The sequence below is a fragment of the Chenopodium album genome, chromosome 21 (assembly GCF_948465745.1).
Source record: "Chenopodium album chromosome 21, dcCheAlbu1.1, whole genome shotgun sequence".
Lineage (NCBI taxonomy): Eukaryota > Viridiplantae > Streptophyta > Magnoliopsida > Caryophyllales > Amaranthaceae > Chenopodium > Chenopodium album.
The window spans coordinates 18,925,931-18,987,500 of NC_137854.1; the positions used below are offsets into that span (position 1 = coordinate 18,925,931).

General features: G+C 33.3%; 1 protein-coding gene across 1 annotated transcript; it reads right to left on the reverse strand.

The window, feature by feature from the left end:
* Positions 1–34,390: 34,390 nt before the first annotated feature.
* Positions 34,391–40,754, reverse strand: LOC145600534 (uncharacterized). Its single transcript, XM_081656418.1, has 2 exons — positions 40,342–40,754; positions 34,391–34,835 (listed from the first exon to the last, which is right to left on the reverse strand). The coding sequence occupies exons 1-2, from the start codon at positions 40,752–40,754 to the stop codon at positions 34,391–34,393; spliced, it is 858 nt and encodes a 285-aa protein (XP_081512544.1).
* Positions 40,755–61,570: the final 20,816 nt, after the last annotated feature.

The window sequence follows — 61,570 nt, forward strand, 5'->3', positions numbered from 1 at the left end:
CCGTATCTAAGGCTAGTGACGTCAGCCAAACACCACAAAAAACACCATCAGTAACTCTTGATCCAAAAGGATCAACTAAAAAACCCAAATTCACCATCTCACAAAAATCCAATCCCAACGGATCGATGTCTGCTGAACCTAAGGCGGTGACGAAGCTAGTCGATTCGATAGGATCCAGTTCTTCTTTTAAGTTTGGAATGCCATTGACAGGCACGGACAATGAACCCATCATCTTAACACCAGTAACCTAGAAACCACAGCCCGTCAACATGCCAGCTATTCTACAGAACCTCTCTAAGTGCAGTAAGGAGCAATTGGCAGTGATGATGGCAGTTCTTACTAATTTTGGTAAGGGGACGAGTTCACTACCAGTAGCAACAACCACAGAGCCAACGATAAAGAAGGTAACACCCATAACACTCACCCCGAAGCAGATTAAGCTAGTCCAGTTGAGGAAGAAGGTGGTGGAACTAGAAGCTCGAAATTTGAATCGAGAATGGAGTGTAGATGAGGCAGCCCAAGCCAAGGGCAACCCGGAGACACGAGTCGCTCGTAGCAGGTCGCCGACCTCTGAGCGAGGACCAAGTTTGGATAGGGAGAAGCGAGCACGAATTCAGGTTATTCTAGTTTATTCCCCATTTTGCAAGGAGATTCTAGAAGAGCCGATTGAGAAGATAAAGATGCCCAGTTGCAAGTACAATGGAATCACAACACATAAGCACCACGTTTTAGCGTTCGAGAACCACATGGTGCTATACATTATGACATACTCAGTCGGTGTAAAGCATTTCGACCAACCTTGGAAGGGTTGGCAGCAGAGTGGTACAGAGCCATCCAAAAAGGATCCGTATACTCTTATAACCAGCTGAAGAGAATGTTCATGGAGCACTTTGTCACCTTGGTGGATCGAACAAAAATGACCACCGAGCTGATGTTGTTAGTTTAAGGAAAAGATGAGCCTCTAAGAGTTCATCACCAGGTTCAACAAAGAGGCAACTGAAAGGAATGGTGTCCTTCGAACAAGTGTATTATTCTGATAGTGGGTTCAGAATTATTAGAAACTTAATATATTCAGTAAGGTCAAGTGATCGGAATGCTTAGGTTGAGGCCACTTCCGATCAGTAATATTAATGCATAATTAATATTAAAGCTTAATCTTGACTGAACCCTTTGGGTCACACCCAAGCAATGAACGAACCGACTCGACGAATTAATTCGAAAGAAATTAATGAGTCGCCCGAGAAATAAATATTTAGACGTCGGAAATTCGAGCTTGGAGCGTCGAAACCGAGCGTCGGAGAATCTCAAATGTCGAGCCAAAATTTTGGATTTGGCGAGACGAGAAAATTCTTCAAGTAACAAGTAAAATACTAGCCACGCAAAAGGCTAGGAAAGCGCGCCAAATAGGAGTGTGCCACGTGGCAGCACACATAGCAGCGCGCCATGTGGCAGCATACGTGGCAGCCATGTTGGCAGCCACCAAGTGGCAGCACGCCACGTTGGCAGCGTGCCAAGTGGCAAAGCGCCATGGTGGCGGCACGTGTGGCAAGGGTCGTTGACCCGGGTGATGGGTCATGGACACGGGCCAAAAGAAAATGGCCCAACTGAACCCAACTTGGGGCTCAAGGTTGGGTGACACATGGTTAGTTCACAATGCATGTGAAATGCCTTGGGGACCAAGTGAGAAAGTGGTCCTCACCTAACCATATGACACTTGTTACTTGTTTCTTGGTTTATTTAACTAAGGGTTGAATTCATCAATCTTTCCATGTCGGATCTTTTTGTGTTTAGAAGTCCCACATTGAAAGATGAGTGGAATTCACAAGGTATTCTTCCTTATAAATAGCCAAAGCATTGCTTGAGAATTCTTTGCTTGAGTAGGAGTTTAATAGGGCATTGCATTTGCAAAAACCCTTAAACTCATATAATACTCGGGTTTTGGTCGAGCCTCGCTAACCTCCAAGTAACGGACCTAAAAGTCGAAAGTCGTCTTAGCGGGTGGATTTCCATTGGAGGCTCTCGTGTTTTCGAGGCTAAGCTTTTAAGTAAGAGCCCATTCGGTCAGGCGAAGCACGCGTCAAAGGTATATTTCCTATTTTGCCCTTTGTGATTATTTTGTGCTTTAGTCATATTAATTATGGCGAGCGTGATCCTTGGCTCGGGTTTATTTCCGCGGTGAATCGGACTCACCAAACCACAACAGCAGTATCGGAGCCCCGCTCGTTTATTTTTATTATCATGATTTTCAAGGTTGTTCATGGTTTATTTTTTTGGTTTAAGTTGCTAATTAGATTAGTGGCTCGGTTTTATTATTTTAATCCCATTTTTAATGCGAATTTTGGCCCTGAACCCAGATTTTACGCCTAAAAATAGTGAATTTTGGGTGGAAAAGGCGTTCAGGAAATGTATTCTTCCCTTTGGGATTGTGATTTTAGCCAAATTCCAACCAGAAATGCCTTTTCCGAGGGATTTTTCGTTTTGACGAAATTTTTTAAAGTCTTTCTTACCTTGAATTTGATGGCATAATATGGTGATTATGTACTTGATCAATTTGCATTATTTTTCTGCAATGTTAATCTAGTTAAAGCATATTTACTTGATAGTATTTTTTGCTTATAAGATTGATTTATTTTCACCTAAATGCAAACTAATTGCATTGTAGTGTGAAGTCTTAGTTTTTGAGGCTTCTAAAGTGCTAAAGATTCAATCTTTAATTATGTTAAGTGATTGAAACTTTAAAAGTTACTTTTTTTCTATGAGTTTTATATTGAACTTTATTGTTTTAATCAATTTTGGTTGATTGGAAACATAAAGTTTCAAACTTTGTGATAGAAATTTGGTTATCTTCATATTGGAAGATATAATTTTCAAGGATTCACAAGTGTTAGTAGTTGGATTTTTCATTTGAACATTAAAGTTCATATTTTTCCAACTCCCTCTTATTTTGTCAAAATCTAAAGATTAATTTAAATTGATTAAATTAATAATGACAAATTGCCTTATTTATTTTGTTGCACCAATCTAAACCAATTTAATTAAAGAATGGTTCTTGGGAATTATTTTGGTTGGATGCACTTTGATAATTTTACTTAAGTTAGAATTATTTAAAAATTTCATTTTTTCTCATTAAAATTAGTTCTAAAATTAATTTAGAATTAATAAATTTGTCACGCAATATTTGGGATTGAAATCCCGAGGCTATGGCACGCAAATCGAGGCAAAGCCTCCCTTGGCTAGCCGGGCTGCATAGTAGCCCGCATGTGGTTGCCAAAGGGGTTGCTCAATGGTGCGTGCAGCCATGTGCGTTGCTAGTGCACTCAGCCACAGCAACAGCACCAGACAAGCAACAGCGTGCTACCGCAGTGCTGTGTGTGTGCGTGTGTGCGTGCATAGCGTAGCACATAGCTACTGTGGTGCGGCAGTGGTGCACGAGCAATGTGTGTGTGCTTGGTGTTGCGGGGAGTGCGTGTGGATGTGCTACGTGCTTGCAATAACCTTACACTTGGCACTTTAGCCCCGGGTTTTAAGGCAATGTTATTTTTCAAATTTTTCCGTTTTATTTTAATTAATTTTGCTTATATTAATTAAAATATTTTGGGAGGCTAGGCCTCGGTTTTGAGCGGCATTGGCAAAATTTGATTTTGGCAAATTTTTGGTTCTACCGGCTTAATTAATTGGATTAATTAAGTTGGATGCATAATTTAGTGGGAGCCTCAATTAATAATTATGTCAATTACATAATCGGTTAAATAACTTTGACTAGTTTTAATTAGGCGTGTTAATTGGATTAACCACCTAGATTAGTTACTAGTGCTCGCGTTTGTTTAATGCATTATTACTTGTTTACCGTGGTAAAATGCATGGGCCATTCACAAATAGTGAATGGATGAATGGAATGTACATTCTCCCACAGGTTTTATGAAATGACAACTAGTGGGACCCAATTAGGATAGAAAATACGGACTACGTGTCGTGATGTATTTTTGTAAATCTAAATACGGTCTACGTACCGTTGAGTATTTTTGTACCTTAATATATAGATTAATCCTAATCGTAGATACTAGTAGTTGCATAATTTTGATTAAGTCTTGAAGACGGAGTTTCTTGGAAGACGATGCCTTAAAGTTGCAAGGGAAGACCTTTTCAAGACTTGAATAATTCAAGGGGTCATGGTAGTTGCCAATATGCATCTTATACTTATGCTTTATATATATTTATGCTTGTGCTTATATATGAATGATATGTTAGATGCATGTGTAGGCTTTCAAAATGTTATGATGATTAGTTAAGTTCACTTAAATCAACCAACATAGAAATCCTACGTCCCTAAAATATTGAGTAAAACTTGCCTTTCCAAAACAACACTTACTGCCCGGAAACGGGTTATGGTGGGCTACGCCAAAGCGAGGTACCATCACTTCTCCAAGGAACGTAAGGCACACCGGGTGTGCATGTTGGTTTTTGTTGAACTCATCGGTATGAGTGAGGAGTCCTCACATACCGTGGCAAAAGAGATATATCGTCAAGAGGCATTAGATGCGACGATTATCTAACCAAGAATGGCTTGGAGCCATTAGCAAGGCAATGCTTACCTTGGGATAACAAGTGTTAGGACAAGCCAAAGCATGCCTAATTACTCGTTGATCCCTTGGATCTTGGAATCACCTTATTTTCACAAAATGGGGAAAATTTTTACGTGTAAATAAGATGTTTAATAAGATTGAAGTTTGCATGAATGCTCTTAAATTTCAAACTTATTATGTTCTTGATAAATGGTTATACTTTGCACTTATATTTATAGTACTCTAAATTAAATAAAATTGTTTCCATGATTGGTAAAGGAAATCCTTGAGAATAGTTCTCAAAGAAAGGAAAAGCATTTCTAAAATACTATTATCATAAATGACATTTACAAAAGTCCGAAAGGACGGTTGGACATCATGTATTCAAAATACTAGGTAGTTTTGATAAAACATAAAGTACTGAGTTGTAAACTCAAATTGTCAATATTTAACAACCAACATCCCTTTTCGCTTCATACGTAAATGACTAGGACTCATTGATATAATAATTCGAGCATGTATTAATGGAAAAGATGGAACTTTGTTTTACAGTGCACTAGGTGCTTGATTATGCCTATAAAGTATAAAAGTCAAAGGAACTTAACGAAATGATTCTTAAAGTAAGATTATGAGATATTGTATGACAAGAAATATAGGAAAGAAGGAACGAAGAAAAGGAATTGGATTCCATTTCAACCCATGAGTTCATGTTATTGTAGTTAACTTAGTGATTCGTTATCTTCACAAGTATCGGATACTGCTTGAGTGTTCCACTTTGAAAGTGACCTCAAACTATTGAAGTTAAGCAAGTTATCGACTTACAAGCTTAGAATGAAGCAAGAAGAGCTACATCAGTTGTAAGGTCGTATGCTTTGTTTAAAGACCTTTTGAACTAAAGGCTGGAGCGAATAAATGGTAAGTATTATATTTCATAATCAACAAATGATCCGTTCACACATGGAAAGACTCACATTCAAAGTAAAAGAGCAATAGGTGCAAATTTATTTGAATGGCATGGCTATCCAAGCGTTGAGTCAAGAATGCTTGATTATAAACAAACATTTCCCTAGCATGATAAACTTACTAAGTTCAAGTCATGGGCTTGATTTGCGTTCCGAACATCTTTAGCAATATCACATCGACAAGAACGTACTCAAGGCTCTATTAGATAGGCTCTTGATGGTTGATCGATTCGGAATCGTTCTAAGACAAGCAAGTCTTACTTGTTGAAATCGACAAATCAAAGAGCTATTGTTCTTAGTTTAGACAATTGACTCCAAAGGTTAAAGAGGATTCAATTACTTCAACATGTCACAAAGATTTTGAAAGAATATGGCTATATTCATCAAATGTGAACAAACTTGACATGAGTAGCTCAAGAGTCCAGTGAAGTACAGAATCGACTTGGCAAGATATCAAAACGTCTAGATTAGATCAAGCGATGTTTAATTGAGCCAAGCGTGACCATATCAAAGTTATGAATGAAAATTTTCATAAACAACTCCACAGAGAACATAGCATGTCTACACAGAGACCTCGATGTCATTTGAAAATGACTCGAACGATGATGGTTTACATCCCTTCCCATAAAGTTCTTAAAGATTTGCAAAAATGACTAATGTTGCACAAATGACTAATGTTACACTAAACGAAATGTTAAAGCTAAGAAAGGACGCCATATTCAGTTATGGATAAAAATAACTTCTAAAAGTCTTTTCAAGTATATGTCTAAGGCTCTTAGTCTTAGTGGCAGTTCACTGGCTCAGTGGCAGCTATGTGGCTTAGTGGGAGCTAAGTGGCTCAGTGGGAGTTTAGCGGCTTAGTGAAAGTTAGGTGGCTTAGTGGGAGCTGAATGGCTCAATAAAGACTAAGATAGCTCAAGTGGGAGCTAACTGTTTGTTTCACAACGAACTTTTACCCAAAGACAATATACATGTCTCTTTGTTAGCATTCAAGTGAGACTATGGACATTACCTCCACAACCTAATTGAGAACATAATGTTTGTTGCTCTAAGTATTGTCATTCTGGAAAGTAACACATTTCCAAAATGACGAGTAGGAGGAAAATGAACTTGATGACCATCGAGCTTAGCAACAAACTAAAACTGAGAATCTCGGAAGACCTTAAAAGGACTTCGTGAGAATGCTTGATCAAGAATACTCAAAAAGACTTTACAAGTGCCTTAAAAGAGAATTCATTACTCACAAAACATCAGAAATGTTAGAGTAAGATCAACATAATAAAAGGGCTTTGGAAGCACCTTGAAACTCAGTATTTAATGATATTGCCCCGTATAGGTATGGAATTCACCAAAGGCTTGGATTGAATCCTATAAAATTCTATTAAGTTAGAAATATACCTAAGACTTACAAGCATACTATTTATTACTTCCTCCGTTTTCTTATACTTGCAACACACCTTTTAAACACGCAGTTTTAGGAGATGATTAGTGAGGGTAAATGAGCGATTTTATCAATATAATTTTTACACGAAGATTAGAATAGGGTTAAGTATCATTTGTAAAAATTATAATGAACAATTTATCCGTTTACATTACATAAAGCCGACCTCAAAACACGTGCCACAAGGCTATGTTGCAAGTAAAAAGAAACAGAGGAAGTATTAAATAGTAAAGGAATAATGTCTTGTAAAATAGCTACGACAAATCCAAATTTCGAATAATGGTTAGAGGCCATGAAAATCCGAAATAGACTCCATGTTTGAAAATCATGTTTGAAATTTGATTAATTTGCATGAAGGGTGAAAGATCCATCGATTGTAAATAAGTTTTTAAGGAGAAAACTAACAAATGTGGAAATGTATATGCATACATAGCTAGATTGGTTGAAAAAGATATAATTAAATTCACGGAGTTTATTTTAACACAAACCCATTCACCAATCGGAATGCTTAAGTCTTTTCGTGAATGATTTAGCAAAATTGCACATATGACATATGGCAAAATAGATACCAAAATCACCTTCCCGAAAATAGGATTTTGGAAGGTACTATAGGATAGTCTAAGGATTTTGAAAATCTAAATTATGCTAAATTTGAAAGCATGCCCATGGAGTCCGTCATGGGATTAAAGGAAGCATTGCATGAAGGAATTGGAACGTGTTTTCTCATAAAGTTAATAAGAGAGTTGGCTTATGGAGAAACATAGAAATTCTGATGAATAAGAGGTTTAGTGGGAGCAAAAGTAAAGGTCTAACGAGAAGTTTACGAACTCTATTGTGAAACAACTATCAAATGCTAAATTATTAGATTTGAAAGTATTTTCGACAATGGACCAAGTTAAAGGCGATACTTAGTACATATTGGGAACTAAGTTCTATGGTATAGACTTAATTAAATGTTTAAACGAGTAAAGGAATTTACCATATTAAACATGAAGGACTTTGAAAGGCTTTCGATCCATATGTATAAAACTAAGTAAATGTTTGAACTAAGTCAAACAAGAAAGACTCTAGTAAGAGACTTTCAATAGCGAACAATATTATCGAAGACTTAGTGAAACTGAATGAGCTAAAATGTCAAATTGATGGGAGAAAGATTTAGAATTATTCTACAATTAAATCCATCATGTTAAGCTATGATATGGAATCGTCACAAGACTTACATGCTTAGAGCATGTGAAGTACGTATATAGTCAATCAACTTGAATCTAAGTATCAGATTATAGCCAAGAACATCCAAAGCACTTAGATAAGTAATTAGATGAGTTCCTGACGCATGGAAACAAATATAATTTGAGCATTGATGTTGCAAGCACAAACCTTAACAAGGATGGATTCCTTAACAAGGAAGCCATTTGTTAGCACGAGGCAAGAAGCGTCGTGGCTCGAGAATGGTAACATAGATATGCATCCATGTATAATGTGCGGAAATTTAAGGTAAATTTCCATGATCACAAGTGATTAGGGTATCCCAAATCGTTGTGAGCCATTGGGAAAGAAACCCAAGCAAGGCGTCACCGGGGAGTCTACTAAAATATATTTTGAGAATATTGTTGCCTTAAGTGCAATAATAAGTAAGATGTTAAATGAAAGTTCGTTGTTGAACGTTGATGATTATAGGTTGTCAATCTGAAAGTCTCGGATCATGAAAATGAGTGGGAGCCACTGCTTGGACAATAAATCCTAAATCACATGTAATCCATTAACACTCTCAAAATTTTATCATCTTATTATGGAAATGGTGGATAATGAAGATGCTAAAATTTGCAAAGTAATTATAACTAAACCTATGCAATAAGTGAACGACAACATTCATAGTTGCATGAAAAAAAAATCAAGCATATCAAATTTGGGTGTGATTTCTATGAATGTTTTATGAAGAGTATTACTCTTAAAACATTTGGGAAAACCATTTATCATAAGGTGAAACATTGTGAAGTTTCATAGTGGAATAAAATATTTCTAAATATTCCACAAAACTATTTAATTGTGGTTTAGAATTAAATAATGAGTCCATTCGATTTTAAAGAATACTCAAAATAGGGTATCAAGACAATGTCTTGGATAAAGAAACACCTATTAAGTGAATGTTGAATATTTTAATCGAAAATTATCCCTAATCAAGGTCATTTATATGGTGGACGATTAATGACCATAGAGATTAGTGTGTAGTATGATTTATAGCACCGTTTCTTGTGCTATGAGGACATAAATCATTTACACAGGTATTGGTATAGAACCATACTGGATCAAACTATGAGAATACTTTCAGAGATCCGAAATCGTCATAAGTTTATTTCTGATTATTGCTATCGGAACTCTTTTCCTCAACCATGAGTATTGTGAGGTCCCTTGTTTGAGTACAAGTCCGTTTTTCATGTCGATTAAACGTTTGCCGTAACTGGGGATTATAACGACGGCTATCAGGCGGCTAGGTCCTCTTAGTAAGAGATGCTACATTACAAGACTGAAATTGTCCCCCTACTAATAATAGGGAACATGTCTTGTTGTTTACAAGGCCTCTCGAAGAGCAAGACTGTAAAAATGCATGGCCGTGCTTAGATGGATGTTAGAAATCATCTGCTTATTGACAGTCAAACTCGAACTTCTTGACGTAATAGGGATGACGAATAATCTTACCCTATAGTTCATGAAGAGACATGAAGAGACATAGGAAAAGGGCTATACACTGAGAGCTCACTTGTCCGGAAGGACTAGTGGGAGATTGAAAGGAATGGTGTCCTTCGAACAAGTGTATTATTCTGATATTGGGTTTAGAATTATTAGAAACCTAATATATTCAGTAAGGTCAAGTGATCGGAATGCCTAGGTGGAGGCCCCTTCCGATCAGTAATATTAATGCATAATTAATATTACAGCAAAATCTTGACTGAACCCTTCGGGTCACACCCAAGCAATGAACGAACTGACTCGACAAATTTATTCGAAAGAAATTAATGAGTCGCCCGAGTAATAAATATTTAGATGTCAGAAATTCGAGCTTGGAGCATCGAAACCGAGCGTCAGATAATTTCAAATGTCAAGCCAAAATTTAGGATTTGGCGAGACGGGAAAATGCTTCAAGTAACAAGTAAAATCCTAGCCACGCAAAAGGCTAGGAAAGCACGATAACAGATGTCGCGTCACGGTGGAGTGCTCGTGCGGCGGTGAAGAAACGTTGTGGCGCGGTATTCCGTGAAAATAAAAATTAAAAAAAAAAGAAAAGAAAATAGAAGAAGATTGAGAAAATGAAAATGGCAAAGAAAAAGTAATGAAATGGGAAAGCAGACATGTAGTAGCTCAAATTTAAAGCCAAAAAAGAAGCTGTTACACGGCTCTATTCCCCGTGTCACGATGGTTGTTACAGCGTAACGACAGCAAATGACGTGGTGCGAGTTTATTTGCAAGAGAAAGGCTGACAAATTCAGTAAGAAAAAGATCCCGTGTCGCGGGAATAACTATCGTGTCACGGGATTGGTTATCGTGTTACGGTAGTATGCCACGTGACACGGTGCATTGCCGCGTGTCCTGCACACTCCTGAAGATTCCTGGCTAATATTCAAGGCATCTTTGACTAAGTTTGAACAATTTTCCGCAATTTGTGGACAATTATTTTCTCACCGGAATTACGCAAAAAATTCTAATTGGTATTTAAAAAGTATCAAAATTACCAATTTACCCCTAGTAAGCATCAAAGTCACATTTTCGACATTTTAAACACTCAACATGGTTGGATAGTCGACTCGGAGGTGTGAATCATCTGCAGCCCACATTCAGGGACAATTGAACCACCATATTTCACGGCGTAAGGTTCTCGATACACAGAGACTTGCAATTTCAGTAGAAAAGTTTTTCCTCAAGCATGGAAAATTGTCGGTCGTTGTCACCTCTCAACACGAAGAAAGCATGGAAAGTATTCATCTGTCGGCTTTCCTCAAGCATGGAAAGTATTCATCTGTTGGCTTTCCTCAAGCATGGAAAGTATTATCAGTGGATTTCTTCAAGCATAGAAAACCGCCAAATTCATCTGTCGGCTCTCCTCAAGCATGGAAAGTATCATCCGGTAGATTTCTTCAAGCATAAAAAGCTACTAAACTTATCAGTCAACTTTCCTCAAGCATGGAAAGTATCTCAACAAAACGTCATCCGGTGGATTCCTTCAAGCATAGAAAGCTACCAAACTCATTTGCCACCGACACACTAGTGTCAGATAAGCATTCTATCCCTTTACTCTTTTATCTGTGGAACTACATTTTTCTCCAGGTATCGGCGTATACAGAGTGATTTAGGATCGCAAAACGTCTTAAATCATTCTCCGTCCCTATCGACTACTTTGACTATCCGATCCTTTTCGAGACTGACGTTTCTACAAACTCAATCAAAGTGCGGGTTTCTATAAACACCTGTAAACGTCTCCCCAAAACCAAATCCGATAATGAACAACCTTTCACCGCCATTATTGGTCGGGTTGAGTATTTAATCCCGAGAGTGCTTAACATTCATATTCAATCAAATTCAATTCATCAAATAGTCAATGGATCAATCCTAATGTTTAGTCAAAGCATAGTTCTTTTTTTTATTATTTTGGCCAAAACTTTTTTTTTTATATTCATTTTACGTTATTATTTTCGCCTTATTAATAAAAAATAAATATAAACAACCCGAAATTATGAAGCGGCACTTAAAAATGCTGAATATAATTAGGGTTAAAATGTTTTGGGCGGATAAATGCAAACAAGACTCCCCGCGTCATGGGAAATAATACTGCGTCACGAGGAAAACTACCGTGTCACGGTGCCTTTCCTGTGACACGGGGCAGCTGCGTGTCCTTTCCGTGTAAACCCTTCACGCGTTTTATCTCCCGTAGCCTAATTTTGTCCCACGTAACACAATATTCTCCCGTATCACGTGATTTTCTACCATGTCGCGATAGCATCTGCCGTGTCGTGGTAGTCTTTTTAGAGTTTTTATCCATATTAGGGTTTCGCGCGTTCCCTTTGTTCACTTTTCCTATAAATACCCTCTCATTTCTGATGTACGGGGCATCAATTAATTCTCTTATTCTCTCTTCTATGCTCTAGCCTAAACACTAGCCTACCCTATTCTCTCAAAATACCTTACTTAAGAACTCCGAGGAATCTGTATTTTACCCGAGGTTCTGTCCTTAAACCAAGGCGTGAAAGGTAGAACTGTTTGAGGGTTTGGCCCCAAATCAACTCTATTTAATTTCATTTTAATTATTGTTTTATTAATTTTCCTTGAAGTTACTAACGCGTTTATTGTTTTTATAGTTGTAAGCAAGCAAAATCAAAGTAAGGAATCATGTTCCTTTTATTTCTATTATTTTTCTAACGAATTTATTTTGTTGGATTTATTGTTGAATTGCTTCTAATGTTAATGTTTATACTATTATTTATTATGATCACGATATTGCATGTTTAAAGAGAATATGTAATTGAAAATCACGACTAATAAGATAATTTGGACAAACAGTTAAGGTTCATTTAATCTTGTTATTAAATTGAAGTGATCACAATAATTAGAATTATATGTTGCATTTATATTCAACCAATTTAGCATAATAATATTTTGGAGCAAATTGAATTTTTGTTTGCATGCCTTTGAGATCACAGTAAATACTTTCACAATAAGAATCGAGTAGAGGCCAATACGGGCAAATGTGACTCCATGACTCACTTCGTACCATCATCCCCGATCCTCTTTTTGTGGTTCCGAACCATATGGAGTTAGTAATCTCATGGACTATGTATGGGGTGTAACCTTCACGGGTCAATTGTTGTTGCCTTTCATTATCCCTTAATCGTGGTTGCCTTCTATGATCCGTGAACGGTTTACAAGTTCCTTAAAAACTTGTTGGTGGCTCCCTACTTTCCTTGTCCCTAATCGTTGTCCCTAATCGCATGTCAATTCCCACTTCCTATGAGTGCCAAGCATATTCACCATATGCTTAACATAGGCGCACTTCGAGCGACGCCTACACAAGTGAGTGATAGACCGCATGATCAGGATTGCCCACACTTATCAAAAAGATTCAAATAAGAAAAATGAAAAAAGCAAAAAAGGAGAGAAAAAATATAAACAAAACAAGAGTTCAAAAGTGAAAAACTCCAGCATAAAAATACAAAGATTCGAAAGCAAGGTTGCACACCTTGGGGGGCTTATCTAGGGTCTTAGACCTTTACCCCCTTATTCTTTAACCTTTATCCTAACCACGTTACGAACCTTCAAAGACCTCTTTCAGGTATATACACACTTGTGCAAGGTTTGGCTAGAGTCACGTTCGGCCTGATTCCTAACGTATACGTAGGCAACCTCACATTGGGGTGCGGCCGTAATAAAAATGCGTTCATATTCACATTCACACACTCACACCATGATCATATTAAGGGATCTCCAATGCTTAGAGCTAGACTTAGGGGCTTGATCCCTACATCATTAGTCTACCCAGCCTAAGGGTCACCATCTTTTGACTCTTTTCAAGGTATTTTTCCAAATACTTAGCCTTTGCAGCCTAACTTAGTGTCACTTTCACACACATCACAGATACATGACCAAATATACTTCCCTTAGGAACCCTTTGTCATGAAATCTTAACACAACGTTGAAGCATGCCTTGTCATATCAATCAATTATAATCATAATTGCATCACGAAGTATGAAGTGCTTAGCCTTCGTGCTAAAGTTATAAAAATACTTTCATTATCAAGTCAAATAGGATAGCCTAGGATGAATTAATCCTTACACCTTGAGAGACAACATAAAATGCATATATTTGACTAAGCTCATTCAACATGCACCCTCAAACACTTATTCCTTTTTGTGTATTTCGGGAGAAAGTCGGTACCGTCCACAAAAATGACGGAATAGTTTTTTGTTTTTTTTGCATTTTTGAGTCATATGGCAGAATCACAAAAAAATTCACACACGAGTCATGTACACATTGAGTCATGTCGTGTTATCACATCGAGTTAAGTCTACACACACGAGTCGATTTGAGTACATCAAGTTACACGTCGAGTCAAGCAATAACATTAAGTCACACAAAGTCAACCTTAAAAGACATGAACTAAGTCCTATAGTCCAAAATATAAATGCAGGTACACTAGGATGAGTAACCTTTACAATAGATTTGAAGCCAAAGGACGCAAATAACTTGGTAAATCAACTAGAGTCAGCTGGATTACTGTCATATTTGATTGCCGATCGGCCTGGTGACGGTCATATTGATTGATTGGGTTCCTTGGTACGTCAGTTAGCCCCTATAAGCAAATTAAAATGAAAAGTAGTCGGCTCGATTACAATCACAATCGGTGATCAGCCTGACGACGATCATCTCACTTGGCTTAAGCGCCTAAACATTGGCTCGTTACAAGCACTAAGGCATTAGTCCAAAAGTAAGCACATCACCCTTACGACAATTTTTCCAAGATTGGATTGTCATCTCAAACTAACAATGTTTCCAAGAGTGGATTGTCGCGTATCTTCCTCAACAACAATTTTTCAAAGATTGGATTGTCACCTCTGGCAAAGTTTTCAAGCGTGGGATTGTTGTACTTCTTCTCTGTTTGGAAAATTTCCCAAGTTCAGATTGTGATATATTCATCAAGCCCTTGGTAATTTTTCCAAGATTGGATTGTCATTGTAGACACCTAAAAATGTCTCCCCAAAACCAAACCCGATGATGAACAACCTTTCACCGCCATTATTAGTCGGGTTGAGTATTTAATCCCGAGAGTGCTTAAATCCATGTTTCCATTCAATACATTTCATAAACCAATCCATTTCCTAGCTCATTTCCCTAAACTATAACTTGTTTCCACTTTTCGTGTCCACATCGCAAAACCAAGAGAAACTGATTTTTTGGTCTTATAATTTTGATCCAATTATTATTTGGTTGGATAGGCCTTGAAATAAGCTTTCCAACAATATATCACAAGCACAAATCCGAGTTATAACGAAGAAGATATGAGCAAAACACTAAACTCGTCCAAAAACCGACACCCTTCTACTAAAACGGCCATATATTATATGTCTTATTCCAAGTTACGGATCAAAAGTTATGATGATTTTAAAAACGTGTAAAAAATTGGAATTACCGCGCACAGTGTAAAAGCACCGTGTCACGGCGCTTGATGACGTGGCACGGTGCCTGGTATCGTGACACGGTATTTTACAATGTGTCACGATACTATTTTCAATGTTTTTTCTCGTGAAACTCCACCGCGGCACGAATTGAATCTTTGTTTGTATGCCTTTGAGATCACAGGAATACTTTTCACAATAAGAATCGAGTAGAGGCTAATACGGGCGAATGTGACTACATGACTCAGTTTGTATCATCATCCCCGATCCTCCTTTCGTGGTTCCGAACCATATGGAGTTAGTAATCTCATGGATTATTAATGGGGTGTAACCTTCACGGGTCAATCGTTGTTGCCTTTTGTTGTCCCTTAATCGTGGTTGCCTTTTATGATTCGTGAACGGTTTACAAGTTCCTTAAAAACTTGTTGGCGGCTCCCTACTTTCCTTGTCCTTAATCTTATTATGTCAATTCCCACTTCCTATCAGAGGCAAGCATATTCACAACATGCTTACCGTAGGTGCGCTTCAAACGACGCCTACAGTCATACATTTCAGTAGTGGCAAAATTTCTGAAGTGGATTGTCGATCGAATCTTTCTGCAAATGTTTCAAAACGCGGATTGTCAATTGTGGCAATTTTTTCCTAAAAGGATTGTCACATAGCATTGGCAAATTTCCAAGGTGGATTGATTTCAAGAGTTATGTTCCAAGATGTGGATTATCGATCGTAGTAAGGTTCTTATGACAGATTGTTATGAAGCATTGACAACTTTCCCTAAATCGAATTGTCATTCATCATTCAAGAGTTATGTTGACAACTATTCCTATAGAAAAGAGGATTGTCATCACCCAAAGCATCAACACAACAAGCATTCAAGTAAAGCACTTAGGATTAACAAGTGGTGGTCTGCGATAATGTTCCTTGGAAGATTATCACAACAAAATTGAAGATAGCTAGCAGCGGTCTTCGACGATGTCCCGAGGTAGAGTGGAGATTTTCTATAGCGGCGAGGCACTGCCTTGGCGAGGTACTACCACAACCCTGAAGATGGCTACAAGCAGTCACCTTCAATATTGTTCCCGGGTTACTGTAGAGGATGTCACAAGCAGTTGAAGATGGTTACAAGCAATGCTCTTCGACAATGGCGTTCACGAGGCACTGTGGGGGTCGTCATAACAAAATGCAGCAACAAAAAGGTTACTACAGAGACGTGTGCTCGAAGGTGCAAGATACACGTTTCTTAACTCTTTTATCTGTGTAACTAATGCTAGTTTGCAAGTATTGGCGTTACAAGAATGATTTAGGGTCGCAGAACGTTCTGAATCATTCTCCATCCCTATCGCTACTTTAACTTTTGTTTTTGAAACATAAGTTTCTCCAAACTCAGTCAAAGTGGGGGCTTCTATAGACACCCAAATGTGTCTCCCTAAAACTAAACCCAGTGATGAATAATTTTCACGTCGTTTAATTATCAAATGAAGTGAAAGTGTGAAAAGATTAATGATGCAGTTGTTTTTAATAAAATTCCTTCTTTCTATTTTTGAAAATCTGCTCTATTAATGAAAATATCCAGTCTAATTTAGTTTGGTCCATAATAAGTGTCCAATAATAGTGTAGTTGGATTGGGCTCGAAAAGAGCTTTCCAACGATATATTATAAGCTCAATTCCGATGAATAATGAGGAAGTTATGGCTAAAATACTAAAGGCCCAAATTGCTTTTATATGCGGCCCAATGATCTAGAGGAGGGCCTATAATTAATTAACATTCCTAAAGTTATTAGGATTGTCTTTAGTGTTCCAAAATAATCTAGAAGGTTCTCTTAAATCCTTATAGAATTAGGATTGATAATAATGTTTCAAAGAGTTTTATTTGAAATAAAATAAGTGTTTTATGAAAATTTGATTTTAATTTATAAATGCGGAATTTACTTGTAGACACCCATTTGTGTCTCCCTAAAACCAAACCCAGTGATGAATACCATTTGCGTCGAACCATAATCGAATGAGGTGAAAGTGTGGAAAGTCAAGTGTTGCGGTTTGTTTTTGTTAAAATTCTTTCTTTCTGTTTTCGAAAACCCACTCTATTTTATAAAACGTCCAATCCAGTTTATTTTGGCCCATGATAAGGGTCCAATAATGGTGTAGTTAAATGGGGCTTGAAAAGAACTTTCCAACTATATATTATAAGCCCAATTCCGATGAATAATGAGGAAGTTATGGCCAAAATACTAAACTGGGCCCAAACCGGATTTTACCTACGGCCCAATTATCATGAGGAGGGTCCAAAGGTTTAATCCTATTCCTAAACTAATTAGGATTGATTAGAATCTTTTATAAGTTTCTAAATTATCTTAATTATCCTTTTTTTGAAAAGATAAGATTAAGTAATTTGATTTAAATATAAACTTTCCTTTTTTAAAACTTTCCTAATTCTATTCGAATTTAAAGATGTTCAAAGATAGTAAGATATTATTTTCGTGCCTCATATTTTTTATCCAAATTTTAAATGGTTGGATAGATCTTAAAATTATCTTTCCAATGATATATTATAATATTAAATCCGAGCTATAACGAAAAAGATATTAAAGATATACGAAACTCTATCCAAAACTGACACCCTTTCCCTATTTCGGCCATATCTTTTTATTTACAAAAGATTTTAATCTGAATCTAATTTCATTAGAAAGTAGACTTCAAGAGCTTTCCAACGACATATTATATGACTTATTTGGACTTCGGGATCAAAAGATATGATAAAAACAAAATCCGCAAAACACTGTCTTGTCGCGAAACGACAAGCCTGTCGCCTCGCGACAAGATAAATTTCTGGCGACAAGTCTAGTTTTCTGGCGACAGAGTGGAGTTTTATTCCTTATCGAATTCTATGATTTTCCGGACTATTTTCCTATAAATAGGGTCCCGAACCTCTGTTTTTAATCATCAATTCTCATCAATTCTCTCAATCAACTATCAATTCTCTATCAACTCTCATTAAGAATTACTTAATTCTTTCTTTCTCTCTCTCTTTCTAAACTACCTTTTTATTAAACACAATTCCGCATTCACAAGATTTAGAGTCACCTAGCCAAGTTCGAAGTTGTCTTCGCCCTAGACGTGAAAGGTTGATAATTTCTGAGGGTTTGGTCCAAATCTAGTAAAAAATTTATTTAATTTGATTTCAATTTAATTCTTAATTATTCTTTATTATTTTCATTGAAGTTTACTAACTTGTGTATTTTGTTATTAGAAAGAGGTACGAGGCTTCAAAGTAAGTAGATTAGCTTACTCTCTATTTCTTTCACAATGTAGAAAGCATGTTTATTATTGTTTTATGATTCCTAGTATCATGTTAGGATGCTTTTAATGTTTTCTAGTATCATGTTAGAATGTTATTTTATGCTTTCTAGTATCATGTTTAGGATGCCTTTACTCTTTCTAATAGCATGTTAGGTTTAAAGCTTTGATCTTTATTGTTTAGTGACATGCTAGGATTTGTTATTAATCTTGTTAGTATCATGCCTAGGATCTTGCTATTATTATTAAGCTTTATTATGCCTTATCATGTTATTATCATCGTTATTATTATTTATTGTTTATTATTATGTTGCTTGATATTATTTTTTTATATTTTATTGTTATTGCTTAATCACACCTTTTATGCTTATTAAAGGGAATTTGTACTTGAAATCACGCTTAATAAGATAATTAATAATTTGGTTTAGGCTAATATGATTTTAATTCAAGTGCCGCCAATAATAGTCTTATTTGTGCATTAATATTCAACCAACATAGATAAACAGGGTAAGGTTTAATATGATATTTGTATGTTATTCGAAAAGCGCACATGAATACGAGCAGAACAAAGTAGAGGCCTATTTTATAGGGCGGGTCCTTTCTTTTGTTTATTGGATTCGTACCCTCATCCCCGGACCCTGTTTAGTTCAAGATCTTATGGAGTTGATGGTCCTTTTGGATTGTCTTTTGGGTTTACAAGTTCCTAAAACTTGTTGGCGACTCTTTTGCTCTCTTTTCTTTCCCTTTGGAACGCCACCATACTTAAGTGTATGATCACAGTGGGGTTCAAGTTTGGGATCATGATGCTTGAAATATTCCCTACATTACTGCTTAATCATATTAAGGAGAGCATTCTGCATGGAAAGCGCGTTTATTTTCTTAATTAGCACAAAACGACAAACCTGTCGCCATACGACATAGTATGTCGCCTGGCGTTGGCCCCTGTCGTTCGCGACATGAGGTCTTTTATTCCTAATGGAACTCGATTTCTTTTCTATCGATTTCCTGACTATTTTTCTATAATTAGGGTCCTAGGCCTCCGTTTTCAAGATCATCCACAACCATCACAATTCTCTTCCTCTCTCTTTTAAGCAATAGCTTATTCTTTCTCCCTCTAGCTTTCTAAACTAGCTTTTTCACAAACACCATACTGCACTCACTAGTTTAGACACACCTAGCCAAGTTCAAAGTTGCCTTCACCCTAGACGTGAAAGGTTAATACTTTCTGAGGGTTTGGACCCCAAACCCAGTTTCTAAACTCTTTATTTCTTTGATTAGAATTATTGTTTGTTTTATTGAAGTTACTAACGTGTGTATTTTGTTATTAGAAAGAGGTACAAGGCATCAAAGTGAGTAATTTTATTACTCTATTCTTGTAGAAAGAAAATTTTTTTTTTATTTTTTTATTTCTAGTATCATGTTAGGATGTTTTTATTGCTTTCTAGTATCATTTTTTGGGTGCTTCCTATGCTTTCTAATATCTTGTTAGTATCATGTTAGGGATAAAGCTTTTATTTTTTAATGCTTAGTAACATGCTAGGATCTTGCTAATATTATTATGCTTTAATGGTGATATTATTATGATGATTATTGTCATGGTTATTATCATGTTGCTTGATGTATATTATTGTTATTTCTTGATCACGCCTTGGTTTAAAGGGAATTTGTACTTGAAATCACGCCTAATAAGATGATTAATAAATTGATTTAGGCTAATATGATTTTAATTCAAGTGATCGCCAATAATAGATTTATTTGTGCATTAATATTCAACCAACATAGATTAAACAGGTTTAGGGTTAACCTAATGATTGCATGATAGTCAGAAAGCGCACATGAATACGAGAAGAATAAAGTAGATGCATATTTTATAGGGCGGGTTTTATCTTTGTTAGATTGGATTTGTACCCTCATTCCTGAATATCCAGTCATGGTTCATGACTACTATGGAGTTAGCGTTCTCATGGATCGTGAAGGGGTGTAACCTTCATCCTGTGAACGGTTTACAAGTTTCTAAAACTTGTTAGTGACTCGCTTGCTCTTGTTTCCTTCCCTTTGGACGTCACCATGCTTAAGTGTATGATCACAGTGGGGTTCAAGTTTGGGATGCTTGAAATTATACCCTACACGCGCACAACTCTCTGAGTCGCGCTTGGTGCCGCGCGCATCTCAATGAGTCGCGCGCCCCTATATGGGTGCGGTTTGCCTTATATGAAAACGTGTTTCTAAAACTTCCATAACTTTTGATTGCAAAGTCGGCTTAAGACACGTGAGATATCGATTGGAAAGCTCTGAATGCCGTTGGAATTAGGTTAAAATCTGTTATAGTTCAAAAGTTATGGTCGTTGGAGTGCATGAGTGTCAATTTTAGGGCCGGTTTAGTGTTTTGATCATAACTTCTTTGTTTTAGCTTGGAATTGGGCTTATAATATACCGTTGGAAAGCTCTTTGACAAGACTATCCATATGTATAGGCCTTGTACGGGAATTTGATGGTTTTCTTATCGGTTTGGCTGGTTTTCAACAAAGTAAGATCCATTTGATCGAATCATTGCATTTAACGCATTTGGGTCCGTTATTAATTAAGTTTAAACATGTTTGAGCATGTTTTAGGCCTAATTAGCAATCATATAAGGCTCAAAGACAACTTGGTCTCCAAAAATGGGTTTTAACTTACTTCATAATGTATTTCGTAGTCCATAAACACTTTAATTTTGATCCAGCATGGAGAACGGGTTTTTGTAACATCATCGCACTTCCTTTCGGGACAAGAGGCCAAAAGTAGGTGTCCACACGGCCTATTAGAGATCTACGAATAAAATAATGCATCTTTTTGCAAAGTTCAATTAAGATCTTTATCTCAATAATCAAATTTTGCAAACAGATAATGGTGATGCTATTACAAATAATATATCTGTAATCGAATGAAAATGATCTGAAATAGGCTGCAAAAAATTGAACACGGATGGTAGCTGGAAACGATCTAGTAGAACTGGTGTGGGGGAGTAATCTAAAACAACAATTGATCCTAGTTGGTAAGTTTCTCCATGAATGTCTACCCAGTTTCCTCTGAAGCAGCAAGGTTTGGTGACTGCAAAGAATTTTAATATCCATCATCTCGAGCTTGAAACAAATTCATATGCCTTGAAAAAGATGATACAAAATTTAGAGGACAATTTTAAGGAGGATGTGATGGTGATAATTCTTCATGCCAAAAGAGATTCTAATGATGTGGCTATAGGGATTATTTCAACACTTAACTTTTAGCCCCGCTTTGATCATACACTTAGGCATGGTGGCGTCTAAAGGAAAATAAGCTAGAGCAAAAGAGTCGCCAGCAAGTTTTAGGAACTTGTAAACCGTCCACGAGTGTGAAGGTTACACCCCATTCACGATCACTTATATCGCTAACTCCATAGTGGTCCGGAACCATGACTAAATATTTGGGGATGATGGTACAAATACAACCTAAAAGAGATTGAACCCGCTCTAAATAGGCCTCTACTTAATTCTTATCATATTCATGTGCGCTTTACGATCAACATACAATCAATAAATTAATCATACGCATTCTAATCTACGTTGGTTGATTATTAATTCACAAATAAATCTATTATTGGTGATCACTTGAGTTAACATCATATTAGCCTAAATCAAATTATTAATTATCTTATTATGCATGATTCTAAGTGTAGGAGTTTATAGGTACTACGCAGCGGAAATAAACATGAATCATATTCATACAATACCTAATCCAAGGATCTAATGCATAACACATAAAGAACAAATAATTGCACCTTTGAAGCGTGATTCCACGTGCGATCGAGCAAGAACAAAGGGAGATAAAGAACCCCAAGCGTGATTCCTCTACTTGGTCCACGAGCACAAGTTAAACCTCCACTAATGCTAGTTAGTCGTGACTGAACGCTTCAATCAACCTTCAACGGAGAAGAGAGACACAAGCTAACCATGAACCACCACGACGAATACCACGAGCCACCATGAGGGGCACCGCACATACGGACGTGAAGGGGAGAGGGGAGGGCCGTGAGAAGAGGAGAGTGTTTAGGGTTTTGGGACTTGGTTGCTTGTTTCACAATCTACTGTATGTTGATTGTTACTCCTTTCTTGCAACCCTAGGCATGGATCTTATTTATAGATCACATCTCTAAATAAGAGCCCATGTCAAAAGCCCAAAAATCCCTTATCCTAAACACACTACTCTAGCCCAACACTCTACATGGTATGTCATAATCTCATGAGGCCCATTAATGAGCCTCTTACTTGTTTAACCCAATACCCTTGTTGTGTGACCTCATAGGATCCATTCTTTAAGGCTTTGGGCTATTTAACTAACCCAAAGATCAATTATCATATCTAGCACCAGATATTGACGACCGTATAGAATGAACTTATTATCTCCATAATAGTGATCCTTGATATATCTAGTAATTGCACTTATCGAAGATATAACTCCTTCAATCTCCCACTTGTCTGAGACAAGTACGCAATATTCAAATTCCTTAAGTCAATGTGTGTCGATTTGATAATATGATTGCATCTTATGTCGTGATCATATTAATCTACAAATCTTTTCTTGAAATCTGAGTTAGAATTACAAAACAAATGGTTACAATGTAATCCATTTGAGCACGGCCATGCATTTTCTGAATTCTCCCTCTTCAAGGGGCCAAGACACATTCCTAATTAAATAGGTAGACTCAATCCAATCTTATGGCAACCAAGGCTCCCACTCAACTTCTGAAATAACCGGGAAACACCCTTTATAATCTCCAGTTTCGGGCAGACGTTTGAATGTACCACAGTTATAACATCCATTGAATGAGATCAATGTTCCACTCATGTCAAAGGAATCCACTAATATATCCGGAAGCTCTATACTTGAACTTCAAAGTAGGTCTATAGTTCGATCATGCATCATTCATGCATATCCATGTGATTGACCGAGCATCACTACGCTCCTATAGCCCATGAAACTGCGCTATCCAACCAATCTTAACATGCTAGTCCATTATTGGAAGTCATTTATGTCCAGTTAATGATTCCGAACTAGGAACTCAAAATAATATATGAATTTAGTTCACCTGTGGGGTTTCATTCAAAAGGTCATCAACCTAGTGAGCCCATCAATTCATAATTATTTTGGACATTTGATTTAATCTTGAAACCACGATTAAATAAGATTGAAACTTTGTTTCAATTGATAAACATAATTCTGCAAGCTAATGTATTTGCTTTTGTAATATGCTTTCTCAAAACATACACAACTAAAATTACATAACTTGCTTCAAACCAAAAACCTTAGTATGACTCTCATACCTTGGTCATGGAAGGGGTTCAGTAAGTAGAGTTCATGAGACATTCTCATAAACATGAATTTTGCAATTTCTAAATCTTATAATCATTTTCATCTCCATACACTAAGAATTTTCCTTCGCCCTTTCGCAAGGAATGAACTTAGGAATTTCTAATTTGTATTCCAACGTTACATTGGATTTCAATTGAAATCTATCATCACTTGTTCTTAAAACACGTGAATCAAATGGATGAGTATAGTCCATGACATGCATGATGCGTCCTTTGCAAATTGCATAAGGATCATCATTCAAAATCTTAATTTCATCAGCCTTTCTCAAGGTATTGAATCATTAAGCAACGTGCCATGTCACATGGGATTGAAACTCTTTTCAATATAATGTTGAACCTTATAAGAATCTTATCAATATAAGCTTCTTAACAAAACTTAAACATCCTTCAAGACCTATCTATATAGATCTTGAATCCCAAATGTACTCATCTTCCTCTTTAAGGTTTATCATACAAAATGCATTACCCACCACTTGACTCTTCAAGCAATGAATAATTGCTCTTTATATTAGACCAAGAAGACTTCATAGCTCCCACTAAACATCTTGTACATACAAGACCTTTTCTTCATTTTACGAGAACATCAAACGATTTGATTAACTCACAAAATTAGGAACACTAACTCCCTGATGCTAACTTCAATCCATTATTGATCTTTTATGCATCCCTAGGATTATTGGATCTCCAAACTTTTGATTGTATCATATACAAATCTTATTTCATGAACAATTTCAAGAAAGCGTTTTGAAATCTATCTACCAAATCTTATAAGGTAGAAATCACTCAAATATCTTTAATAGATCTTTGCAACGTGACTAATGTAAAGGTTTCATCGTAATCATAGTCATACTATGAATATGTTGAATCCATTAACAAGTCTTTGCTTTAGTTAGAAAACATTTTCCTTTCTTGTCTGCTTTGCTAACAATGGGTTTCACCCAATTTAGGCAAATTAATCAAGTGTCATACACTTTCTTACAGACTTAGAATCTATTTCAGATTTCATGGTTTTAAACCACTTGGAGTTATAACTTGTCAAATCATCTTTATTACTTGCATAATCATCATGTTCCAAAATAAATATTTTAGAACTCTTAGTCAATATGAAATCATATTCCTTTGGCTAAGTTTTACGTATGCTAGTCTCATTGTGGGTTTGATGCAACAATTGAAACTCATACAACAACTTTGTTTAGTTTTCAATGAGAAACGACAATTGAGGATGTGCACTTGGAATGTACTACCTTCGACACATGGTTATTAATCCCATTACACTTAATGAGACCACGTGTTGTCATTTGTAACATGAGGTGAATTATGCTCATATTGTTGCTTTTATTCGATTACTTCTCGAATTTCTTCAAGATTTTCGAACTCACTTTTCTTGAACTCTTTCAAGGCTCTCGAACTTTTCGAGATTCTTATACTCCCACTTGCCTTTTGAGGAGGCATATTTATCATAGGGTGAACCAACCAAGGTTTTGAACCATGTTTGTTTGTTGCTTTTCTCGAACTCTTTTGAGATTTACACTACTCCCACTTGACCTTTTGGAACAATTTCCATAAGGGCACCTACTTGAGCAACAAACATTTTGTGCTAAGTATGGTTTGTGTAGTAGTACCCCTTGCTGTATATAGGAATTGAGTGTGCATTAAACATTTTGATACAAATGTTATTCCTTACTTTGTAGAAAGACTATATAAGAACTTTTCTTATCCATATCACATATGAAGCCTTTGCTACATTCTGATTTGACCTATGTAATTTTTGTTTAGTTTTGTAGCTTATCTTAAAAGTATATCCCTTGAACAATGGTTGGAAGATAGGTAATTTACATCCATTATCAAAGTATATCTCATATAGATTGATAGCTTCCTTCATAAACACTTCACAAGGTTTACTTTCGGAGTTTGTTGTAAAACATTTTCACAACTCTTGGATGTTTATTAATGTCTTGGCTTAAAATTCTCATTATTACGATCATATCGCAATACTTTGAATGTGTTTCCAAGTACATGTCTCGACTTAAATTTTTACAATTACAATCATATTGTAATGTAATCATTATCTTGTCAAGTTGATACTAAACTTCACTTCCATGCTTCAATTAAGCATAAATAGTGATCGTATCACAAATGAAGTTTCATTGTCCGTCTCTAGCCTTTGAACCTTTGGTTTTCTTACATCGATATGTATTCGACCTTGTGTTCTCATCATCATTTCTCTAAATGGTGACTTAGTCAAAATTTCAAATTAAAATGATTACATATATCAATGGATTCATAATCTAATGATATTGAAAGTCCATCCCTTTGGATCTTCCGCATGCAATTTTCATTTTCATTCGAATTAATTGACATATTAGAGACAACTTATATATATAGAAATGGTTTAACTATTTCTATCATATAGAACTTTAAACCTATTTAGCAATTCAAAACACCTTATGACTCAAAGAAGCATAGAATAACATTTATTCCACGTTTTTGAATCATCGATGCTTAGTCATTACTAACATTGAATGGTGTTTTGATAATGGCAAGAATGAATAACATTTATTTAATTCTAGCCATTAACAAGGTAAGGTGAAATGTAGGTTCTACTTGTAAAGTTGCAACTTTTTCTTCCAAACTTGTAGATTCTACTTGTGAAGTGGCAACATTTGCTTCTAAACTTGTAGATTTATTTCTCCTTTATCCATAACTTCTTTCTTTAGTTCAATCACATTGTGCAATGAGTGATCTAAACAAGACATCATATGTCCAAGAAGTAGCAATATGCTAAATCAATTTCTATAATATAATTCATAAATTGGAACATTTCCATTCTTTTACCTTCCAACTATATGAGGGAGTATCTAATCAATTGGAATTGGTCCATTTAATTTGAAACATTTGTTGTTCATAACAACTTTTAGCATGTAAGTAGTTCTAGGTTTGAGAAGTAGCAACTTGTTTGCATTTCTTGGCCTATAACATCTTAATGCAATCCTCATATATTCCTAAACCTTTCCCTTTGAGCCACTTAGAACATTTCTCTTAGGTTCAAAATGATACCTTGCTCAACTACTTTAAGCATTTTTCATGATTTTGCTAAGTCTAATCTATCATTATTTATATTTGAGTTTAATCAAGTATTAAACTCTATATAAAGTAGATGAAGAATACTGTCATTTGATCAACTTTTGATCATAGATATTTCCAATCACTTTCTTATATTCAATCATATTGAGGATAAGAGATTTTATTGGATTTTTATACTTGTCTTTTGGAGGGTTGTACCTCTCATCTCATTATATCCCTTGAAACACTTTTCAAAATGAGAATGTGTTGGCATTTTACTCAAACATTTTGAATAAAACCAACCTTAGACATATGACATAAATTTCTAAAACTTGCCTTTTAGAACAATCTTAGCAAAATTGGAATATAGGTTTATGGATTATCTTTTAAACTTTTTGAGAACGTTTCTCAACTTTATTTTCAATCGAGGAGATTATATATAATAATAAAATTAGAACGACATGTTACTTATAAGTAAACGCAAAATTCAATTATGTTTAATTAAATTTAAAGTACCAAAAGCGAATTAAATTGGTAACTTTAAAACATTTATTCAATGTTAATTGATCCCAATTGAATTAAATGATTCCAAGATCCTTTATTCGTGCAATAATTGACCGGACTTTGGCCCTGCCATCAACTATTACATTTTCAAGGTGAGTAAACTCTTTACTGATTACAACTCTTTGTAATTCTTGGTTGAATAATTAACCATCACATGTTTAATTATTACTCTTAGCTTCAAGGTTCTAAACTTTATCTTTAGGTAACCTTGTTGAGTATAACCAATTAAAAGTGTAGAATTTGTCCTACCCCCACTCCCCAATGAAAAATATGATGCCCAGCTTTGGCATGACCCATCATAAATGTCAAAGGTTTCATCGGGTTTTTAATTGGAAAAGCTGCCTCAATATTACTGGGACCTAGATTTATTATGTTGTGATTAAATAGTGAACTCTAGCGCATCATCACAAAACATCAATAAAATCTAACATGCATAAAATACTAAATGCATAAATAAGACATAGCATGGCCCCTAATCCTAAGAAAACTAATAAAGTAAATGCTCCCACTTGAATCATCATGGATCGCATCCACCTTGCTCCTTTGGGCCTTCACATCATGGGCTTCTTGGATTAACTGCAACCTGTAATTCTACTCTATTCTATTTACTCCTTAAATAAAATAAAATAAAATTACAAAAATACTTTATCGGTTCGTAAACCGTACTAAGATTACAAAAATACATCACGATGCGCAGATCGTATTTAGCGATCTACTGGGCCATTCTAGTCATTATATAGCAATAAACAACATCATATATTATAAAATTGCCACATAATAAATCACTCATCATGCTTTCCTAAACTACAACATCGAATGTTCACAATTAAGGAAACATGGCATCTAAATATCTCATATTTTAATTAAAGCAATTAGATAATATCATATATTATTCATGATCATCAATAAAATATCATATATTCTAAATTAGTCATGAAATAGAATCAAATCTTATTTTAATCTTAAAAGATAAATCATATTTATCCTCAAAGATTATCCTAACAAAATTAGGAAATTTTATCCTAATTACTAGCCAATCACAAAATTTTAAATCAATTATATCCAAAAATAATTATGGGATAATCACATTATTTAAATCAATCTTTATCCTTTTGGAATATGCTCAAATTATTCTAACAAATCCTATCCAAAATTAACAACCTTAATTAAGGATAATTATATAAAACAACTTTTGAAATTTGATATTATCTCAAAATAAAATCATATTTTATCTTGAAATATATTTAAAACAAAATAATTTATTTAAAACAATTTTTTTTTTGAAAACTGCTGGAAAAATCGTGACTGCAGCAGCCAAACCAAAGTCCGACCACCGCAGCCCTGCCCAGCAGCCAAGCAAAGTGCCCAGCCACCGCGGAGACCCAGCTAGCGCAGCCAGACATTAAGCCCAGCCACGCAGCCACCGGGACAGCAGCTAGCGTGCAACGCTTGCACTGTCCAGCCACCACCCGTGGCAAATTCGAGCTGCCCTAAAGTACTTGAGCTGCCTCGCCGTGACTAAACAATCCGCCCAGCCACCCGCAGCTTCAGCCGCAGCCGCGGCCAGTCGCGCAACCAGGCAGAATGCCCAGCCACGCCACCAGCCTCAGTAGCAATTTCGTGCTGCACCTCCCTTAGCTCGGCCATCCCCGCTGCCCTCTGCCCACCTGACCACCGGAGCAGCCACCGTGGTTCTGCCACCCAGCCGTGGTTGCTCCCACTCAACCTTTATTTATTTTTTTTTTTTTTTGAGTTAAATTAATTATACAACTTTTGCAAAATTAATTTTGGTGACTTAATTAAATTAAACATAAACATTTTGATGCTTAATTCAAAATTAATCAAAATCCTTATTTCAATTAAATTGGGGTTTTCATAAAATTCAATTCTTAAATCACATAAAACATTTTTATATGATTAATTAATCAAACCAAAACTTTTTAAGTATGAAAAATAAAATCAAATAATATGAAAATAACACAATTAAATTTGAAAAATTAGGGTTCATAACACAAAAATTTCGAAAAAATTAATTAGGGCTTTAGGGTTTAAATAATTCGACTAGGGCATAGAAAGAAAATTGAGCAATTAAATCATATTTAATCATATTTCAAAAATTAAATCTCCATTTAATATAAAGATTGAACCATAATTAATTATTCTCCCTCCTAATTGAATTAAAATTGTGGATTATCAAAGAATTATTCGCAATATGCGTAAATGCAATAGGCTAACTGATACCGCTGTAGGAGTTTATAGGTACTACGCAGCGGAAATAAACATGAATCATATTCATACAGTACCTAATCCAAGGATCTAATGCATAACACATAAAGAACAAATAATTGTACCTTTGAAGCGTGATTCCACGTGCGATCGAGCAAGAACAAAGGGAGATAAAGAACCCCAAGCGTAATTCCTCTACTTGGTCCACGGGCACAATTAAACCTCCACTAATGCTAGTTAGTCGTGACTGAACGCTTCAATCAACCTTTAACGGAGAAGAGAGACACGAGCTAACCATGAACCACCACGACGAACACCACGAGCCACCATGAGGGGCACCGCACGTACGGACGTGAAGGGGAGAGGGAAGGGCCGTGACAAGAGGAGAGTGTTTAGGGTTTTGGGACTTGGTTGCTTGTTTCACAATCTACTGTATGTTGATTGTTACTCCTTTCTTGCAACCCTAGGCATGGATCTTATTTATAGATCACATCTCTAAATAAGAGCCCATGTCAAAAGCCCAAAAATCCCTTATCCTAAACACACTACTCTAGCCCAACACTCTACATGGTATGTCATAATCTCATGAGGCCCATTAATGAGCCTCTTACTTGTTTAACCCAATACCCTTGTTGTGTGACCTCATAGGATCCATTCTATAAGGCTTTGGGCTATTTAACTAACCCAAAGATCAATTATCATATCTAGCACCAGATATTGACGAACCTATAGAATGAACTTATTATCTCCATAATAGTGATCCTTGATATATCTAGTAATTGCACTTATCGAAGACATAACTCCTTCACTAAGTACACATTTCCTTTAAACCTGCAGAAAGGGCGTGATTAAGCAGTAGCAATAATATCATCAAGCAACATAATAACTGACACAACTATCATCATCATAACAATAATAAATAGGAAAAATTGTCAAGAATAGTACAAACTTTGAGCGGTCTGCCTAAAACAATTCAAAGTTTTGATTATTTCTGAATAATACAAATTGTGGTGAGTATCCGCTTTAAACAAAATACTTTACCTGCAACAAGAATGACTGGTTAAATTATTTTTTTTCTTTCTAATATTTTTGTTTATCAATGTAATTAACTCTTAATGACAACTTCAATTATGGTTATTTAATAATTAAAACTTTTTTTAAAAGAAAATAAATTAAAATACTTTTTAAAATTTTCTGAAAAAAAAAACCATCTCCTGATTCCTCCACCAGCTACAAGTTACCCACCACCGGCGCCCCCAAAACGCTCCCAGCCGCTTTCAGATCCCCCTCCCCGATACCGACACCGAACCCCTCCCTTGCGCGTCACCGTACCCCCTACCTTCCTCCTCGTCAACCAACTAACATCCTTCCCCAAAACCTTCCCTCCCCCGCAAAACCACCAAAAACCCATCCCGCACCCCCGAAAATCCCTAATCGAACCCCTACTGGTGGCTAAGGAGGTCCAATTAGGGTATTTCAAGGGTAGGAGATGGGTTTTTGGTGGTTTTGCGGGGGAGGGAGGGTTTAGGGGAAGGGGGTTCGCTTGTGCCGGGGAAGATGGAAGAGAATGACGCGAGGGGGAGGGGGTTGTTGCCAGCGCCGGGGGAGGGGAATTAGGGTGCAACCGGCGCTGGGGGATGGGAGGGAGGTTGCGCAGGTGGTGTTGGTGGCTAGTGGAGAAGATGGTGGAGTTTTTTTAAATAAAATAATAATAATATTTTTTTAAAAAAAAACAAATTAAATGGTTAAACCTATAAGGTAATGACACGTGTCCCACAAAACCTGTTAATTAGGTTATTAATAGGTCATAACTTGTTTAAAGAGGATACTCTCTAAAGTTTGTACTATTTAAAAATAATAAAAAGTTTGACTTGTTTTTGGCAAACTGTTCATAGTTTGTATTATTTTTGACAATTTTTCCTACTCCCTCCGTCCCCAAAACTTCAACCCTTTTGAGTTGATTTTGCGGGTATTAAGAAATTTAAATAAAAAAAAGTATATTGGAAAGATAAATTTACATGGGTTTGTAAAAAAGTAAAGAGAGAGATAGTAATAAAAGTATATGGAAAAACAAAATTTTATATGGGGAAGCTAATTTTGCACAAATACTGTTGCAAGTTGGTGGGTATTTTAATGCTAATGCGTCGACCACTTTGGAACTAATATTAGGCCATAAGGTTTGAAGTTTTGGGGATGGAGGGAGTAATAAATATCATCATTATAGCATAATAATATTAGCAAGATCATAGGCATGATAATAACATGATTAATAACAAATTCTAGCATGTCACTAAATAAAAATCAAAGCTTTAACCCTAACATGATACTAGAAAGCAATAAAAGCATCCTAACATAATATTAGGAATCATAATAATATAAGCCTGATTTCTTAAGGAATAGAGTAATTGAATTACTCACTTTGAAGTCTCGTACCTTTTTATATCAAAACAATAAACACGTTAGTAAACTTCAAGAAAGAGTAAAACAAACAAGTCAATTAATAACTAAAATATAGATTTGGGACCAAATTTTCAAAATTATTAACCTTTCACGTCGAGGACGAAGGCAACTACGAGTTTGGCTAGGAGTATTAGAGTCTCGCAAAGGACGTATGGTGCTTGTGTATTTTGGCTAGGTTAAGAAACATAGAGAGAAGAAACTTTTAGCTTGTAGAGAATTAGATGATTGTTGGTGAATGAAAACGGAGGACATCGTCCCCTATTTATAGAGAAAAAGCGACCGAAAAGATCAGAAAACGATCCAAATTCCATCCGGAATAAAAACAGGTTTCATCACGTCGCAATGGCGATATCGCTACGCGATATTTTCATCGTTGTGTGATGGTTCCATTGCTGCGCGATGCTTTTCAGAAGATAAGATTCGTACAGAATCTGACTTCAAATCAAATTGGGTTAGTTGAATATCCGTACTTATCCTAATTTTATCAAAATTAAATCTATTCAAAAGCACATGTTTTATCTGATATAAAGTACTTAATCATTATCTTTTTCAAAACGAGGATAATTAAAACCTTCTAGAAGATTCTAGAAGCTAAAAATTAATTCTAATGGCTTTAGGACTTAAAACAGCCTTCTAGATAATTCTAGAAACTTAAGATAAATCATAATGATTTTAGAAATATAATAAAGATTAATGGACCCTCCACATGATCATTAGGTTCGTATAAACCTTGGGTTGGGACTAGTTTAGTAATTTAGCCATAACTTCCTCGTTATAACTTGGATTTGGGCTTATAATTTATTGTTGGAAAGCTCTTTTCGAGCCTCATCCAATTAGACAATAATTGGACCCAGATTATGGATAAAATTAAACTGAATTGGACGTTTTTCAATAATAGGACACAAAAACAATAATTTTTTAAATTAAACTTTTTAAATAAGGGGAAATTTTGTTTAAAAAAAAGGCGGAAATTCACAAGACTCTTCAAAATTTCACCATACTCGATAATCAAAGACCTGAAAGGGATTCATCATAGGGTTTAATGTTTGGGGAGACACAACCAAGTGTCTATAGTGGCGCACAACCTTGCAAGGTGTGTTCTCACACGACTAATAAATTCCACTACTTCCCTTCTGATTATGATGTTGATGCATTCACGAAAGATAAAAAGAGGGAATAATTTGTTGTATGCTCTGGGGGATTTCAAGCAAGCTTCTGGTTTGACGCCTTGGTTTAGTATTAGTTGTGGTAGTTGTGTTAGTTTACATATTGATTTATTGCTGCTATGAAAGCTTGTAATTACATCCTTTTTTAATACCTAAAGTTGCCTTTTTCGTTTGGAAAAGACAACCCTTAGACTTGGCCTCTTCAAACTGGATTATTAGTAACTTTTTCTATGAACATTAGGCCATTAACATAAATTGTTTCCCTCTTTATGTTAAAATACAGACAACAAAGGATAAATGAAGCATAGTCATGCTCCAACGAAATAATAATCCTCAAGCCAATATAGGATAACATGATGACACATAATAAGATGGACAAAATCAATCCATATAACATTTGTGCCTCCTATACATATATATATGTATATATATATGTATGTATATATATATATATATATGTATATATATATATATATATGTATGTATATATATGTATGTATATATGTATACATATATATATATATATATATATATATATATATATATATATATATATATATATATATATATGTATGTATATATGTATACATATATATATATACATATATATGTATACATATATATATATATGTATATACATTTACTTTCAACTTCCTTTTAATGACGTATCGCTTTCCTAAATTCATATAATTATACTTTATACATATAGATGTTTAAAGATAATTTACAATTATTTAAATTCTGATCTTAATGAAAGGGTAAAGTTGGTTGCAATGTTTAAAGTTGTATTGGTACAAAGTATATGGCATTGAATTTCCTTTTATTATTCTAATGCAAAATAATAGTACAAATGTTTGAATCATTGATGACTTCAGAATTAATGTTGATGTTGATCTAATCTAAAAGGTTTATGTTTACGTACTTTTCTTGGGTTTTCAAGGTAAAAGAATTAATTTGGTGTGGTATGATCGATTTTAATGAAGAAAGATATATTAACATTATGATGAAGGCATGATCGATTTTAATGAAGAAAGATATATTAACTTATGATGAAGGCATTTAATAAAAGTGACACTAAAATATATAAATGCACAAAATTTCATATCAAGAACAAGTTTCTAAGATGTTACAAATTTTTATACATTTATCATCACTTAATTTATTCGGAAAATTGACAATAAATTTTAGTCGTAGGTCGCCTCGCTTTCCACATTCATTAGACAAAGGCATTCCTTGATCTTGAATAACTTTTTCGTATCCTGGATATATTACGTCATCGACTCGTAAAAACATTTTTTTGCCCCCTAGTAATGGCAGGGTTATACTACAACCAACAAGAGCTTTGTGTAAAGAGATTTCAACTCCCAACTCTAAGTCATCACCTACTCTTTTAAATAAAGCATGTCTTTTTTCATCTATCAAGAATATGATATCTGCAGGCAAATATCCTGGTTTTTCATCACCTTTTCCTTCAAATGTTATCGTTGTTCCTTTTCTCCAACCCGGCTTGACATTAATATGTAAAGTTTCCTCTTCTTGAACAATTATTCTGCAATAAATAATTGATCATCAATAACATTGACACTTCAATTTTGACATTATTTAACAAAAAATAAGGGTGACAAAATATTCAAACTAATTTGCAAGTGAAAAAAGGGATGTTGAGTGTGGGATCCAACTTTAATTAAAAGGTAGGAAGAATTATTTATTTTTATTTTCTATTTTACATAGACGATGGGATAGGTATATTTATCCACTCCAAATATAGTCGGACAAGGAGTAATTAATTAGTTGAACACTAAGGATGCTTTTGGGCATCATATTGAACTAAAAACATGATACGATATTAGATGGATGAGATATAACCATATTAAAATATACATTTGTGTGATATATTTTCCATATTGATATTGGAAGATTAATACATTTTAATTATCTATGTTAGGATATAATTAACGTGCGGTTATATTTGCATAAATACCCCCAATTATACATTTATATAGCCAAAAAGTTCCTAACCTCTAAACCCTCCCCATCATTCATTCGCATTCCATTTTCAATTCCACCCATTGATCAACTTATATCTTATCGCAATTTGAGAACTACGCCATTATTGAAGCAAAAAAAAAAAAAAAAAACCACTCCCTTGTTAAAGGAATGAACTACTTCACTATTGATGAAGCAAAGGTCGTCTGAGTCACCATTCTTACTGCTATTAGCCTAAGCTCTTCCACCATCGTTGGCCTCTTGGACACCATTGACAACACCACATTCCACTACCCTCCAATTCAATAAAAAACCCTTAATGTTCAAATCTTCATTCTATCATCTCGATAAAAGGGAATTAATTGAACTCAATAATCTTTACATTATAGTTCAAGGGTTATGGTGTAAGTGGAGGGTCAATTGATATGTTACATGTAAACTTGATACAAGTTGTGATGGACATGAACCATGAGATTAGTTAGTAAATATGAGCTAAGCATGTTTAAAAGTCTGTTGAATTATTTATCAAGAAATGAAGGTATTAATATTTTAGTATGTTAATAATAATTTATCAATCATGGTTTAATTTGGTTCAGTCAAGGAAAGATTATTTTTATGAGTGCTTTTATGCATAAGTTAGTAAAGAAAGAAAGCATTATTTATTTGTGTTTTGATGCACCACATGCTTTAATTTTATACATCAAGGTAGTAATAGTGTTATTTTGTGCACATCCAAGGCAAGGATGATTAAATTAAGTAATAAATATGTTGATACTCCCTAAATAATCAAGAAATAAAATTGGAGATAATTGGATGGTTATTTATTGATGGTTGTTTTTTTTCGTTTTTTTATCAATAATAATATAAGAGGGTACGCACTAAAACTTTTGGAACATTTATACCAGAAAAGGCGAATATTTGGGGGGTGGGTTTATGGAGTTTTATATTTAACCATGACTTCTATAAGGGGTACAAAACTCCATGCTTTCTTTATTTATTAATAAGCTGGAATTCCATCATTTAATGAATGATACAAGCTATATTTGATATTCGCTCGATTAGCTCTTGCACTAAGGTCCCTAATTAAAGGCAAGGTAAGGAAAGAAAACTTATTTGATGTGTTATTCAAGTAATTCTAATATAGATTAGCAGCTAAAATCGAGGTATGTAAGTGGTGATCGAAGTATTATTTTTCGGAGAAGCAAGATTTTTTTTCTTTTAATTATATATATTGATCAGGAGGAAGCACGTTAATTTATACATTGCCTATTAGTGTGTATGCACTCTATTTTGATGATTTATACATTACTTTGTGTTTATGACCTTATTTTTATCTTGCTCAAGCAACAACTAAGGGCCTGTTCTCATTCACTAAACTCAGCTGAACTAAATTGAACTGAACTGAACTGAAATGAATATTTTATAAGAGAAGGAAATTAGGAGCTGAACTTAGCTGAACGGAACTGAACTGAACTGAACTGAGCTGAACGAAACTGAACTGAACTAAACTGAACTGAATTTCAACGTATGAGAACATTCCCTAAGTTTTATGGTGTGTAGCAAAACAATGTAAAGAAAAATTACAGGTAGTGGAAGCTTGAGAGCCATGATGGGATTGAGTGTTGAGATCTAACTATAATTTTATTATTTCTCTTCCATATTTGTCATATTTATATGATTTTATTTATTGCTTTAACATTTATTAGTTTTAACATTTATTAGCTTTAGATTGGATTGAAAAAATTACAAATTTAGTTTTCCGTTTTGGATTTGGGTTCGGGCTTCTCAAAACCAAATATGCCCAATTTGTAAACTAAGCCCTTTCTTTCTCATCTTGTCTCCTGGCTAAAATTTTCAATATCTCGCTCTCATCAATTTAGTTTTCATACTACATATACAAGCTACACATGAATGAGAACACAGAATGTCACAAATGATTTCATCTATCTACGTATGGGTACAAATATATCTATTATTTCATGCTAATTTTTTGGTTTTATTATTTTCATTCACTCTTAAGTGTAATATTAATGAATATCTATTTTTTGGAGTGATGTTAAAGATGGATATGAAGGCTTAGTTTCACTAGAGTTATATACGAGGAAGCACGAGAGTGTCGTACAAATTTGATATATCTTTTTTTATGTATTATGTACGTCAATTGCTCTTGAGATTATTAGTAGAAAAATAAAACCTATAAGAGTTTAATTTATAAAAATATTTTGAGTATTTATTGATTAGATCTTTTACTTTTCCATTAAAATTTATAAATTTTGCTTAAAAAAATCAAAGGCCTAAACAAAAAAAGATGTAAGAAATATTGGTTTATGCATTAGATTCGATTTTAGAATAAGAAATTCAGTTAGGATTAATTAAACCGAATACTAATTTGGTTTATGGATTGACTTCGTTTTAAAATTAGAAACTTGGTTCAGTTTTGATTGGAACAAATTTAAATTCGGATTGGATTTAGGTTGAAAAACTTAAAACAAAATTATTTCAATTTGATTTCGGCTTCGGATATAATTTAAACCAAACATCGAAACTTCACTCCCTTATTAGTTTGGATTATGTTGATTTTGGTTTTTGTGTCGTTAATGATTCTAATTTTTAGTAGCTGATTTTAGATTATTGTATTTTAGTTTATTTTGTTTTGCAGTTCAGTAATTATGGTTGGATATTCACATTAATTTTGGAAAGTAGTCTTCCGTTGTGTTGTCTTTGATAATACTATAAAAGCCTCTTCCTTAAATTTTATTTGAACAAATTAAAAATAAGAATTTTATTTGATATGTTTTTTCAGAATACTGTAAATTGAGATAAAACTAATATAGCTTTTTAACACCATGATCTTATGTATTAAATTTCAAATACACTTAGGCCCCATTACTTTCACCTAAATTAAAATAATATAATGTTTAGAGCATGTTCTTTTCACGTTACAAAAATAATATTCAATAAAAGTACTTTTAGTTTAGTAAAAATAATTTTAGTTTAGTAAAAATTATTCCAGTTCAATAAAAAGAAGGATATTTTGACTTTTACCACTAAAAAAAATTTTTAAATTATTTTTTACCATATGCCGTCAAAAAAAAATTCTGGTAAACATTTTAATTCTTCGATTTTTGTGCGAAATACATGGTCTTCAAGGGTTTAGGGGGCATTTTGGTCATTTGGATCGAATTTGAGTCAAAATTGACAAAAAAAGATAGGAAATGTCTCATCTCTCCTACTAAAAAAATACCTGGATTTGCGTGTATATGGTCACCTTGGACATACCATTATTAAGAGATATATATTTCGTAATTTTTATCAAGAGTTTCATTGCTTCAAGTGTGCTCTATTTGTGTTTTTGCTTTTTTTTTTCTTAGAAAATATATATATATATATATATATATATATATATATATATATATATATATATATATATATATATATATATATATATATATATATATATATATATATATAAACATTTTACAAATCAACTTTATATACTAAATTACTAGTCGCCATTAACTTGGTTACTTGTGTATGCAATATGGTTAGGGTTATTCTTCTTCATATATTATTTCTCTCTTCATGGATTGAATTTACAAAGATTGTCCTACAATTTAATTGTGATTTAAGCATGATTTAATAATTGCACTTTAATCTTAATTCAATTAGCAATGTATTCATTAAAGATTATTTAGAATAACTCAAAACTGGTTTAAAGTTTACTGTTTATGCTCAAAATTATGATGCTAGGCTGTATAATGTTTTAGTTTTGGGGGGAAAGAATGAGTTAGGGCTTGTTTAGCAAAAAGTAGTGATAGAGGTAACTGTTAGCTCGGGTAGTAAATGTTGGACGCATGTGTAGTTGTTATCTGTCAACTAGTTGTTAGCTGTGAAAATAAAAAAGTTAATTATAAGTATTTGGTAAAATAGTTATTGACTAGCTATTAGCTGTAAAATTCTAAAAATATAGAAGAAGAATTTCCAAGAGCTAACTAACTTTTAACAAAAGCTAATAATATTAACTTTTCACAAAAGCTTCTTCAACCACTAAACTCTATTCCCACCACTTCATTCCCAAACACTCGTGTTTTTTTACTAAGTGATGGGTTGAATAAGTCAAACCACTAAAAACTACTCAAAAGATATTGTCGAACACGCCCTAAATCAAGACAAATTAAATAACATGATTTTTTAAGAATTACATAACAATCAAAGCACGGCATAAAAATGTCAAATTAATAAATAAAAAAAGGGGGTTTTCATTTTCTTTATCAAGAATATAGTTTTTATAGAGTAGTACCGACATTGTGAAATTAGTTAATTTTATCAAAAATAGATGCAATATAATATAATATTGTGTTGAAAGTAAAAATGGAAATAACTTATGTACTATATTTAAGAACAATTTGAATTAGAAATTAGATTGAATTACTGTAATTATTATTTAAGAAATTACAATAGATGTATTAGAAATTATTTACTATTTATACATTACCTTAATTTCTATTTAAATATAATAATTATTGAGATATGAAAAATGGTAAATAATTTTACTTATACTACTCACTATGTGTTTTTTAAATGCATCACCTGAGTTTTCACATTTATCGAGACACGACTTTGACCATCAATATCCTTAATTAGATATTAGCAAAATTATATAAATAATTATATTATAAAAGTAGATATTGTATAAAAACCAACAACATATTATAGATCATAATTATAAATTATATATTAGTTAAAATATTATGGCAAAGGTAAAATATGAATAGTGGAAAATTCCAAGTGATGCTTTAAAAAAAAAAAAAAAAAAAAAAGGGTACTGACATAGTGTACTAATGGGGAGGTACGCCATGAAAAGTGTATTAGTAAAATATACTAGCAACAACATTGTCAAATCTAAATACACGTTCCAATAATGTAGGAATCATGTAACAATATAAGTTTGTACTACACAAACAAAATTATGAATGATTTACAAATAAAAAAAAAAAGTTAACAAAAGTGTAAGATTCATATGATAGATAATGAAAATTCAATAACATAAGAAGGGATAGACGACATACCCAGCATCTGAAATAACATCTCTTTTTATCTTTATTTTCTTAGTAGCGCCAAAGCATAATTCTTCTAATGAGCATTCGAGCCTCTTCTCAACTTGATGTGGTTTCTTCCGTATTTTGGATTGAGAAAATATAATTGGAGTTGTGCTCCTACGACTTGTATTTCTCGATAAGTCACCTGAAAAGTTAATTGTATTTGTATGATTATGACTCATTAGTTTACTTAGAGTGATATTTGGAGTTTCCACGGGTGATGAGCTTGTTGCACCCTTTCTACTTATACTTCTTTTTACGAAATCTATCATGTCGGCTGATCGACTATGACTTCTATTTAAGTGAGGTGATGGAGTGTGACTTCTTCTACTATTAGTCCTTGAGAGTAACGAAGGAGATCGTACAAAGAAACTATCGTCCATACTGCGTTTATGATGAAAACTTCCTTTTTTTGCAGAAGTTGTTGGAGTATTCCAACTCCCTTCTTGGTTTTTGTCATTAGAATTCTATAAAATCAAAATGTATCAATGGTTAGAATAAATTGTATGTATCTATATAATCATATAAAAACTTATAAGTATGCTTGAAGATTTTACCTTATAACTTTGAGTGTTATCGTGAAATTTGGAGGAAACGTCATGCTTGTTGAAATTATTTTTATCATGATTCCATTTAATAACAAGGTTTTTGTAAGCCTTGCCAATATCTTTTATGGATGCCGTTTTTTTTTGGTGAAGGTGGTAAAGAAATTTGAAGAAAGATACGGATTAATTCAAACAAGATAGTTTTGATGAATATGATTAAGAATGATGGGTAAAGAAAAATGAGGAGAGTATATGGTCAATATCAAGAAAAGTTATTTGATTAAAAAAATTGAGAAGTAACCAAAACTAAGAATAATATTACAAACTTTAATTAGATGTTCTCAGTTCAAAGACACAAATATCAACCCTCTTTTTAGTAATTGGTTATAAGTTATTTTTGTAAATTAATGCCTTCTTTCGAAATTAATGGTTTTTCTAGTGTAAATGAAAAAACAATAAAGGATCCATACATCAATACAACTAAAAATAAACCCCCTTTATTTAGAATGTTAAACTACATTGCATATATTTGGTTTTTGTTAAAATTAATCTTAAATTATTCTTCTTTCCTCTATTACTCTTTCCCTCTCCCTTAAACTTCTCCTTTTATCTTTCTCTCTCTTACTAAAATAGCCTCTTTGCTTATATAGTCATGTAACAGTTCAAAATGGGGAGATTTTTGTTGGTAACATAATTACTATATATATACTTTCACTAGTATTTAGCCTGTACGATGCACAAATTAAACCTTTTGGTTTAATTTAAATTAATTGAAGGACTGTTCTCTTGTATTTTTGGGTTGTTGTGAAATTGGATTAAAGCTAATATTTGTTTATGTATTAAATAAAATAAAATGTATTGCCTCGATCATATGTCACATTTCAAAATACAAATTACATCATAATAGCAAACTACCCGACACGACAACATGCTACAAACCTTGTTTAACTTTCCTAGACCATCTTTTTCAATTCTATGTTCCTTAAATCTACAATTCTAAAGATAGAGAAAGCGATTTTAGTACTGAGATTATACAATGAGCAATCAAACTATATATAGCTTTCAATAAACTTTATAATTATAGACTATGTAACTAACCAACACTTTTCATATGAAGAAAGTAGTACTAGAATTAAGTTAACAAAGTTTATAATTATAGACTATGTAACTTTTTTTTTAAAAAAAAAATTATAATTAGTAAAAATGTAATATGTAATTTAAAATTTTTGATTAAACTATTTAGATAGAAGGGATAAAAGTGATATTAAAATAAAGGATAAAAAATGATGCGTGGCACTCTATAGTTCCTTTAAAATTTTCAGTCACTAAATATTAATAGATTCCTCTTAATATTGTACTCTGAAATTTTAATGTCATAAAACTCATTATCGTAATAATTTGTAGTATTTTAATTGTGATCAGGGATGTTTAAGAATCGGTACAGACTAATAATATAGATTAACTATACTATTTGAAACCGGTCAAGTCTCTAGGTTGCAAGGTTTTCATTTTGGATTTGTCCGGTATGATCTAAACTTGGAAAAAACTGAACCTGGCTGGTATCTTGGTTCTTTGACTTTTTTTTCCCTAAAAATATAGACATGCCATAAGCCTAATAACTATTCATTGATATCATTAAAGTTTGTAAAGTCCTCTAACGGATTAAAAAAAAATCTCTTTTGAGTTTTGAAATTTTAAAGTAATTCGAAAACCATAAACTCTCGACAACGTTGTCAACCAACAACTACTTGTAAACAATTGTCTGCTAATCTTCTATAATTCTCTAGCTCCTTAATTTTTCTAGATATTTCTATCTTATTTTCAGTTGTTGTTCATCATCGCATATTAATAACACATCCATCAAAAAAATTGTTCAGTATATAATGGTTCGTGATTCATGAAATAATTTGTTTATATTTATAAGGAAATTTTTATTTTTAATACCATATTATTAAGGTTGAAAATTGGATTTTTACACCTCCAAAAAAAATTATATCTTGACACCACCAAAATTTTAAAAATTAAATATATTTTACCACCACTTACATGTTTCGTCTTTAATCCCTTAAGTAGTTAGGGTCATAGTAGCCCAATGATAATAGGGTCAGGGCCAATCTTAAAGGGCTTTTAATGGACAAGGCCTTTATTGGGTAGGGCCCTTATTGAGTATGGTCAATATAGGGCTAAAATGTTTTTTCAATAATATTTATAAAGAAAATAGATAATGTAAGAAAATTACTTAGATAAATTTGTATTCATATATACGTTATAATGGCTTTGTCCAATATTTATTTTAATTGATATTTTGTAGGCCCGCCTATTATTGACTCCTTATTTACCCGCGACCCGAATTGGCCTGACCTGATATTGACCCTAAAAAATATGACCCTATTTGAGTCGACCCGCAACCGACCTGCATCGATACCGGCCCGAACTGTCCAATAACCAGGTCTAGTTGGGGGAAAGAGAAGGGAGATGCCGATGGGTAGATTTTAGGCTTGGGGAGGGGTGGCGGTTACGCTAGGTGAGGGCATAGAAAAGGATGGAGGTGGTGGAGCAAGGGTTTCTAGGTAGTTTTAGGAATTTGAATTTTTTTCACAATTATATTTTCTTTTTCTTATTTTAAACCAATAATAATTTGAAAACACGTGTTACTATGGACCTCACTTAATGGATTTTTTGACAAAAATTTATAACTGCGGGTAAAATCCAATTTCCTAAACTTTCTGTGGTATTAAAGTAAATTATTTTTCTTCGTACTGTTAAAAACCAATTTTTTAGTGTTAAAAATCAAAATTTTCAACAATTTTGATGTTGAACTTGAAATACCCAATCCCTACATAAGCTTGCTTTTACTGTTATTTCATCCTAAGTTTCTAATTTAATAATTATTGTATCACTATACTTTGAAGTTTGTAATTTTCATAAATAATATTAAACCTGTAATGCAAATTTGTCATGCATTGAGTATTTAAGTTATTTAGTAAAATATTAATTCCATGCTTTTTTTTCCAACTTTTCATGTTAGCATGTAGAATTATAGACAACTAAATTGAAGTATTTGATTTGTATATTAATCATATACATATGAATGCATAGTTCCGTAATCTTGAGCTATGTATCGATCTAAAACCAAACCGGACAAAGACCAAAATGGACCAGGACTTGAATTTAAAAATTCGCAAATTGGGACAACATCGATATTAACCGGTCTGGGTTCCAATTTGGACTTTATTTTCCAGTTTGATCCGGGTTTAAACCGGTTGCAACTATTCCAATGTCGGCAATTAACTTAAGCAACAAATTCAAACAATCAAAGAAACAATTCAAATGCAAATTACACCAAACAGATAAATTAAAATTTTCTAAATTCCAAAACACTCATCGAATTTTACAAGAGGCTTCCCAATTTATCTTTATTATAAACAAAGATGATTTATCTAATGGCAATATGGTAAATTGCAAAAGTTAGGCCTCATGATGTATGTGTATTGAAATAACATTTTCCTCTACTTATTCTAGCTAGTTATAAAGGTATTTCAACTGACAAAAGTAACTTAATGTCGTTAACATGACCTTGTTAACTAGATGTTAGTCAACCTCAATGATTTTATTTGCTTTAATTTGTAATTTGAGACGACTAGGGAAAATTATTTTGCATAATTACCTGTGTCATTAACATTGGTTGTGTTAATTGAGGTATTAAGTGTATTAAAACTTTAGCGTAATACTAAAATTAAATATTAGTGAGTGTCATGGGTTTATGCCCTGAATAACTTTTTATAATCATTGTCTATTAAGAAAAGTTTTAATGTCATGGCATTACAAATTATTGTTTGATAATTTCAACATATTAAACACCCTAAAAAATACGTGATGAAGGAAATTCATGTCATTGTATGAAATGTCCAACAATCAACGATATTTATAACACTCAACTACCCCGATACGAGTTTAAAAGGTAAGTTAAGATATTGAACCATAGGGACGTCATAATCACTATCAAGCACGACCAACAATTAAGCTAAATTGAAACAATGGAACGAGAAAACTAACATTAAAGGAGGAGACTAACAAGAAAGATCAATTACTAAACAAACTGAACTAAGGAGATTTTATCAAATTAATTATGTAAATTAAACAACAATCAAGAATTAGGAATGAAGGAGACATTGTGAACTTAGTAAACATCCTCATTGATTTAAGATACTATCCTCTAAATGCTATCGGTAGTGATTGATTACTCTAACATAGGATTCACTATATCGCCATAATTCTGTATATTTAGAGGTAATAAACAAGATCGAATCAATTAAATAAGATACACTAGGTACACTATCTTCGATAACTTACATATAATTTACAACTTATAATCAAAATGTGGTAAAACAAGAACAACAAAGCATTATTTAATCACAATAAATCTCAAATCCTTACTCCTAAATATGATTAAATCACAAATTAATCATCACCAGCTTCCTAACAAGAACACAATGCACTAAACATGATTAACAAACTAAAAGTAGCATTAATATACTAGTAACGAATAAAAGAGATTAAATAATCAAAATCAATAAAGAAAGCTCAAATAAAGATTGAGATAGAGCAGGAAATGCTCATTGATTTAATAAAGAGATCTCCAAAACAATTGTCACAAGTTAATTATTCTTCACACTCTAAATTCCACCATTGAAATTCCTCACTTGAAAACCCTAATTATGGAAACTAATCCTTCCTAAACTCTAACCTAAGTTGAGAGAGAGGGGTAGAGAGAAAGAGAGAGAAACATAGCTAATTATAATTAAAATGTGAAATAGTAGTTGATTTTATAATCACCCCAAAATTGATATTTATACTAGGTTAGACAATAAAAAGGATAAAAGGGATAAAGAAAAAAATAAAATAAAGAAAGAAATAAGAAAATTGAAAATGAAAATGAAAAGAAAAAGGGACAAAGAAAGGGAAATTCTCTTTGGTAAGGTCCTGTTCACTCCACCTTAAAACAAATATTTAGTAAAAATAAGGATTTTTAACAATTACCACCTACAATTGTTGTTTTAGGAATTACCACCTACAATTTTTTTTATTATTATTATTGAAATTTACCACCTACATTTTCCCAAAACACCAAAATTTCCCACCACTTTGACCAACCCCTCAAAGATGATGTCATCCATGCTATTACCCTCCATTTTCTTTCTTTTCACTTGATTTTCTCTTCCCTCTTCTTCCACTTCCATCTAAATTGAGGCATAGCTTGAAATCGAATTACTAGAAACCCTAATTTTTTAAGATTTGGAGCGAAAACAGTGAATTTTAAAACCCAACATTTTTTATTTTAGCAATTTGATTTTAGTATTTGTGCAAAATTAAAAAAGACATGAAGAAGAAAGACAGAGTATCGAAAGAGGAAGAAACGAAAAGGAGGGAAAATGGGGGAAAGACCGTTTGTGGGCCCCACCATGACATCATCTTTCAAAATGGTGGGAAGTTTTATTATTTTCATAAAATGTGGGTGGTAAATTCCAATAAAAATATTGTAGGTGGTAATTCCTAAAACAACAACAATTGTAGGCGGTAATTGTCAAAAAATCCTAAAAATAATTTCAATTCAATAAAAATAGTTTCAGTTCAGCAAAAATAAGTTCACTAAAAATCAGTAACTTTAATGAAGAAATATAACAAAAAATCAGTAAAAATAATTTCAATTCAACAAAAATAATTTCAATTCAATAAAATTAAATTAAGTTTAGCAAAAATGATTTCTGTTCAGTAAAAATAATTTCAGTTCAATAAAAATAAGGTGAACTGAACGGGGCCTACCACTTAGGGTTTTTTCCTTATCTCATTAGTAAACTGGATAAAAATTCATTACTAGTGGTAATCTTGTGTTATTGTTATCAAATTAATTATAATATTAATGATAGTTTTTATTAATTCCTTAACTATGGTTAAGCTCCTAATGATAAAATAAAAGGTAAAATGACATAATTGCCCAAATATTCATACATCCCCTCCACTACGTTTTCAACTAAATCATCATTCTTTCTTTTCTCTTTTACTAGAGTAACAATTTACCATTCACCAATAACTTCCATTAGTACTCCGTCACCAAGATCACCCTCTAATACCAGCTCCTTGCCTCCACGTTCCTTCACCCCCTTCGTTGTCGTTGTTGTAATAATTGGTACGTCATGAGTGAAGAGGTTTTGGTGGGTTTCGATGGGGACTTGGGGTTGGGGTTAGGGTGGGAGTGAAGTTTTCTGGTAAGAATAGGGTGGGGTCAAGTGGTGGTGTTGTGGTTATTGTGGATTGATGAGTGGATAGCCATAGAAGAGTGAGAAAAAGGTGGGATGAGAGAAATTGAAGAAAAAATAAAAAGTAATAAAATCTAACCATGATTATAGATTTAATAAAAAAAAAATTATCATTTATGTCATGTATGGCTTAATCTTAATAATTCGTGATTACCATAGATAATAGAAAATTTTGACAGTTACCACCTTCTATTATGTGCATTTAGCAATTACCACGTTCTATTTATTTAATTTTTTTTTGGAGAATTACCACCTTCTATTTTCAAAAACATCAAAAGTTACCACCTTCTTGCCTCTCAACTACCACATGACGTCATTTTTTGTCCATCCTTTAACTTCCCTCCCATTTCTCATTCCTATTTAGATTCTCATCTCCCCTTTCACTTTTATTTCCCCTAAACCACCAATAATTATTATTCGTCAATTTTGATTTGGAGGAGTGAATTGAAGTGTTTCTGATTTTTTTTTGGGGGGGGGGGAAGTGAAAGGGGAGATGATAATCGAGTTAGGAATGAGAAATGTAAGGGAAATAGGGAGGGAAGGGAAAGAATGAGCCCAAAATAACGTCATGTGGTAGTTGGGAGGCAAGAAGGTGGTAACTTTTGATGTTTTTGAAAATAAAAGGTGGTAATTTTCAAAAAAAAAAAAAGGTGGTAATTGCTAAAATGGACATAATAGAAGGTGGTAATTGTAAAAATTTCCTAAATAATAAGTTATTTTACAATTTATTAGATAGAAAATTATAAAATACAAGGTTACCAAAGAGAATTTCCCAAAACGAAAAGAAAACTAAAACAAATGCCACTTAACAGTCAGCCCCCATTCCTTCGAATTTGGCAATTCTAATGTTTTGATGCTTCTCACATCATCAATCGCAAATCTTCATCATCAATAAATCGAATCCGTTCTTTTAATCAACCATCTAATCGAAACCACTCGGTATTCATTTCTCATGCAAGTAGAGAATGTGGGTATTGCGTGTGCAACTTCGGCCTTTGAAATCCATGGAGTTCCTGCCTCGATTTCTACGCACGAGCAGCGAGTGTGGTGGAGTACTCGAGTTAGTTGCTAACGCAGGAGTTAGGAGTCAGCTAGGGCTTCGGTTTGTCCTGTTTTTGGGAATAAATCGTCGGTGCTACTACTTGGCATTAATGGCTAGGCGTGAGGTGCGAGGTGGACTGATGTAGTGTCGATGATGGTTGTATAAGGTGGGCGGGTGGCTGTTGGAGGTTGGATAAGGAAGATGTGGTGATGATGTTTAAGTGGCTAAGGGGGCAGCATCAGCAACTGAGTGGAGCTTGTGCTTTCAACCTTAAAACGGTTAGTTTCTCGTCTCGAACAACCCCCTATACATACAACCAAAGACAAGGGATAGATTGAGATAAATAAAATGAAAATAAATAAAGTAATTAAATTAAAATAAACAGACGATACAAAAACTAAAACTAAAAATTAATTAAAACTATACAAGTAAATAAAATCAAACAAAATAAGAAGTAAACTAACAAATATTACTACTTAAAATAAAAACACACGAAAATTACTGAATGAGACAGAAAAATTTATTAATAAGTATAGACACCTAAAAACAACTCCCCGACCGAAACCTGGTGACGAGGGAAACCTATTATTACCATTAGGTTCGAGTTTAGTGTTGAAATAAAAAAGTGCTTGATTTCATTTCTAAACCCATTTCTAGCCTGTATTTATTAGGATTGACTTTAGTCTTCCAAAATAATCTAGAAGGTTCTCTTAAATCCTTATAGAATTAGGATTGATAATTATGTTTTAAAGAGTTTTATTTGGAATAAAATAAGTGTTTTATGAAAATATGATTTTAATTTATAAACACAAAATTTACTGCTTAATCATATTAAGGAGAGCATTCTGCATGAAAAGCGCGTTTATTTTCTTCATTAGCACAAAATGACAAACCTGTCGCCATACGACATAGTATGTCGCCTGGCGTTGGCCCCTGTCGTTCGCGACAGGAGGTCTTTGATTCCTAATGGATGTAGACACCCATTTGTGTCTCCCTAAAACCAAACCCAGTGATGAATACCTGTCACGTCGAACCATAATCGAATGAGGTGAAAGTGTTAAAAGTCAAGTGTTGCGGTTAGTTTTTATTAAAATCCTTCATTCTATTTTCGAAAACCCACTCTATTTTATAAAAACGTCCAATTCAGTTTATTTTGGTCCATGATAAGGGTCCAATAATGGTGTAGTTGGATGGATTTTGAAAAGACCTTTCCAACGATATATTATAAGCCCAATTCCGATGAATAATGAGGAAGTTATGGCCAAAATACTAAACTGGGCCCAAACCGGATTTTACCTACGACCCAATGATCATGAGGAGGGTCCAAAGGTTTAATCCAATTCCTAAACTAATTAGGATTGATTAGAATCTTCTATAAGTTTCTAAAATATCTTAATTATCCTTTTTTGAAAAGATAAGATCATGGAATTTGATTTGAATATAAACTTTCCTTTTTTAAAACTTTCCTAATTCTATTCGGATTTAAACATGTTCAAAGATAGTCAGATATTATTTTCGTGCCTCATAATTTTTATCCAAATTTTATATGGTTGGATAGATCTTGAAATTATCTTTCCAATGATATATTATAAAATTAAATCCGAGCTATAGCGAAAAAGATATGAAAAGAATACGAAACTCTATCCAAAACTGACACCCTTTCACTATTTCGTCCATATACTTTTATCTACAAACGATTTTAATCTGATTCCAAATGCATTAGAAAGTAGAGTTCAAGAGCTTTCCAACGACATATTATATGACTTGTTTGGATTTCTAGATCAAAAGATATGATAAAAACAAATTTCGTAAAAACTGCTGTCTACGAGTTTTATTTCGATTCGAATTCGGATTCTTTTCTTAGTTCTTCGACCCTCTTTTTTCTTATAAGTAGAGGTCATATCTCCCCTTTTTTATTCATCAACCTTCATCAACTTCCATCAACTCTCATCAGTTACTACTCAATTCTCTCTATTCTCCCTCTAAACAATATAGCTTATTCTTTTTTTATTATTCTCTCTCTCTTTCTAAACCAACCTTTTTTCAAACACAATATTCCGCATTCACAAGACTTAGAGTCTCTTAGCCAAGTTCGAAGTTGCCTTCGCCTTAGACGTGCAAGGTTTGATAATTTCTGAGGGTTTGGTCCAAAACTAGTCAAATCTTTAATTTGATTTCAATTTAATTCTTTAATTATTGTTTATTATTTTCATTGAAGTTTACTGACTTGTGTATTTTGTTATTAGAAAGAGGTACGAGGCTTCAAAGTATGTAATCTTATTACTCTCTTTCAATGTAGAAAGTATGTTTATTATTGTTTAATATTCCTAGTATCATGTTAGGATGTGTTTAATTCCTAGTATCATGTTAGGATGTATCTTATGATTTCTAGTATCATGTTTAGGGTGCTTTACTCTTTCTAATATCATGTTAGTACCATGTTAGGTTTAAAGCTTTGATCTTTATTGCTTAGTGACATGCTAGGATTTGTTATTAATCTTGTTAGCATCATGCCTAGGATCTTGCTATTATATTTAAGCTTTATTATGCTTTAACATAATTTATCATGTTTATTATTATGTTGCTTGATATATTTTATATTGTTATTGCTTGATCACACCTTTTATGCATGCTTAAAGGGAATTTGTACTTGAAATCACGCTTAATAAGATAATTAACAATTTGGTTTAGGGTAATGTGATTTTAACTCAATTGATCGCCAATAATAGTCTTATTTGTGCATTAATATTCAACCAACATAGAAAAACAGGGTAGGTTTAATATGATGTTTGTATGTTATTCGAAAAGCGCGCATGAGTACGAGCAGAACAAAGTAGAGGCCTATTTTATAGGGCGGGTCCTTTCTTTTGTAGATTGGATTCGTACCCTCATCCCCGGACCCTGTTTGGTTCAAGACCTTATGGAGTTGACGGTCCTTTGGATTGTCTTTTGGGTTTACAAGTTCCTAAAACTTGTTGGCGACTCTTTTGCTCTCTTTTCTTTCCCTTCGGAACGCCACCATACTTTAGTGTATGATCACAGTGGGGTTCAAGTTTGGGGTTATCATAATGCTTGAAATATTCCCTACAATGGAACTCGATTTCTTTTCTATCGATTTCCGGACTATTTTTCTATAATTAGGGCCCTAGGCCTCCGTTTTCAAGATCATCCACAACCATCACAATTCTCTTTCTCTGTCTTTTAAGCAATAGCTTATTCTTTTTCCCTCTAGCTTTCAAAACTAGCCTTTTCACAAACACCATAGCACTCACTAGTTCTAGACACACCTAGCCAAGTTTAAAGTTGCTTTCGGCCTAGACGTGAAAGGTTAATACATTATGAGGGTTTGGACCCCAAATCCAGTTTCTAAACTCTTTATTACTTTTATTAGAATTATTGTTTGTTTTATTGAATTTTACTAACGTGTGTATTTTGCTATTAGAAAGAGGTACAAGGTATCAAAGTGAGTAATTTTATTTCACTAAAAAAAGTGCTTGATCTCATCCACCAGCCACCACCGACGCTAGCCTCCCTCCTAGTCACCGGCGTTGCTGCGCCGAGATTCCACTCCCAGCAGCTGGCACCGACTTCCCTCTTCCGTCCCACACGTCACTCTCTTCCCTCTCCCCCACAAAACCACCGAGTTCCCTCCCTCGTAAAACCACCGAACTCCAACCCCACAAACCATCGAACTTCATCACCGCAAACCACCGAATCCCTCCCTCAAGATCCTTATCCCTACCCCACAAAACTACCAAAAACCCATGACCCACCCTCGAAAACCCAAACCGAACCCCTATCGGTAGTTGAGGAGGTTTGATTTGGGTAATTCAAGGGTGGTAGTTAAGATGGTTTTTTTGTGGTTTTGCAGGTTAGGGAGAATTTGGGTATAGGAGGTTAGGAGGTTCAGGTCAGCGTCGGGGGAAGGGGGTCGGCGGCGGCGCTGGAGGAGGGGATTTTGGCAGGCCGGCGCCGAGAGGAGGGTAGGGTTGCAGCGATATGGTTGAGTGGGGAAATAAAAATAAATATAATAATATATTTTTAAAAATAAAAAACCTTTGATAAATAAATAAATTGTTTTAAGAAATCAAATGTAATTGCTAAACCAATAAAAATTTGACACGTGCCCCAAACAACCCATTAATCAAGTTACTAACCGGTTACAACTTGTTTTAGGCGGAAACCGCCCAAAGTTTGTTATTAGAAATAATCAAAAGTTTGACTTGTTTTTAGCGGATCACAAAAAGTTTGTATTATTTTTGACAATTTTTCCAATATTAATTGCCTCTTTTTTAGCTCTTAAGAATAGTGTGCGGACATTTATAACCCTAAAAATATTAGTTAGTTTGAGGTAACTCTTATAAATAGTGTTTGGACAATTATACCATCTAAAATGTTTATACACTTATATACCCTCATTAATGTAAATTACCTCTTTTTTGAACTCTTAAAAATAGTGTGTGGACATGTATTCCCTTAAAAAATATTATTTTCATAATTTCCTTCATTAATGATGCCAACAACTAAAACTTTGTAATATAAGACCAAACCAAAAGAGCTCCCCATACATGATTAATTATGGCGCACACATTGCACGCATTAGCTAACATAGTTATTATAAATGTGTTAGAAGCCTAATTACTTACAATTTCATACAAAAATATTTACATGACTTTATTAACTTTTACATTAAAACATTAAACATTGATATTGTATTGCAATAATACTTAAGATTTTTTCTTTTATGATTTGAAAGATTCGCACCAACTAAAATCTTTATTAGAGAGAAAGGTGCCACATGGCACATAAATGTATAGAATTTTTTTAATATATTAGTATAGAAAGGATTTATTTATAGTTAGTGGTTAAAAAATACTTGAGCTTACCTTAAAAAAATGGTACAATGAATAAATTTAATAAAATTATTTAGTGGTTATAAGATTTGAGACCACCTTCAACAAACGCTATGACCAAATGGGGTAAAATTCAAGTATACTTTGTATGGGCAACATTATATATTAAGTTTACCAGTTTTAAGCGAGTTTTTTCAGGCTGTAGTAGGTTTGTTTTATATCAATTCGAGATCTTTGGGAACTTTAATTCTTTAGTAAAATATTTTCTTAGGGAATAAAACATTTAAATGTCACTTGTAGTCTTTAACTAAATTAAGTAATATTTTAATTATTTGTAAATGAGTAACGAACATGTTGTAAATGGTTTATTTTAAATGTTTTACAGTTTCCTAACAATTCGGTTTAAAAGAATTGCAGTTTGTAAATAGTTCGGATTAAACAATTTGCAATTTGTAAACTGTCTAGTTTAAACTTGCAGTGTTGTTAGATTTAAACTATTTTTATCAGGTTCAAATGGTTTAGAGTTGGAAATAGTTTAGTTTAACAACAATTAAAGTCATATTTGGTCAAGATTGAATTTGAACAATTAAATTTGCTATCCGATTAAAATTCTTTTATGATGTAATATTCTTCAAATCAGTTCAATTTCAGGTTGACCAAAAACGGATCAGGTTGATTATCGATTTCTAATAATTGGTTTAGTTCTCATTGGGGTCGCTCGATATAGGACAATAATTAAATGATTTCAATTTAAAACTTGACCCTTCGTTTATGTAGATAATAAAACGATTAATATAAGTAATAATTAGCAGCACTTATGCTAAATCTATATAATGAAGATGAAAGCTAATTATTATAAACTTATAAGGTTACATTTTAATATTGTCGAAGTAAATGACATTAACTATGAATATATAAGTTACTGACGTTAACGAAGAGATTATGTTATAACAACATTAACAAAGTTGTCCGCTTTCAAACTCCCATTAACCTTAATATTACATATTGGCCCTTACTCACATGCACAAAATGACATTTACACCCATAGATTATTTGTCGTTATTACTTACATCCTAAAGAAGCTATTGCGTGCGGATGCCCGCACGCCGTTTTTTGTGCGTCTGACTTGGCTGATATGTTTTACTTATTGGCTTATATATTTCACTAGTTTAAATCCCGTGCAATGCACGGTTGTTATTAATTTTTTAAAAGAACGATTTCCCTTAATATTGTTGAAATAGAAAAAAATTCCTATTATGCTTTGTTTTAAAAACAAATTCCCAAAGTAGTGTCCACGTAGGATTCGATTTTGGTTCAGCTTAAAACCGCTAACAGTATTAGCGGTTTTGTAATTTTTTTAAATAAAGTCAAAGAGACCTGTTTTTATTGAAAGGCGATCTCTTTGAACTTGTCAGTGTAACTGTCAATGCTCTCTTTTCTTGCTGTGGGCTAAGAACTAATAAGGACGCAAAGAGACCTGTCTTATTGAAAGGCGGTCTCTTTGAAATTATTTTCCTGCAGACTAAGCCTTGTGAATTAACAAAGACGAAAAGAGACCTGTTATTGTAAGAGGCGGTCTCTTTTTTAAAGCCGCTAATCTTAACAACGACTTTTAAATTACAACCGCTATTACCACTAGCGGTTTTAAGTTGAACCAAAAGCAAAAAAAACGATCCTATGTGGACACTATGTAGGGAATTTATTTTTAAATCAATGTATTATGAGAATTGATTTTTATTTCATCAATATTATGGGAAATCGTTCTTTTTTATATAAAAAAAATTATACTCATAATATTAATTCAAAAGTAAATATAAAAATATATTAGTTGGGTTTATATGGAGAGTTATTGTTGTTAAGAATTTTAACTGGAAGAAAGATATTTTTAATTATTATAAAATGATTTTTTTACAAAATCTTCGTATAAACGGAAAGTAAAATGGGCGGGAAAATTGTTAATGACATTGTGACAAGTGTCATTTTAGGTTTGCTTTTAGTATAGGTTTATTGATGTGTTAGTTGATATGTTTTATTCGTTGGATGATATGATTTTTGTGTTGGCTTATATATTCTTTTTGTTGGCTGATATTTTTATTTTTTTGGCTCATATATTTATTTTGTTGGCTGATATGTATATTTTAATTGTTGGCTTATATGTTTTATTTTGTTGGCGATATTTTTATTTTGTTGGCGTTGCTTTTCTTTGTTGATTTCATCCTTTTGTTGTCTGATACGCTCCATTTGTTGGTTGATATGTTCTTTCTGTTGGCGGATAAGTAGCATTTGTTGGCAGATAAATTACTCTTGTTGGCTGATATGCATCTTTTGTTGGCTGATATATTCCTTCTGCAGGCTAATACATTTTTATAAATGTCTTTAATGACTGATATGAAATATCAATTATATGGATAATAATACTACCTCCGGTTCGTATTATATGCAACTTTGGTGTAATATTTGTGAGATATAAAAAATTCCAAAGTTGCATATAATACAAACCGGAGGTAGTATATTGCTTGTATTAGCTGATGTACAAATTAAAATATATACAAGTCCAATTTTTTTTTCATTCTCTCTCCTCTTTCCCACTCTTCCACTATTTCTTTCTCTCTCTTGTTAGAGATTCACGATATCAGCCAAGACTCAAGAGCCCAAGATTTCTTTCTCTATCTTCTAATCCTATCACCACCGACACAACCACCACGACACCACCATTCTCCTTCCTGCCACAGCCCCCACCCACCACCACCACAACCAACCATTCCCTTTCCTTCCGGTCTCAACCCCTACCGACCACCACACACTCTCTTCTTCTTACCGCAGCCACGCCGGAGCCTAGCCACAACCACGCTGAAGCCCAGCCGCAGCCACGACCAGACGCACAACCACCACCTTCAAACTTAAACCACCCGCAAATTGAAGTTCAACAAATTTCGATCTCACATCGGCGAATCGCAAACAAGAAATGTTATCCTCCTCTACTTTCATCATCAATTTTGATTAATTTATGATTGTTTTATGCAATATAATTAATGTGAAATTTTTTATTTTGATTTTAATTTTGTTCTGGAAAAAGGAGGTGCGTAGGGGAGAGAAAGAGACGGGAAAAGAAGAAGGAAAGAGAAAGCGAAAGGAGGAGAGTTGTGCATGCGGTTGCCGCGCGCATGAACTGTTGGGTGCAGGTCCCCACACCTAATAGTTTGTGTACATCGTATCATGATGAATCAAACAATCATAATACAAAATTACGCAATAACTTAGTATAAAATCGAAAAGTGGTTAGAAATTGCAACTCTTAACTACAAACAAAAATCACAAAAAGCAATCAAATACAAATAACAAGATCAAAAAAATTGTATGAATTGAAAAGGAGACAAATATGATAATCGGATATGAATAAAGAAAAATGGTTAGAAACTTGCGATGAGGAAAGAGAAACGAAAAGGATGAGAAGGAGGATCTCTGATGCGGCATGCAGCGGCACTACGGTCGATGACTAGAGTATTTGAAAATGAGTAGGAGAACTAGAGAAGAGGAAGACAAGAAATCGGAGATAGGCTAGTCGATCCTAACATGCATTGGTCACTATTCGATAGTGAATGATGGCAATTGTTCAAAGATTCGATGGTCGACGATAACTATTTACTTGAGGAGGTAATTCAGTATGTCACTTGCCGAAGATTTGACGATCGACGATGACTGTTGACTTTCTTTTTGCTTTAATCCTAAATTTGCCTTTAATTAATTGATGTTTTTGGATATTTGTGATGATTTTATGATGTTTGATTATAAGTATAATGTAAATAAATTTTCAGATTTGGTTTTGAATTAAAAAGCCTCAAATTGAAAACCCTAGATTTCTAAATTATTGTGTCTTGATGATATTTGATTATGGGTGGTTTAAATCATTGAAATAGGTGTTTTAAAATATATTTACAACAAATTTTGATGATTTAATAAAGCTGGAAATTTTGTTAGTAAGCCATAATTGAGTTTCTTGAAGGGATTTTTTTATTACCCATTAATTGGGATTAAAGTAATGGGTTTTAAATTAATTTTCAGCTTGTTTAAATAATTTATGATTGAATTAAGAAGAGTATATATTGCTAGAAATTTGTGTGGAGTAGATATTAATGCCTCTTTATAATATTGGATTGTAGGAGATTTCCAATTGAGTGATTTCGTATAGTCGTGACGATTTTAAGATCGTATTCAAGGTATGTTTGCGTACTTGGTTTTTATTTGATGATGTAGGAATATGCTAGGCTTTGAATAATTAATTCCAAATAGTATCATGATAGATTATGATTGGAATTCGTTAGTTGGTTGATGTTGGTGATTGAATTATGAAGCATGGATTGTTTGTGATGGATTAATGATTGGAAATAATTAATTTTGCATGTTGAATATGAACCATACTTTTATTTTTGGTATGATAGTGAGCATGTGTAATTAAACTACATGTTTAGTTTGGTTTGTAATATTGAAAATGAATTTTATTATGGTTCATATAATTTTTATTGATGCTATAAGCATGAGGAAGGAGTTATTTAAGTATCTTTATACACGAGCAATAAAATATAATTTTGGTGCCTTAGTGCACTTAAGGTGTTTCTAACACCGAGGATAGGAATTGTGGCGCATTATACGTTTAAGGTGTCTTTGACACCGGAGTATATTAAAAAAGGGTTCAACATTAAACATTATGTGGTCACTAATTATTCAAGAATTAAATTGGTATGTTTAATTGTTTAAATAATTATGATGATTGATTGTGTTATGTTTTGAGTGTCATGACCAAGTCTAATAATATGTAAAGCAACGTAAAGTGAAAGAGATTATGCACCAAAACTCTTGAACGTATATATCAAGAGTATGAGCATATGGAGGGAGTTATACGACTTTATATTTGACCATAACTTCTACTGGGAGTGCAGGACGCTGTATATTCCAGTTTATTATGCGCAAGAATTCCGCCACTTACGAGTGTTTCTTTTATACTGCCACGGTCAGCTCCCGTGTTAGTACCCCTTTATTGTGGCAAGTTAAGGGGAAACCCGTTCGATGCGTAATCAAGTTAAATAAAGAAATTAGTTATTTATTAGAGGGTCATGTTGTATGTTGTATGCTTGTAATATGTGCAACAAGGTAAGTTGTGTTATGATAGGGTGCAAGCATGTTAATGTGTTTTATTTGCACTTATGTACTCAGCATTATTGATTGTGTGTTTGTATGGCCTTGTCCTTACTTTGGCCCTACAATGACCCATTTGTAATGGAGAGTAGTGGGGACAAGTAGAGAGGAACTTTACAGGCGATGAAGCATATTCATGATGGGCATGAATGAAGAGCGAATCATGCTTAGTTTTTATAAGATTATGATGTGGTTTATTGCTTTGATTATTTTATTATTATACTTGTGAGACTAACGCAAAGGAATTTAAGTATTGTTCGGTTTTTATAAAGGCCTACAATGGTTCCAAGTTGTAGGTTGAATTCATTTAACTTTGGTATGACTTTATTTTCGTTTGGTTGACTTTTTAAGTTGACTTGTTTTGAATGTTTTAAAAGATAGTCTTCCGCTGTGTATCTTTGATAATTGTCTTAGCCGTTTTCACGGTGGCGATAATGTAATCATATTAGCTTATTGTATATAACATGTATTCATTAAAAATACAAAATAAAATAAATTAAACTCATCATAAATTAATAGTTACTCTTAACAGAGTTAAAGTTATTATAAAAATTGTTAAACTTACTTTCATAATCGTCTTTTAATAAAATTAACGTAAGTCCGTCTTATACAATATTTAATGATTTTAATATTGTGAAATCTTTATTCTTTGTAATCGTTGATGTGTATTTTAATGATTTTCTGTATATTTTAGTGATTATACTCTCTCTGTATTTATTACTTGATCCACTTTTCTTTTGACACCGTATATTATTAATTTGAAACCTTATAAAAATATTTATTAATTTTCTCCCCATTAATTACTCCACTAGTAGGGTTTTTATATTTGGTAACGAGGCACTTAAAAAATGGCCATTTTTCTGGGAAAGTGGACACTTAAAAAAACAAAAAGGAATACTACTTTTTACTATTCCCACTGAAATTACATATCTTGAGAAATGAAATAAGTAAGAAAATACGGATGGAGGCTTATATTACCATTATTACTGTATTGTAACACTTTTAATAGTTGTATCATTTCATCAATACCTTTAGGAGGCATTTTGTTAGTTATTTTTTAAATTGGAAACAGATTCAATTGAACCAATACTGTTACCATGCATGTGTTTGGTTAGAAGGCATGGTAACAATATTTACCTTTCATTTTTTACCTCTAAAAAACTTAGGGTAACAAATATCCTCCTCTTAATAAATAACCTTTCCATGATTAAACCAAATAAATAAAAAGCTAATAGTTAAATGATTCCTTTTTCCCCTTTTGTTTGTTTTCTTTCTACTCCGTTTTCATTATTCGAACCAAACGCCCTCTTAAACTTTCTCATAACTCTATGTCAATATTAGTAATAGTAAGAGAAATGTTTGAAGACTCTTATTAAAAACTCTACATAAGGATACGAAAAACAGGATGATGAGACTCATGAGAGAGAAAGAAAGAAAGAATGAATGTAGAATGCTTGTAAAAGGGTTGAGAATCTTAAGATATGAGAGAGTTTGTATAGGCATTAAGGGAAAGTTAAAGAAAGGAGGACGAAGGGTAGCATAAATCAGGAAATATTAATTCATCAAATCAAAAAATTTATTGTAAAAACCTATCTAATAAAAAGATAAAATGATGTAAAAATGCCCAAAAAACAAAATATGGTCATTGGTGGAAATCTGGCCAGAGGTAGTATTGTATACGAAGTAACATTTTACCTCTTATTAGGTAGTTTCTTACAACATTTTTTATAAGATAGCTTCTCACAAAAAACGAATTTAATCAAAAAATTTCTAACAAAAAATCATTCACAAATCATAATCTATGTACTTACTCATATCATTATTTAAAAAAAAATACTTATGATTCAGCAATAGTGAGGGATTGATAGTTTTTGAGTAATAATAACAACACAGATAACTACTTGAAAAGAAATATCATTGTTACTAATACTACTATTAACCTTTGTTAAAAAAAAAAAAAACTATATATCCACCTTTAATTAACTTTTATCTTACATCATCTTCAATGATCAAACTAACCTAGCATCACAACTGTAAATTAAAGGATAAAGACACTATTGTTTTTCTTTCGCATGCAAAACCCTCAATTGCTATATATCTTCCTCTCTAAAGACACTCTAATCCTCATGATATTCCAAAATTAAAACTTTATCTGCCAAAACTCTAGCAATTGATCGTCAAACAAAGCAGTTTTACAGAACATTATCAATGGAGAAGTTTTTTTTTAATGTTAAAAAAGTAGTTTATATTAACATTACGTAAAATAAATAAATAAATAATCATGGTCAAATGAATGAATGGATAAGATCTTCTCCTTAAAATGAAGGGTATAAAACACTTTTTGTTTTTATGTATTGAATAGTCTTTCTATGATAAGAGAAACACAAAACATAAAGTTTTTTTTTTTTTTTTTTTTTGAGGAAAGTAAATATATATATGATAGTTAGAAAAAATAGTAATTAAATATTGATAATACTTATAAACTAAATATGATAATTAGTACACTTCTTATATAGTACTCATAGTAAGTACTCCATATTATTGCTAGGTTAAATAAAGTGCTCATCATTAAATAATTGAATTCGTGGAAAAATACATCACTCATATATTACCTATTAGGTTAAAAAAAATTGTTTTATTAGAATAGATTAGAAAATGATTAAACACTAAAGATTATGTATAATTTTATCTGTCTGATGAAAATTTGTGTATATCAATTATTGTTGTTTGTCTACTGGATGCGTTATTATTATTATTATTATTATTATCATCATCATCATCATCATCATTATTATTATTATTATTATTATTTTAAAGAATTTTGCATGCCTTATTAATAAGGCTGAATGACTAATATAATACTACCTCCGTTAAATATTATGTGCAACTTTGGAATATTTTATATCGCACAATTAATACCCCAAAGTTGCACATAATAATTAACAGATGTAGTAATAAGTTATAAATTTTCAATCACCTCCTAGTTTTCATTCTTTCCTTGCACCTTGCGAGTATTTTAGACTTGTTAGTTTCCTCACTAAGCTTATTTAAACTAACTCTACTCTTTACATACCATCCAAATATCAAATGGAAAACAAACCATTTTCTTGCTCAAGATCAAAAAAACCTGTCATACCACTGAGTTTTAACTTGATTCACCATATACCACCAAAAACTTTCTAATTCGCCATGTAACACTCGGTTCCTGTACATTATCATAAAATGTTTTTTTGGTAACTGTCGTTAGTT

Bases quoted from the DNA above. Each gene is read 5' to 3' on its own strand.
- LOC145600534 (XM_081656418.1), bottom strand. From the start codon at position 40,754: ATGGACGATAGTTTCTTTGTACGATCTCCTTCGTTACTCTCAAGGACT. The intron at 34,836-40,341 runs GTATGTCGTCTA...TATTTATTGCAG, and splicing joins GATGTTATTTCAGATGCTGG to AATAATTGTTCAAGAAGAGG.